This window comes from Capsicum annuum, chromosome 12 (genome assembly GCF_002878395.1).
Source record: "Capsicum annuum cultivar UCD-10X-F1 chromosome 12, UCD10Xv1.1, whole genome shotgun sequence".
NCBI classification, from domain to species: domain Eukaryota; kingdom Viridiplantae; phylum Streptophyta; class Magnoliopsida; order Solanales; family Solanaceae; genus Capsicum; species Capsicum annuum.
The window spans coordinates 15753778-15825866 of NC_061122.1; positions in this window are offsets into that span (position 1 = coordinate 15753778).

Sequence of the window (72089 nt, forward strand, 5' to 3'; positions counted from 1 at the left end):
CATAAATATGGCGCGCAACACACCTATGTACAAGACTCTACTAGATACGGCTTTCAGACTTCCTAGGACTCTATTCAACCTTAGGCTCTAATACCAAGTTTGTAACACCCCGATTCGTTGAACCGAAATGCTACACGGTGCTCATGAACCCGAGGGACCACAAGCTAACCAATGACTGATATCTATACCTGTATACTGCAAATCATGATATAATAATGCGGAATACATAGAACTTTAAGGCCATAAGGTTTAACTGAATACAATCATATGGGTGAAAATACCCAAAACAACTCAATCTGAACGTAAATCTGAACATAAATCTGAAAGCCTCTAAACTATCTGAATAAGAAGTTGAAGGAACATGTCTCCAACTAACTCCGTAAAACTAAACTGAAGAAATAAATAAATAAATAAATCAAATCATACTGTCCTCGAATCAATGAGGACTCACTGTGTCTCAACGACTAGAATGCTACCGCTACTGCTGGGCTGGAGCTCGTGTCTCAAAACCTATGGTGTAACATGAAAAGAAAGCACCATAGCGCAAATATGTCAGTACAACTGGAGTACAGAGTATACGAGGAAGGTAGGCTGAACATAAAGGGTTTCATGCATGAACAACACTGACTGACTAATATGAATGTGAAAGTGCAAACACACATATATAGAAACTGGGACTGTGAATATGTGATAGCATGACCTATAAGATAATACATGGTTTACTGATAAATGTCATGACTGCTACTAAAACTGATAACATGGATGACTGTATCTGACAGTCCTGTATATGCTAAAATCTGAAGAACGCCCTAAGTTCTTTTACTGAGACTGATACTGAAACTGTGGGAAGTAGTGTTTAACCGATATGCCCCATATATGCTGTTATGGCTAAGCTGGGGTCCAATCTCTGCCCCAACTGGAGGGGTGTCAATACCGTGCCATGGGTAAGGACAGCATGTGAATCACCCTTATCTGGCGTGTACTCAATGAGAATGATAGAAACCCTAAACTGACGGGTTAATCCACCTCATCAACCCTAATCTGACGGGTTAAGATGTCTCAACCTATGTTGGCTACGTAGTTCTGGAACACAAGGATGACTACAAAGAATCACACCCTGAACTGGAGGGTGAGTTCTCATCCTTGGGTTCACTCGATGCTAACCTCTACTCCCATCTGGAGGGACTGGACATGAATAACTGACTGTGTATGACTTAATCTTACTGAATTCCATTTACTGGCGGAATGTTACTGATATCTGATAACAGACTAAGATCAGAAGGTTTTCCTGAGTCATATGACTGACCGAAGTCTATGGAATCATACCTTGAGTTCGGATATTGTAAAACATGACATGGCTCTAGGCACATAGCTATAGTTTTTGGGTACAAGTACCCCCAGGACTCGATGGAAGGAAACTGACACATATGACTGACTTGATCATAAGAGTAGAGTCCATAGTTTATAATATCATAAGTAAGGAGCTCATACTAAACATGGTTATCAATAATGTATTGCATGGAAAGGATTTCATACACATGGAAGTACTTGCACAATCTTAATATCATGTTCATTGCATAATCATATTGGCAACACATATCAATACATGGAAATTCATGTGGATTGCATAGTTATCATACATCTTGTTCATAAGTAGGATTTGCAAGTAAACATAGCATAATCTCATAAGAATAGTTCATGAGTATTCCAACAACATTTACAAGGCACATTATCAACATAGAAGTCATTAGAACATAAGGGCATACCATGAATCTTTCACTTAGTCACAATTTAGCTATGTTGCATGATTTCTAGTTTCTTAGGTATTTTATCAAACACCTTACATGCACATCTTAAGCATAGGTGAAATCATCAAATTATACATCATGAACAACCAAATTTACATGTTTCCAACTCATATGATATCATGAAATTCAAAAAATATATAAAGATTCCATCTTGGAAATCACCCAATATCAACAACAAGATCATCAATACCTAACAATATAGAAATCATACTTTATAATAAAAAAGAGGGTTTTTGAGCTTTATGGATGAAAGGGATTCATAAATCAACTCACACATACCTTAGAAGGAAGATTCTTGATGATTGATGGAGGAATTTCCTTGAAATCGGATCTTCAAGCTTAGTTACGCAACCCTAGTTGTTTTTCTCTTTTAGTGCTCTTGGATGATGAGCTTTGAGATGATAATAGGGTTTTAATATGTTTAGAAGCTATATATTTCGTAGGGTTAAGTTTAGGGACATGTAAGGAGTGTTAAAAGACTTAATTACCCTTAAAATAACTCAAAACAGAGTGTTTTTGCACCTGGAACTGACTTAGGCGGCGCCCAAGTGACTGCCTAAGCTAGGTTGGGCGGCGCCTAACCAATCGCCTATGTTTGGGTTGGGCGACGCCTAACCAATCGCCTATCCTTACTGTCTCTCACAAAAATGGGCATAACTTTTCGCTCGAGTATTAGATTAAGGCAAAATTGGTATCATTGGAAAGCTAATTCGATTCTATAAAATTTGGTGGGTCTAAATCAGCCAAAATACCACATTAACATCAAGTTATACTGGTTCAAAGATGACCCTTGCAAAATCAAACATTAAAACTTGATGGATTCAAAAACTCTTAGCTTGTATTACCTTAAGTGAATCATATGAACATGCTTAATGCATCATAAGCTATCCTATCAATAGGATATTCATTGTAAGTCATGTACTCAAGTATGAATCACAGGATAGGAGATTTCATACATAGGAATACTTATTCACTTCCTTTCTTAGAAACATACGGGGTATTACAAGTTAGTTATGTATGGTCATCTATCGACATATCAACGTGAAACCTATTAATACTAATAGTTTTGACAACCCTATGTTGGGATTCGATATTAACTCATGCCCCATCGGTGATACATTATCATACTCTTTCTCACTTTCCTCTCCCTCCTCTTTTTGTTTATCTTCTTCTTCATCCTCCTCACTTTCATTTTTATCATCACCATCTATAGACCTTTGTCCACCTCTCTCAATGTTATTTTCATAACTTTTCTCAGCTTCACTTTTCCCTTACTGAGATTGTTCAGGAAGATACTCTGAATCCCTCTATATTGTGGCCTTATTTGTTAGGTGGTCAGAAGTTGATCCACTTTCACTTACTTTTCTTTTGGGATACATGTTTTACCTACAAAACAGTCAAAATTACATTACAATTGATGTATGCATAAATTTTTAAAAATGTAGTACAAACACCACCAATATCGACACCACCAACAAACACCACCAACCAATGCCACCAACAGCCACCACAAACACCACCAGTGCCACAACCACGACCACCAACACCATCAACTAACGCCACCAACATCCACACAAACACCACAGTGCCACTACGACAACCACCAATACCAAAACCAACACCACGACCACCAATACAACAAACACCATCAACTAATGCCACCAAAAGCCACCACAAACACCACAGTGCCACCACGACGACCACCAATACCACAACTAGGACCACCAATACCACAAACACCATCCAATAATACCACGACAGTCAACAAAATGCTGCAATAAAAACTAGGATTTTCTTGGGTTCTTCCTACGATTTTACCATCAAAACTCAAAATTCAAAACTCATTCTCGAAGATAATACAACTAAAAGTATACTTTTTCATCATTAAATTAAAAGCCCCAATTTTTAGAAAAATAAAAAATATAGAACTCTTCTCGATCTCTATTACATACAAAGATAGAGAAAACGGCTAATACAAGCAAGAACGAAGTCAAAAATAACACCTATGTGGTCGAAAATGAGAAAAAAATTGATCTATTATGAAGAATTGAGTGATTTGTTGAGTAGTTATTGTCTGTATTTTTTAGAGAGAAAAAAGAGCGAGAACTTAAGATTCAAAATGATAGAACACTTTTCTCGCAAATGGATGATTTGCATGGGTTGATTTGTATTTTGGAAAAGAATAACAAGTTTTGAAAATATTAATTTGGTCCGAATTGATCTTAATTATTTTTTAAAATTTTAAAAGACATGCATAATTTTTAACCATCTCATCATGCAACTACCAAAAGACTCAATTAAAGTTGTAGTTGTCCTTATGAACTCACTCCTAGTCCTAGATTAATCAATTGAAGTAGTAGTTGAACATATGAATTCAATTGAAATTGTATAAAAACAAATGTACAACGTGTTGCAACAGATGACTTATCTATTGGAATTTATCAAACAGATTAAGTCACCTGTTACAATAGATTAAATATCTATTATAAATTATCAAATAGCTGCTGCCATTTGTTGCAGCAGATAATCGAGCTGTTGGAAATTTTCAAACAAAAATTGTCATCTGTTGCAAAGTATGACTTATATGTTTTAAGATTTTTTTTATTTAATTATTTTAAATCAATTTAGGTATTAGTTGAAGATATAAGGTAATAAGAATCGCTTCAACTCAAAGTTATCGATCGACTACTCTGGTCGGGAGGAACCAAATACCGTCTTATCACGCAATTGACAAAAGACTCAATTGAAGTTGTAGTTGACCCTATGAACTCACCCCTAGTCCTAGATTAATAAATTTATGTATTGGTTGAAAATTAGGTAATAAGAATCGCTTCAAATCAGAGTGATCTATCGGCAACTCTGGTTAGGAGGAACGCAATACCGTTTCATTATACAATCGCCAAAAAACTTAATTATAGTTATGGTTGACCCTATGAACTCACCCCTAGTCCTATATTAATTAATTTAGGTATTAGTTGAACATATTAGGTATTAAGAATCGTTTTAACTCAGAGTGACCAATCGATGACTCTGATCGGGAGAAATGTAATATCAGCATCATGCAATTGCAAAAATACTCAATTAAAGTTGTAGTTGACCCTATGAATTCACACCTAGTCCTACATTAAACAATTTAGGTATTATTACACATATGAACTCAATTTAAATTGTATAAAAAAATGTTCAATCTGTTGCAATAGATGACTTATCTGTTGGAATTTATCAAATAGATTAAGTCATTGGTTACAACAGATTACCCATCTGTTGTAAATTATTAAATATGCGTTGCCATCTATTTTGATAGATGACCGAGCTGTTGGAAATTTTCAAATAGAAATTTTTATTTGTTGCAAAGTATGACTAATATGTTTTAAGATCTTTTTTATTATTATTATTTTAAAGCAATTTAGGTATTAGCTTGACTATGAGGTAATAAGAATCTCTTCAACTCATAGTGATCCATCGACAACTTTGGGTGGGAGGAGATTATTACCAACACCATGCAATTTCCAAAAGACTCAATTGAAGTTGTAATTGACCCTATGAACTTACACCTAGTCGTAGATTAATCAATTTAGGCATTAGTTTGACAACGCGGTAATAAGAATCGCTTCAACTCAGAGTGATCGATCGATGACTTTAGTCAGGAGGAGCGTAATACCAATATTATGCAATTGTCAAATGACTCAATTAAAGTTGTAGTAGACCCTACGAACTCACCCCTGGTACTAGATTAATCAATTTAGATATTGTCTTGACAATGAGTTAATAAGAATCGCTTCAACCAAAGTGATCTATTGAAGACTCTAGTCGGGAGGAGCGCAATACCAATATCATGCAATTGCCAATAGACTCAATTGAAGTTATAGTTGATCCTATGAACTCACCGCTAGTCGTAGATTAATCAATTTAGGAACTAGCTTGATAATGAGGTAATAAGAATCACTTCAACTTAGAGTGATCGATCGATGACTATGGTTGGGAGGAACGCAATACCAACTTCATGCAATTGCCAAAAGACTCACTTTAAGTTGTAATTGACCCTTTGAACTCACCCCTAGTCCTAGATTAATCAATTGAAGTTGTAGTTGAACATATGAACTCAATTGAAATTGTATAAAAACAAATGTTCAACCTATTGCAATAGATGACTTATCTATTGGAATTTATCAAACAGATTAAGTCATCTGTTGCAACAGATTATCCATTTGTTGTAAATTATCAAATAGGCGTTGCCATCTATTGCGACAGATAATCGATCTTTGGAAATTTTCAAACTAAAATTTTCATCGGTTGCAAAGTATTACTTATATGTTTTAAGAACTTTTTTTAAAAGCAATTTAGGTATTTCTTGTCTAAGATAAAATTGATAAAATACTAAGACGGTAAAAATATTACTTGGATAACTCAAAAATCTCCTAATTGAGTAGTCTTATATTGTCTTTTCAATATCATTGTCTCCTCGTGCCCCTCAAAATTTATTAATGAATATTTAAAGCCTATATCTAGAATACTCTCTACTCTCTCCTTCAGCCATAAATTAACTCAACTTATCTCTCTTCTTTATTCACAATTCTCTTTCTCTTCTTTTTTTCTCTCTTTTCTCTCCTCTTTTGGATCTCAACTGATCAATATCTTTTCTCTACTGAACTGGGTGTTCTGATTCCTTTGCTTTTTTGACATTGTAGGTATGGTTCACTATTGCTCTTTCCTTCTCGTCTTCTTCTTTGTATGTTATTTAAATTAGATATGTACATCTGTTGTTATTAATAATTTACCCATTACCAGTTTCCTATTTATTGAGAAAATTGAAAGGTGATTTTTAAGTCTTGAATGAACGAACCATTATTTTTATTAATATATGCAAAATAAGTCTTCTATTGGGAGAACTTAAAAATCTTTGTTGTCAGTATCGCTATTTTATATCTTTTGTTTGTTACTTTGGTGGTGTTGTTATTGGGGGTGGTGGTGTTGTTGTACATGTGATGTTTGTGTTGTTGATAGTATTGGATCATATGGTATTGTTTCTTTGTTTTTGATGTTAGTGATGGTGTTGCAATAGTTTTCTCAATTGTTGTAATTGATGAATCAGTTGTTGGAACAAACATAGCAATTATAGGAAGAAATCAAACCAGTAGCAAGGCTAGTTTGATTTATTCCAACAGATGACTCATCATCTAAACAGATGGGGAATCTATTGCATCGGATAGGTCAACTGTTGATTCATTCAATTTTATGTTACCCTTTAGTAATGTTCTTTTTGTTATTATCTTGTTTGACATCAAGTGTTTTTCTCTTGTTTGCAGATAAAAGGAAGTAAAACTGGATCAAATTTTGCCGACCACATTAAAGACTAGAGTAAAAATGGATTTAGAGGAATAATCTATATAAAAATGGAACCACTTCTGTAATACCCCGAAATCTTACCTCGAGAAGTCACACAGTGCTTAAGGCTACAAGCAGCCCCAAGCTAACCCTTTGAGCCAACTACAGCATTCCACACTCATTTTAGGAATTTAAATCGGGTAATCAAAATCAAATCTCATCAATACACACTGAAAATATAAAATGTCCAAATCACAAGATACAGAAAAGTCTGATATTACAACTGATAACTTAGTCTGACAAAGCCTCTAAAACTTAAGAATAGGAGCCAATGGGACAGATCCCCAACTGACTCATACTAAAATAATAAAACATCAAAACAACTGCTGATAATACAGAACATCTGAAGAATTGGTCCTCAAACCTTGAGGACTCACCACTGGAAGAATGTAGACAGAGGCACGCGAAAATAACTGACGCTGCTGGGAATGAGCACCTGAACCTACATCATAAGAAAATGTAGCCCACATATGAATATGTGGGTCAGCACCTTGGGAAAGTACTGAGTATATGGGGGTGTATGCAGTTAAATAAATTATATCATTTATATTTATATAAATCATGCATGCTGACAATAATGACTCACAATGCTTGAACGAATCTGAAATATCATTTCCATAAATCATAAATAATGAAACGTATATCATAAATCTCGTGAGTCATTATACTTAGATCAAAAATCTGACCATCTTCTTTTATTCTCAAAAACTCATAAGCTAAAGAAATTTGTAAACAACACTTTCAAAACTCATACTTTCAACTTATTTAGAGTAGGGACTATGGGAGTGAGCTGTCATGGAGTCCAACGTTTTGTCCTCCTAAGGAAAAATCCCCATGTTGGGGAGGACCGTCATACTCTTTCCAGGGAGTATAACCTCAACTCACTGATCACAACTCGGCCTTATGCCCACAAATCTCAATCCTATGATGGCACATAGTTCTGGGGAAGTAGGATGCGCTAAATTCACACTTCCCGCTCGGTGCTAAATACTACTCCCATACTCAGCTCAGAACTCATTTAGGAAATCCACCTCAAAATAACTCAAGGGTCTATAATAAAGACCAATTCATATTTCTCTTCAATTCAAATAATACAAAATTGTGGATTCCTAATTTAACTCAAAATTCATAATATATAATTCACTTCAAATCTCGATAAATAATTATTAGAAGAGGACTCCAAATCATAACATCATAAAAATTCAATTTCAACCTTAACATTGATATAATAATTCAATCTTCAAAACATATTCTCAAATTCCATACTTGTCAAATATCAAATCCAAAACAATTTTCATATTCAATAGCGTTGTTGGAAATTTATTAAACAATATTAACTCATCAAAAATCTATAAAAATCATAATATAAATTTTAGATCAAAGCATAATGAGTAGAAATATCATGAAATTCATAACTTAGATAACTCATAATTTCATAATCTTCAAACAAAAAAATTTTGACATAACTTCAATTGTAATCATAAATACTTGAATAAAAATCAAGTTTTCGCCACAAGAACGGAAGGATTGTTCTTGTTCAACACCCATATACCTCAAATTTGTGATTTGGTTGAACTTGTGATTTCAAAACTCTACTCGTTAAACAGATATATGCTCCTTGAAGATCTCAACTTGGAGATTATGATTCTTGGATTATTTTTGGAATTCAACTGACCAATTTTGGTGGATCTTGATTTTTCTTTGGAGGTTGTACGTTGTTTCTTCTGGGTTTCTGGAGAGATGGACGAAAATGGCCAATCACGTCTCAATTCTGTGTTAAAAAGTCGGAAGAATACTGAAAATTATTGGACCACGGGAGTGCTAGGGCGGCGCCCTGCTTAGGCCCTGGGAGAACCCAGGGCGGTGCCTTGCTTATCCCTGGGAGAACCCAGGGCGGCACCTTTCTTAGGGCGGGGGAGAGAGTAGGGCGGCGCCCCGCTGTCGCGGAGGCTCACTGGTTCGAAATCCAAACAAGTCCTTAACGAGGTCCAAAAATTCTGAAACTCACCCGAGATGTAATATTGACTTGCCCCATCATAACGAAACTTGAAAATCAAAAAATCGAATATTGGGAAGGTCACAAAATAATTCATCAAAGTTAAGGGCTCAAAATAAAACTAAGTGTTGGAACACTTATCCACATTTCTAAGGGTAAGGTTTCTTTTAATTCATTCGGAAGGCTTAAACGACGAGGGAACTTCACGGGGTCTTACAATATCTCCCCCTTGGGAACATTTGTCCTCGAATGTCTCTCGATAGGATAAGAATATAGAGAAATTTGAGAATACACAACCTAAATAACTTGCTCAAATGACTCAACTTCACTCTAAGCTCTCGAATACGTCAAAGAATACAATGAACACTTGATGAGAATGGCTAAACAACTGAATCAGGAATATGAAAAGGCTAAATTAAGAAAGAATAGTACCTTCAACTTTCTCGGAGAAGAGGTGCGGGTACTTAGCTCGCATGTATGCTTCTTCTTCCCAAGTAGCGCCCTCAACTGACTGATTTCTCCATAAAACTTTGACCAAGGGAACTTTTTTGTTTCTTAGTCGATGGGTCTGATAGTCTAGAATCTCAATTGGAACCTTATCGTACAAAAGACTATTCTGGACATCAGAGTTCTCTGAAGGATCAACGACAATAGCATCACCAATACACTTCCTAAGCATAGATACATGGAATACCGGATGAACAGCTGACAATTTCGCAGGTAACTCAATCTCATAGGCTATTTTTCCAACACGACTCAAAACTCTATAAGGACCAATATATCGGGGGCTAAGCTTTCTCTTTTTCCCAAACCTCTTCACTCCTTTCATGGGTAAAATTTATAGATACACAAAGTCACCAACTTCTAACTCAAGGTCTCTTCTCCTCACATCTGCATAAGACTTCTGATGACTTTGAGCCACTTTTAATCTATCTTTAATCAACCTTACCTTCTCCATGGCCTCAAAAACAGCATCAGGTCCAACATCTCCTCTCATGTAAAGCCTTAAATGGTGCCATCTGGATGCTAGCATGGTAACTATTATTATAAGCAAACTCAATCAAAGGCAAATATTTATCCCAAATACCTTTGAAACTAAGTGCACATGCTCTCAACATATCTTTCAAAGTCTCAATAGTCCTCTCAGCCTGACCATCAGTCTGTGGATAAAAAGCATAAGTCAAATAAACTTGGGTACCAAGACCCTTTTAAAATGCTCTCCAGAACTGTGAAGTGAACTAAGTACCTCTATCTGAGATGATGGACAAGGGAACTCCATGCAACCTAACTAACTTACGAAAATACAATCTAACATAATCCTCAGCTGTATAAGATGGATACACAGGTAGAAAATACGCTGAATTAGTCAATCTGTCTATGATAACCCAAATAGAATCATGATGACGATGTGAAGGGGGTAAACCAGTCACAAAATCCATATTGACCTCTTCCCACTTCCAAGAAGTAATGCTAAACTCTTGCATCTTACCACTAGGTCTTTGGTGCTCTACCTTAACCTGTTGGCAAGTCATACACTTTGCAAAAAATATTGTTATATCTTTCTTCATACCACTCCACCAATAGATTTCTCGCAAGTCGCGGTACATCTTGGTATCACCTGGATGAATAGAATATCATGCACCATGTACTTTAGCCATAATTCTCTGCGTTAGATCATCAACATCGAGAACATACAATCTACTCTGCAATCTCAATACCCCATATCCCCCTTGGGAGAAAGCCTCAACCTTTTGGTCTTTGACTGACTCCTTCAGTCTGATCAAACTAGCATCTAAGTTTTGTTTCTCCTTCACTTCAGAGACTAAAGAGGACTCAAAACTACTCTATACTAATATACTCCCGTCAACAGAATCAAGCAACTTAACACCCAATCTAGCCAAATAATGTATATCGTGAGCTAATTTTTTCTTATCATTTTTTACATGAGCTACACTACCCATAGACAACCTTCTAAGGGCATCTTCCATGACATTGGCCTTGCCTGGGTGATACAACACACTCATATCATAGTCTTTTAGCAAATCTAGCCATCTTCTTTGTCTAATATTCAACTCCCTCTGAGTAAACACATACTGTAAGCTTTTATGATTAGTAAACACATCAACATGAACACCATACAAATAATGTCTCCAGATTTTTAAAGCAAAAATCACAGCCGCTAATTCAAGATCATGGGTTGGGTAATTCTTCTCATGAGGTTTCAACTTTTTGGAGGCGTAAGCTATAACTTTACCTTGCTGCATCAACACACAACCCAAACCAACTTTAGAAGTATCACAATACACCACAAAACCATCAGTACCATCAGGCAAAGCTAAAATTGGGGATGAAGTAAGTCGAGTCTTCAACTCTTGAAAACTCTTCTCACAGGCATCTGTCCACTGGAACTTAACTTTCTTTTGGGTCAACCGGGTCATAAGAGATACAATAGCAGAGAAACCTTCAACAAAACGATATTAATAACCAGCTAGACCTAAGAAAATCCTAATGTTAAATGGGGGTAGGTCTAGGCCAATTCTTTACAGCTTTTGTCTTTTGAGGATCAACTCTAATCCCTTTGGTGGAAACAATATGACCCATAAAAGCAACTGACCTTAGCCAAAATTCACACTTGCTAAATTTAGTGAACAACTGGTGATCCCTAAGGGTTTGTAAGACAATTTTGAGATGGTTTGCATGGTCATCCTCACTTCAAGAATACACAAGAATATCATCTATGAGTACAATGACAAACATATCAAGGTATTGCTTGAACACTCGATTCATGAGATCTATGAAAGCTGTCGGAGCATTGGTTAACCCAAAAGACATGACTAGAAACTCAAAGTGACCATAACGGGTTCAAAAGGCAGTCTTTGGAATATCACACTCTCTCACTTTAAGATGATGATAGCCGGATCTGAGGTCTATCTTTGAAAAATAACTTGCACCCTGTAGCTGATCAAATAGATCATCAATTCTAGGAAAAGGGTATTTGTTTTTTATAGTGACTTTATTAAGTTGTCGATAGTCGATGTACATACGCAAGGAACTATCTTTCTTTCACACGAATAGAATAGGTGCACCCCAAAGAGAAACATTGGGCCTTATGAAACCTCTATCTAAAAGATCCTTAAGTTATTCTTTCAAATCCTTAAGTTCTGCAGGTTCCATGCGATACGGAGGAATAGAAATGGGTTATGTATCGGGAAGAAGGTCAATCCCAAACTCTATCTCTCTATTGGGAGGTATCCCTGGAAGATCTTTCAGAAAGACATCGGGAAACTCATTAACTATGCTAACTGACTGAAGTGTCGGAGCTTTAGACTTGGCGTCTTTAACTCTAACCAGGTGATGGATACAACCTTTGGATATTGCTTTATGGCTTTGAGGTAGGAAATAAAATGACTCTTAGGAGACACGCAACTTCTGGACCATCCAAAAATTGGCTTATCTGGAAACTGAAACTTAACTACACGGGTACGACAATCTATGGACGCATAACAAGGGTGAATCCAATCCATACCCAGAATAACATCAAAGTCCACCATGTCCAACTCTGTCAGACCAGCAAGTATGACTCTATGAAAAATAACATCAAAGTCCACCATGTCCAACTTTATAGACTTGGTTAGCAACAACAGACTCCTCTACTAGAGTAGAAACAAGAAAAGGCTCAAAAATCTTTTCAGGACTCGCTTTAAACTTTATAGCAAACAATGGTGTCACATAGGAAAAACTTGACCCGGGATCCAACAATAAATAAACATCAAAGTGGAAAATACGAAGCATACCAGTGAAAACATCGGGTGAATCCTCCTATTCCTGGTGGGATCGTAGGGAATAAAATCTATTCTGGCTCTGACCGCCAGCAGTACTGGAAGAAGCACCCTGAGAAGAAGCTAGACGAGCTAATGGAACTGGTGTACTAGTAGCCTAAATCTGAGGTCAAACATCTCGATTACCCTGCCTGGCATACGAGCACTCTCTAAGTTTGTGGCCCATCTTTCCACAACCAAAACAACCCCTCTGATCAACAAAGCACTCACCTGGATGATCTCTGCCATACATAGCACATGGAGGACCACGAGGTTTATTACTGACACTATTATGGGACCTGGACATAGATGGCCTATTTCCTTATTTCTGTCTGCCTCTAGGTGCGGGGGGCACTAGATGAAGAAAATACAGGTATAGGTGGTCAGCTCAAAAATTGTGAATGATTTCCTCCGTGGAACCTAGCCTGGCTGTATTTATTTTACCTGGATCTAGCTCTTTTGTTATCCCTCACTCGATCTCTTTCCCTCAATTTCTCTTCCTCTATTTTTTGTGCATGTATCATTAGTCTAGACAAATCCATATCCTTGTTAATCATAGCAGCCCTGCACTTCTTTAGTACTAAACCGGACCCACCTGTCAAGAACTTACTCATACTAGTTCGAGTGTCAGCCATCAGATCTGGAGCATACTTGTGTAGCTGGTTGAACTTCAAGCAATACTCCTTAACAATCATGGATCCCTGCCTCAAGTTCATAAATTCCTCAAACTTTTCTTCCCTTATTTCAAGTGGAAAGAACTTGTCTAAGAATGCATCTTGGAATTCCTGCCAAGTCACGGGAGCTGCATTTTTCCCCTGTTCTTCCTCCATGCTACAACCCAGTCATATGCCAAGTCTTTCAGTCTGTAAGACGCCAACTCCACACTCTCTTCTTCATAAATATGCATCACCTGCGTGAGTTTTCTTATCTCCTCTAAGTATAGCTATGGGTCTTCTCCTGCCTTAGACCCATAAAATTTTGGCGGACTTATTCTCATAAAATCATAAAGTCTAGCTGCAACTGAATTACTTCCTTGATGGGACAGAACTGCAGCCTACTTATTGGTCTGAACGTTGGCAGTAACCACCTGGGCTAATGCCTAAAAAGCCACCCGAAATTCAGCATGCATCATATTTTCATTCAAAATATTTTTGGGCTGAGGTGGCTAGTCATTAATTCTATGGATACTAGCTCAGTAACAAGGCATATTCTGTCATAAGAGAGCACGAGTTAATAGCAAAGAGAGATAACTATAAGTACGATAGATTATGAAAGAAAAGATGACTTTTCCTAAAACATCTTGTAGCCTCTTGCTTATAGATGTGGCGTTCTACACACCGATGATCAAGACTCTACTTAACGCAGCTAGTCAGACTCCCTAAGACTATCTTTAAACCTTAGGCTTTGATACCAAGTTTGTAACACCCCGACACGTCACACAGTGCTTAAGGCTACAAGTAGCCCCAAGCTAACCCTTTGAACCAACTACTGCACTCCAAACTCATTTTAGGAATTTAAATTAGGTAATCAGAATCAAATCTCATCAATACACTGAAAATATAAAATGTCCAAATCACAAGATACAGAAAAGTCTGATATTACAACTGATAACTTAGTCTAACAGAGCCTCTAAAACTTGAGAATAGGGACCCAATGGGACAGATCCCCAGCTGACTCATACTCAAATAATAGAACATAAAAACAACTACTGATAATACAGAACACCTGAAGAATTAGTCCTCGAACCATGAAAACTCACCACTGTAGGAATGTAGATAGAGGCACTCAAAAATCACTGACGTTGCTGAGACTGAACACCTGAACCTAAATCATAAGAAAATGTAGCCCACATACGAATATGTGGGTCAGCACCTTGGGAAAGTACTGAGGATATGGGGGTGTATGCAGTTAAATAAATAATATCATTTATATTTATATAAACCATGCATGCTGACAATAATGACTCACAATGCTTGAACAAATATGAAATATCATTTCCATAAATCATAAATAATGAAACATATATCATAAATCTCGTGAGTCATTATACTTAGCTCAAAAATCTGACTTTCTTCTTTTATTCTCAAAAACTCATAAGCTAAAGAAATCTGTAAACAACACTTTCAAAACTCATACTTTCAACTTATTTAGAGTAGGGACTATGGGAGTTTCTTTTAACCGACATAAACCATGTGAGATGTCATGGATTCCAACGTTTTATCCTTCTAAGGAATAAGCCCCACGTTGGGGAGGAGCGGTATACTCTTGCCAGGGAGTATAACCTCAAATCAGTGATCACAACTTGGCCTTAGCCCCACAAATCTCAATCCTACGGTGGCACATAATTCTGGGAAAGTAGGATGCGCTAAACCCACACTTCCCGCTAGGTGCTAAATACTACTCCAATTCTTAGCTCAGAACTCATTTAGGAAATCCACCTCAAAATAACTCAAGGGTATATAATAAAGACCAATTCATATTTCTATTCAATTCAAATCATACAAGATTGTGAACCCCTAATTTGACTCAAAATTCATAATATATAATTCACTTCAAATCTCGATAAATAATATATTAGAGGAGGACTCCAAATCATAACATCATAAAAATTCAATTTCAACCTTAACATTGACATAATAATTCAATCTTTAAAATATATTCTCAAATTCCATACTTCTCCACTATCAAATACAAAACAATTATTCATATTCAATATCATTTTTGGAAATTTATTCAACAATATTAACTCATCAAAAATCCATACAAATCACAATATAAATTTTAGATCAAAGCATAATGAGTAGAAATATTATGAAATTCATAACTTAGATAACTCATAATTTCATAATCTTCAAACAAGAAAATTTTGACATAACTTTAATTATAATCATAAATACTTGAATAAAAATCAAGTTTTAGGCACAAGAATGGAAGGATTGTTCTTGTTCAACACCCACATACCTCAAATTTGTGATTTGGTTGAACTTTCGATTCCGGAACTCTACTCGTGAAACTGATATATGCTCCTTGAAGATCTCGACTTGGGGATTATGATTCTCGGATTATTTTTGGAATTTAACAAACGAATTTTGGTAGATCTTGATTTTTCTTTGGGAGGATGTACGTTGTTTCTTATGGGTTTCTATAGAGAGGGACGAAAATGGCGAATTAAGTCTCAATTTTGTGTTAAAAAGTCAGAAAAAGACTGAAAATTATTGGACCATGGGAGTGCCAGGGCGGAGCCCTGCTTAGGCCCTGGGAGAACCCAGGGTGGCACCTTGCTTAGGCCCTAGGAAAACCCAGGTCGGCGCCTTGCTTAGGCCTTGGGAGAACCCAGGGAAGCTCCTCGCTTAGGGTGGGGGAGACAGTAGGGCGGCGCTCCACTATTCGGAGGCTCACTGGTTCAAAATCCTAATATGCCCTTAACGAGGTCCAAAATTTTTGAAACTCGCCCGAGATGTAATATTGACTTGCCCCATCTTAACGAAACTTGAAAATCAAAAAATAGATGTCAGGAAGGTCGCGAAATAATTTATCGATGTTAAGGGCTCAAAATAAAACTAAGTGTTGGAACACTTAGCCACATTTCTAAGGGTAAGGATTCTTTTAATTCAGTCGGAAGGATTTAACGACAAGGGAACTTCACGGGGTCTTACAACTTCCTATGTGGGAGGTATGTATTACTGATCACCCTATCATGAAAATACACATCTAGAACACTGATTTTGTGAATGTTGATTCTTTACCTATCGCGCATTAATCTTTCAAACAAGATATGGTATCTTATAGTTAAGATTGTTAGGTTAAAAATGGTAAGGCTGAGGGTCCAAGTAGGTGGTGTTGATACCCTGTTACGATTTACTAAAGATTTTGCTAATGTTTATGTTTCAAGTTTGGAGAAGGGTTAAAGTTTGTGGTGGCAGTGTAAATATTCAAATAGTGATTAAACTGACTTTAAGGGTTCAATGGACTTTTGAAAGGCCTCCATAGTCTTGCACTACTATAAATAAAAATAGAAATGAATATAGTTATTACTCTGGTCCAAATTTATATGGATGGGTTGCTCGAGGAGACTATTATACAGTCAAAGGTTATTATAAGAATACTTGTATGAGAAAGAGGAGGTGAGGAAGACCCTATACCAACTCAGACCTTATTAAAGAAGAAACACAGAGTAGGAAGGAAAGTGTAGCAAAACTGGCTGATAAAATTGAAATGAAAAATAATTAAATAAATGAGCTGGAATGTGAAAGTGTATCCTAATATGAAAATCCATCAGTCATTCTTGAAAAAGAAAAATGCTCAAAATAAATGGAGTTGTGTACTTTGTTAGGGTACTGCAGTTAGCTAGTGTGGCCTGAATGAAGACCCACAAAATGCAGGACCAGAACTCTAAATATTCAGCTTTGCGAGAAAGAAAGGTGGTAAGATTGTCGATCAGGATTGAAACCTGAACCAACAACTCCTGAAGTAAAAACAAGGGATCAAGACAAGGTGGCAATTTCTGAAGTTAAACTTGTATCCCATGCCTCCAGTTTATGGCTCTGGTTAGGTCAAAGGCAGTGAAAAAATAAGGCATGGGAATTATGCCCAAATTTAGACCTTTTTGGTTCTACTGCCATTGGCCTGATAGCAACCACAAATAGAAAGCATGGGATACAAGTTAGACTTTAGAAATTGATGCCTTGGCTTTCCTTATTTTTACTTTTGGAGTTGTTAGTTCAGGTTTTATCGTTGACTCAAAATATTACCAATATCCTATGCTCACGAAGGTTCTTCCTTAGAGTTCTGTTCTTGCACTTTGTGAGTCTTCATTCAGGCCGCGCACGTTAGTCGTAGTTTCTAGAAAAAGTTACAATCTCCAGTCCTCTTAAGCATTATATTTTTTCAAGAATGACTAACAGATTTTAATATTTGAATACACTTTCACATTTGAAGCTCGTTCAATTTTTTCATCTATCAAGTCAATTTCACTGGCTAGATTCGCTAGAATTTCCTTAATTGCTTTCCTGTGTTTCCTCTTAAACAAGGTCTGAGATGATATATGGCCTTCTCCACCTCCCCCTTCCAACATAGGTATTCTCCCAAGCACTTTCTGCTACATAATAGTCTTCTCGAGTAACCTATTCATATAAATTTGGACCAGGGGAATTTTGATTGGTTTTCCATTGTTGTTTGCTACAGTACAAGGCTTTGGAGGCCCTTCGATAAGTCCATTAAGCCATTAAAACTCGTCCAATCACTATTGGATATTTACACTATCATCGAAAACCTATACCTTTCTCCAAACTTGACACAAAAATATGAGCATAAACCATCATTAAATTGTAATAGGGTATCGACACCACTGTCTTGGAACACTTCAGCCTTATCAGTTTGCACCTATTAAACTAAACTGTAAAATGAAAGATCTTGTTTGAAGGATCAATGTCTAATCGGTAAGAAAACTACATTCATAAAATCATTGTACTTTATATGTGTCCATCATAGGAATTTTTACTTTTCAATAGAGCAATGGCATCAGTTAGAGCTTGCACCCAATTGCTTACCCGTGGAACTCATTCAACTCAATCCTATTGTCACGGTAGCTAGATCAATAATACATAACTCCCACTCATGAAAGTGAATCCATTCATTTGCGTGTACTTTATTCTCCTACCCCATCATTGTCAGATAGTATTTATTCTTCAATTCCTACCATTAAGTAGTGTACAAGACTACAGATGTTCAAAGGGTAACCATCTTCAATGTCAGATGACAACTTACCCATCAAGAAAAAACAAGTGCTACAAGTCATGAATTTTTTCCTTTTTTGTTTTTAAATATGTTTATATAATAAGTCACTAATTTGTATTAATTATGGTATGTGATGTGATGACTATTTCAAAAGAGGTGAAAGTCATGACTTTTGTCTAACATATTCAAAATAGCTGATGAATCAAATCTCTTATCTGTTGCAACTGATGAATTGGCTATTATAAGAAATAAAAATATCTCCTCCAACATATGATCCATTTGTCATAACAGATTATACATATGTTACAACACATGTCTCATCTGTTGCATATACAGTCCATATGTTACAACAGATAGCAAATCTATTAGAAGAAATAAGAATATCTCCTCCAATAAATGGTCCATCTGTCGTAATAGATAATATATGTTGTAATAAATGTCTCATTTGTTGCAAATACGGACCATCTATTGCAACAAATAGTAAATTTGTTGCGCCAGTGGGTTAACTGTTGTGACAGATGGACGATCTATTGCAACAGCTCAATAATAATTGTTGTTATTAAGTCAACCATTATGAAAAGGTGATAATTTTGAATGTAAAAAAGAAAGTCATGACTTTTCATAGAAAATGAAAAGTCAACAGTTTGAATGTATTTAATATAGTAGAGCTAAACAGTTGTGCCTTTTTGCCTAACACATTCAGTAGATTCAATCCTCGATAAATAGGTCATCCCTCCTTAATATTCATTCCACTCCACTTTTAGTTATTTCTTGAAATTTGTCTTTTCGTATTACATCTTTAACAACTTCTATTCAAAAAGCATATTTTTTTCTCGTTGAGGTAATTTTTTTCGTGTAAATCTACCAATTAGTAATTTGCAGACATTCGAACTCTTTTCTTTACTTTTGTGTTTATGATTTTTGTCGATTCATGCATGTTCTAGATATGGCTAATCCTGTTTGGGACATTGCTATTCTATGCGACTCCGTGCGGAAACTTTAGAGGCAAATTAATAACCTACAGCAGGAGTTGATCGCCGTGAGAGCAAGGATGTTCAGAGAGATGCAGAGGCTAATGAGGGCCCTATTGCTGCCGGTTGATGATTGGCCAAATGGAAATAATAATGATGATGATAATAATTAAAATGTGTTTTTTCTTTTATTTATGTATTTTAATTTTTCTATATCAGATCTATACCTAATATATTATTTTTTTGATTAATGAAAAAAAATTTGTCGACTTTGGCTTTTTAATTCTTATTTTATTTAATTTTCATTATGTCTATTTCTTCTTCTGAACATGTTAGCATGTCAACAATTGGAGGTAAGGAGCAATTTTGAATCCAGTAGCAATAGCAATAGCAATTTGACTTTTGAGTTTCAATAGATGGACCATGTGTTGGAACAAATTGGTCATCGGTTGGGTTTCTATCAATAGATTATCCATCTGTTGCAACAGATTGGTCATCAGCTGGAGGAAAACATTCCAATTTGATAAACTTTGTTGTGTTCTTCTATCTAATATCCATCATTTGCAACAGATCGTTAATCTGTTGAAATAATTTTATGGTTTGTTGTATTTAGTTCATGTTTTGCCTCTTTTTATTGAAGTACAAATTATTAAAAAAAATATTTTATATAATAAATGATAACATTTAAGTTCGCATAAATGAGTTAAATATATAAAAATCCACAACAACAATACAAGTTTTTGCAATTACAACGATCATGGTGGATTACGATCCGGGCAAGTAGTTCTTTTGTGGACAGCGCTCTTACATACAGAGCACTTGTTTCTTCTTGATGGAAATGATTCTCCAACTCCACACCTCCTCTTATATGGCCATCTTCTTTATTTGATAGTGCTTGGGTCAATATATGGAGGAGGCATTAATCACTCCAAAAGCTCTGTAGGAACAACCCAAGATTCTTCTGGAGGCACCAGAGTAATATGCCCACTATATGCCATTGTATATTTTTCTATCGAATAATATGTAGAGGAATACTCATAAATTTTAGTTCCATATTTTGCACCATATTGAGCTGAAGCACTGCCATAGCATGTGGATAGGTATTTTGTCCAAGTCAAAAACTCTACGCGTACAAGATCTTATTTGAATATCGACCATGGAAATATCACCATGACTGTTGATACTGAACGTATAATCTGCTATTTGATGAGATAATAACCTATTTCCTAAAATGATGTTCCTTGATATTGTTTTTTCCACTTCTAGAACAAATAGAGCTCATGTGTTCTTGTACTCCACGCGTCTTTCATGAAAAAATTGGCCATACTTTTCATTTATTATTTCAAACAGAGCCATGATGGAAAAGTCTCTTTCATCACCAAACAATGAATTCACCTATTCATCTATGTTTGACGTCATAATATTGTACCTATACAAAAAAATCACTTAGTATGATATCATACTAAACTTGTAACTCAAAAAAGACACTAAATTCATAAGAATGTACCTATTTTCCTGATAGAATGCCCAACTCCATCACTTGAAACTAACACGTACGAGATGTTTTACTGCCTTGGGATTCATATCTGCTATTTTATTGAAATGGCCTAAAAACTCCTCTATACTATATTCTTTAGCTACTCTATAAAAAAGAGTCACGATCCTTTTATTGTGATAGTTGGTCTGAATATTCTCTCCAAGATGTTTGATGCAACAACCAAAGTAAGCTGAAGTGAATAAAATTGAACCCATCTTTGGAATACTTGGATGCCTATCTAAAACAAAACAAAACTCTTTGGTATCTTCGATGCACCTTCACATTTGTTCAAAAAAATCCATAAGAGGTATCACATTCTTTGTCATCAACATAAAAAGAGACAGGAAAATGTGATTCTCTGCATCCTACGCCACCCCCACTAGTAGAACTCCATTATACCTGGTCCTTAAGAAGGTACCGTCAATGGCTATTACTTTTCTCAAATAATGAATACCTTAAATCCAAGCACCATAGGATACAAAAAAGTACTTGAACCTTCTATTTTCATCAATATGCAATGTTGTCTTACTTTCAGGATTTGTGGACTCAAGCATGTACAGTAGGCATCAAGGACTGCAAACCCATGCTAGTGTGTCCCCCTAAAAACGTCTTTGGAAATCCCCATGGTCGTATATATCTTCCAATAACTGACTAGGGCATCCAATTCCATAAGGAGTTGATGGGCTATAACCCTTATAGAAGGGCCTTTGCCATCGGAGAATCTATTCTTAAAATATTCACCGAGGACCTTTGTCGTGGCATAAGGATTTTGGCCCAAAATGTTCTCCAACCACTTGTGTGATACTTTTCATGTTTATGAATAATGAATGTGTCAAAACTTAAGTACTTCACCGATCTCAACCATCTCTTGTAGTTTGGATTAGCACATTTATAGAAAATAATTTGCTCGAATTAATCACCTTTATTATTCTGAAATCTTTTTTCAAGCCAGAAATAAACAAAGTAGTAGATAGTTCTTTCTTGTCCTTGAATAAAATTCCCTTGTAAAAGACACTCTTATCATCTTGATGATTGCTAGATTGTGTCGATCGAGAAGAACTGCCCTCCGTATTGGTCGCATCAACAGGCATAGGTGTTTGATCATCATTTGGAATGTTCATGTCTAGATTATCCAATCTATCATTAAAGATGTCTTGTTTTTGTTCTTATTCTACATTCTAGTTCTCATTATCTCACATCTTTTCAACCACTTACACCATTAACACTATCCTAGATGAATCACTAAGATAAGTACACAACCAAACCTGATTGGTTATCTTGAAAGACAGTACCCTCTGATTTTTAAAGGAGTTGTACATGTAGCAGATGACGAGTTCTTTCGGTTGACAATTCAGTCAACAATAGCTGATAATTAAGTTCATAAAATCATCATATGAAACATCACTTTGGACTATCATAGCTATCGTCTCTAGCATTCTACCCTCTTTACAATGCCATACATATTGATTGCTCTTTTCGATCCATTGACCATGAAAATCTACTCCTATTATTATTGATCTCTCCATTAGTGGTACCTAAATGAAGTCATTTGTTAAAAAAAAATATAACATAAATCCCAACAGATGTGTAATCTGTTGCAACAGGTAAGTGATCAATCACAATAGATTACTTACTGTTGGGATTCATGTTATGCTCCTGAAGCTGATTTCAATAGATGAGTCATTTGTTGTAACTGGTAAAATATATGTTGCAATAGACTATACATTTGTTGCAACAGACGAAGAGTCTATTGGAACAGAGTACAGGTTCTGTTGCAACGGGTTATTAATATATTGCAACAGATATTTACCTTATTGTAACAGATAACTAGTTTGTCAGAATCGAGTTCAGGTTCTGTTGCAATAGGTCACTAATCTATTGCAACAGATATCCCTGTTGCAACAGATAACTATTCTGTTGGAACAGATGACCCATATGTTCAATTCATGTTATGACACTATCATTATAAAATCATAAACATGAATCCAACATATGTCTTTTGTTGCAACATATGATTGATCTATTTAAACAGATGTCTCTTATGGTGCATTTATGTTTGTATTCTATCTATTGTTTAAAAAACAGCACAATAATAGTTACCCAGATGACAAATTCAACTAAAAATCAAAATTTGACTTACCAAAGTCTCCTGTAAAGTAATGCCAAAGTAGAAAGTGACGCATAAAATAAAATTTAACCTAAGAAATTAATCAGATAGCAGCAGTAGCAGTAACAACAACAATAATAATGGTCAATAAGAAAAAGATGAAGATGATAATGAAGTAGAAGATTATGATAATAAAGTGACAGATGATGAATAAAGCAACAGCAACAATGAACAACAAAAATCGCTAAGAGAGAGAAAACAACAATGGATAAGAAGAGAGAGAAACGCACCTTTTTCCCCTCTATTTTTCATTATATTAGGTAAACATTTGATCAAAGTGTATATTTAAAATCTTGTGGGCTATTCTCAAACTTGCCCAACTTTCTTAATCCATAATAAAGTAATTATCACCTACACTCAATTATTAAGACTTGAGTCACCTACACCTCATTTTCAAACTTTTTTGTCACTTTTAGCTCAAAGCCCCTAGTTACGTGGTGAAATTAATTTGATATAACATTTACTTGAGATAGAACAAACCATAACGAGCACCTTTATTATGCCATTGTTTTGTTTGATTGCAGTTTCTGATGTATTACTATTTGTTGAATGTTTTTTTTTTTGCTGAATACAGGTGATAGATGAATGAACAGTAGGCTTTAAAGAATTTTTGTGTAAACATTAGGTTTATGATATTGTTCTAATATTTATATTATTGGATAATTTGTTATAGCTTAGAGGTGGTAGATGAACGTTTTGAAAGGTTAGATTTAATGTTTTGATATCTCAATTAATATAGTTTTGTTGTAATTTCTATTTTGTTACTTTATGGAATTTTTGTTATTATCATTGTTTAATTTCTTGTACTTTTGCTATTTTTATTTTCAAAGTGCTTAGTACTTTTATCAAGTGTTTCAGAGCTTCTATTAGTTGATCAACTTGTTGGCATGTATTTTCAACCTCTAGGCTTGAAAACCAATGCCCACTTGTTCAAACTTCAATTACCTACAGATCCTGAAACAGGACATTGCAAAGGATTTGGATTTGTGGAATTTGCTCAACTCGAACACGCAAAGGCAACTCAAAGTTTGTAGGAAATTTGTCCTTATTCTTTTAGGAGTGTGTATAGTATCCAAAAATTCAAATGATAATAATTTACATCTTCATTAATTATTTACATGGTATTATTAAATATAAAAAATTGAGTCTACCTTTTTACCATAATTTACCCTTTTTTATGAAAAAAATTTCCTTGATGGAACACATCTCTTTCATATTTGGTTAATTATTTTTGAAGAAAAAGTTTTGAACTTTTATAAATTAATGATTCGTCCATCCCACAATCACTCTATAGTCATTTAAAATTTTGTTTAGAAGAGATTATTTTTCTCAATAAATTTGTGTTTTTAATATTGGTTTTTTCAGTATGTAGGTCAGTTGCTCAAATCATATTAATATTATGTTTTTTTAATTATAGTTTACTTTTATTTATCGTTGTCAATATTTACAATTATTAGCTTTTGCGTGATGTATGTTTTTTGAGTTTCCAATAGTATTTGGGTCTACGTGCTTGGCCGTAACAACAAAAATTAGTTTCAGCCAAAAAATTTACTGTTTATAACATTAGTTGTTTTATCAAGTATATCACTTGGAAGGAAGCAATGCACTATATTTCATCGTCCTCAATTTGTGGTTGATTTGAAACTCATGATTTCTTGAAATTAAGCAGAAATACCTTGTCAAACAAATAAATGTCTTGGATAAAAGACTCGAGGTTAGTTATCATGTTCCTATTTAAGTACACTTTTTATGTTAAAAAAATTGGATTTATGTTAATTTTTTTATAATTTTGTGGATAATATACGTACACATAATTTTTCACATTTATTATGTTATTTCTTTGGTCTAAGGCCTTCGCTTCCGTCCTAATATTTTGCTGCAAGAGACTCACTCTTTGCACAATAATCATGATGGCCAATTAGTTGTTTCTGAATCAATGGACACTCCGGATGATTGAATCACAAAGTGAGGAGGAAAAAAGAAAATAATAAGACGACCATAAAGTGAAACTAAATTAGACCAATCCATAACAAATAATAATATGACAAGGATGAGAATGTTTCTTTGGTACTAATAGCCAATATCATCAGGGCTAATGCTAATAGAAGCATATTTCGATGTGGAAATCTCTCCACTTCCAATATTATATGTTTGCTGCTCATGTAATATAGATTTAATATTCAATCTTGATATGTTTCGACAAGATGAGGGAAGTGACGTATTGATTTTGTACATATGAAAAAAAGGTTCAGGTGTCTCAGAAAAATGCATGAGAGGTTGGACATAATGGGTATGACGAGAACTAGAGGTAGGCTCAAGAAGTACTTGAGAGAGGTGATTATACACACATCACGCAACTTATTGAGGACATGACCTTGAATAGAAGGATATAGAGGTCATGAATTAGGGTAGAAGGTTAGTAGGTAGTCGAATTTTGACTTGCTTTTTGATAGATTTAGGCTTAGCAGAAGTCTAACTAAGAGAACCATATCTGTTAAAAAAAATTGCCAGAGAATGATAATTTTTTATTTAACTATTAATACCAAAAGCAACAAAGAGTTCGGCATTTTTTGAGATCTTTTTAAGCTTTTGATATGTGAAGAAAAAATTGAGGGGAAGTTTAGTTGTACGACAAAAAACATTGTTAGAGAAAGATAATTTTGGTCATATGTTAGAAATTTGGATATGAAGATAGCATTTACTTTTAAAAGATTAGTTGAGAGAGATGGATACAAGCTCCCATATAAATCAAAAGCAAAGATATTTTGTGAAGGACTATGATAGTAGTTTATTTAATTATGTAAAACTTACATAAATCTCAATAAGTTTACCCCTAATTATTCTTTATTATTATTCTTTGCTAAATTACAAATAATTCCTTATTTTATAATTTTTGGATACATAATTAGTATCCAGATGCATAATTCTAAAGTTGAGATATAGAATCAATATATATATATATATATAAAAGAGTTCAATAGTCAATCCTATGTGGCATGCCTTTGAGAGCTTCAATCCTATTTATCTTTTTTCTTCATTTTTTGACTTTTTTTCCTCTATTTTTCCTTATTTTCTAATTAAAAAATCAATAAATCCTATATATTAAACTCCATTAAATTTTGTAACAATTATAATTATTCATGAGTATAGGTTATTGTATTAATTATTAAGTAATTATTTTTACTAATAGGGGAATTGGAAAGTCATCATTAATTAGCAATGCTATTTTCTTTAGTCTAAAAAGGAGACCTTTCTTAACTTGTAAATATCCTATCCCTTTCTTGTAAGTCTCTTTTTTGCCTTTTATTTTCTCAGTATATTCCTTGAATTTCAAATTGTTTTTTCATGTTGTTTTGTTATGGCTTTATATTTGTATTAGAGATCACTTTTTGCCAACATAAAAAGAAAAAAAGATTACTTTTTGGCATCTGGGTATTTTTATTTATTTTTTATCATGTTTTATACTTATCTATACTTTGTTTTTGATGTCTGTGTGTTAATTAATTAGCTTGTATTCATATCAAGAATCATTTTTTGGTATTTGGAAGTGGTTTGTTTTTTGCTCATATACTGTTTTTTTATTTTTGTGTGTTAATAGAAAATATCTTGTATTCATATTAAAGATCACATTTTTGCATCTCGTTTTTTTTTTTAATGTTTGTGTGTTAATTAATTAGCTTGTATTCATATCAAGAATCATTTTTTGGTATTTGGGTGTTTTTTATTTTTTCCTCATATACTGTTTTTTTATTTTTGTGTGTTAATAGAAAATAAGTTGTATTCATATTAAAGATCATTTTTTGGCATCTGGATATTTTTTATTTTTCTCAAATTAGTTATTTATTTCTAAGTTGATTTTGATGTTAGCGTGTATATAATTTTGATTTTGGAGGAAATGAGTTCGGCCAATTGGGTCTAGGAACAGACACTGACCAATGCAGAGGTGCATGCAATATTTATCAGGTACGTACTATTTTATTTGTAGAAAATCATAAAATCAAATTAGAAAAGATTGAGCCGAATCGAACTAATTCAATTTGGTATTTGGCACACACCAATGAAATAACCTAATCGAAGAACTAAACATCCACCCCTAAAAGCTACTATATGCACTAAGCAATTTACAGTAATATTCCTTCCTAGAATATGTGTGATTTGTTGCATAGGCAACTTGCAATATGTATTTGTGAATATCACTTCCTTTATACAACAAATATCGAATCATATTTCTCACTCTAATTTTCAGCTCTCTTTAATTTTACTAAATTATCCTTTTCGCATGCAATATTGATTTTTCCTTTAGACGTGAGTTCGACTTATACAATAATTTTATACGTATTTGTAGGAGCACTATTTAATATATGAATTTTGTGTTTTAATTTGTTGCTAATTATATTGTAATCCGTTGTTTGAAAGTAAAAAAATGACTCCAATTTTACTTCATGGTACTTTGCATGTGACGATACACAAGGTCGATAGGCTGCATGAGAAGTACCGTGGCAACTTCTTTAGCAAGGTATATTATATTCATATAAGCTCCACTTGAATTTTGAATTGGATCGCCATATGTATTCCTTAATTATCTCAAGCTTTTGTTGGTCAATTTTAGCAATTTCTTGCTAATTATACAAAATGATAACATTATGGTATTTCTTTCATATTCTTTTTAAAGATTTTTTTATAGAAGTCTTGTGATAAATAAAAAGGCAAGAAAGTTGAAATATTCTTAAAATATTACGAGCAAAAAAAGAAAGAATTTTAATTCTGATTTGTGAGGACATTTAGGGTAATAAAAATTTAAAAAAAAATGCATAATAAATTGTGAGGAAGAGAAAGATAAATTAATTAATAAGAAAATGAAAGAAAACAATCAAAGAGAGAGAGAGAAGTTTAGTTTAAATTTACCATTAATTTGATATAGAGAATTTTCTTTTTCTCACATTTCTATCAAATTTTATTAAAATACTTTAAATTTGTATGAGAAAAAGATGAGAATATTTTAAAACAAGTTTAATATTGGGGGATTTTACATGAAATAAAGAGAGAAAAGTATTGTCAAAATTAAAGTTTATAAGTTTACAACTAATATTCTTTATTTTATTTCCTATTAGGCATCCTAATTACATAAATAATAGGAGATGTAACTAAAGAATGTAAAAAAAAAAAAAAAAAATTGATATATTTTTGAAATATTACGTGGAGAAAAGTAAAAAGAAAAAAATGATATGTGATTTTTTAAAACAATTTTGGGACTAAATAGAGATTAATAGTTGTAATTAAGAAAATAGCATAATTAACTGTGAGAAAGAAATAAAAATAAAATAAAAAGTCATAAAGAATAAAAATAAATAAAAAGGAATGTCAAAGATTTGAATTTAATTGTATTATTTTTTTTATTTTCTTTTTTTTTTCTTCCTCTAATTTTTAGTTTATTTCATATTGGTTAAATTCATATCAACCTATATTTATTTATGCATGAATAATGTGAAGTCGGAATAGAGTTGATGATATGACGCTTCTCTTTGGCTATCATTTATATTGAAGTTTTTTTTCTTCATATTTTGACTTCTTTTTTTTTTATCTATTTTTACTCGAAATATTCATCAAATAATTGTATATTTTCTAGGAGATACATCTTATTAATGTTATGATAAATATTGCACATTAATGTATCATTATAGTATAAAAATAAATGGCTATTGATAAATGTAACTATAGAATTTGAATGGCTCTTACGATTCATAAGAAATAAGTAAAATAAAATGATCCGATAAATCATGGAGTGTTACTTTGATAAAGAGAAATTTACCTAAGAAAATTCGTAATGTAGAAGAAGGAAAATAAAGGGATGTTAAAATACGATGCTTTATTTACTTCTCCATTAATCAATATATATATATATATATATATATATATATATATATAAAGGAAACTCTAAGATAATCCTATGTGGCATGTCTTAGAGGCCTCCATTCCCATTTATCTTTTTTCTCCTTTTTTTAAATTTTTTTCCTCATTCTTTCACTAATTAATTTGTTTATTAATTAAAGAAAAACTCTATCATATTTACTATATGTAATTATATCTCATAGGTTATAAAAAAAATTTCACCTATTTGTATTCTCCACTTAAATAACACGCCTTCTCAACTTCATTTTGCTTAGTTCTTATGAATTAATCAATCTATAAATACCATTCATCTATGGAATTGTTGGTTACTCATTTTCATTTTCTCTTTCTTCTTCTTTAATAGTATTTTTTATCTTTTTTTTTTTTTTTTACATTTTTTTCATGTGATAATATGGTAATTATCATTTTGATGAAGATCATTAAATATTCTTTAGAATTTCTTCTTGTATAATAATAGTCGAACATACACAAGTTTATCAAGATTAAGAAGTAAGTTTGATGGTGGTATAAAATTCATCAAAGAGAGAATTAATTTAATGTAATACAAGTTTATCATGACAAAGATGAAAGTTCAATGGTCTTCAAAGATTCATTAAGAGAGATTATGTCTTAGAAGATTAACCAAGAGAGACTATCAAATTAATTAGTATGCCGAAGTATAGAAGTTTGAATGATCTCTCTCTATACAGATATGTGTGTATGTGTACATAGATAGACAGATACATACATACATACATACATATATTTTTATTGCTTAATTTAGTATTTTCAATTAGCTATTTCATCAAATTCAAGAAATTCACCCTTCAAGAACAAGACTTTATTGCAAAGTTTAACACTGTAGGCAACGAAAAATATTTTCAACTTATTGCTTTGTTGATAACATAGAACTTACTGGCTCGTAGTTTTTTGGCCAATGATTCATTATTTTTGGCTCTTTTCTTTACTTTGTGGATCTTCCTTTTGTTCGATTCTCTCTAATTCGAACTATATATCACTCAACTTTCATAATTAAGCATCCCAGTTTAGTATTTCTTTTTCTTCAAGTATGAACAATTAAAAAAAAATAAGAAATCTAACATCTCACAACCTAACTTGAAAATATGTCAATTAATATAAAAGTGCGTGTGTGTGTGTGTATAAAATAAAGAATTCATTTGTATAAAGAATCGATTGTCAAAATGACCTGACAAAAGTCTCACAGTATGGCAGATTTGATTTTTGATCTTTAAGAGAAAAAAATGTTCGATTAGAAATTTTAATTGTAAAAATTGAGTTTTTGATTAAAAAGAAAAAGAAAAAATAGGAGAATTAGAGTGAATCATGAAAAGAAGAAAAATAGTGAAAAAAGAATAATTCTTTTAATGACCAATAATTTTTTGTCCACATTCATTGGTCAATTAAAGCAAACATGGAAGATGAGATGACACTCTTCAAATTTAGGATTTCTTTATTTTTTTTCTCATTTATTTACATTTTTTCTATTATATTTGTTACTTCTCTTTCTCAATTGTTGAATTTAGAATGGTGTTTTGTTTTCTTTTATTGTCATTGATGATGTAAATTTCAAAGTGTAAAGTTAGATTTTTATTTTACTCCTACATTAAATAAAAATATTAGAAAATACTAATGAAATATCAGATAGTAATCATATTATATTAGACTAAATTCTAATTAAAGTATTTACTGAAACTAATATAAATTTGAATGAAAAATTATAAATATTAATCTATTCAAATTGTTATATCTGCCTTTAGGCTTCTACAAAAGTGGTTATATTTTCTGGTACATTTATTTCTTTTACATTTAAAGCCATAAAGTTTTAAAATATAATGAATATAAATATCAATTATAATGAAACAATTGTTATTTATCAAGAAAAGGTTTATTTACTCTTTCAATTTTAATACAAGTTCAATGTGTGCTAAGTCTCTTAACTGCTCGACCCCTTTACCTTTTTGGGTTCCTTTTATGTTATTTTCCCTTGTTTTTTTCTCATTAAATTCCTTTAATTTAAGTTTTTATAATTTTTTTATTGTAGTTAATCTATATTTTTATTTAGGATCAAATTAGACATTTTTGACTTTATTGAAGGTTTGCTAATAACTAATTAAAGTTCATAATTTACATTTGTTGGTTAAAATTATGTATTAATTTTAAATATCGAAATGCATCCCTTATTTGGTGCTTTTTATCATACTTATAAAGATTTATTTGTAGTTGTTGCATTGCATTTTTCATTGAACACATATTTTTATAGAATTTTAATCATTTTTATGAATCTATAAAAATTTACGACATGAAACACACGTACAATGTACGTGTCTAGAGACTAATTAAACATAATCTAAAAGAGTTATCTACTGTATCCAATAAAGTCTAATTATATCATTGTTTCACCCACATAGTATCAATACTCATTTATATAGTATGCCTAAATTATTTATTTTAATATAATTAATCACTCATAATTAAGTGCATAATTCATTTGTCCTGCCTATTTATATTTCAGTATATCTTCATATAATTTTGGAATCTCATGATATGTTATTTCTTTTTTTTTTTCTCTTTTGTTTACTTTCTTTCTTTTTATTTTATTTTATATCTTTAATTTTTAAGTGTATTATCATCATCTTATATAAAAGGATTGATGTACATGAAGTTAGATATCCTTTCATTAAAAGGGGAGACTCCTTTAGTTTTGATATCCTTTCATGTCACATATATAGAACGCTTTGTCTTTTTAAAGTTTTTTGTAGTTTATTTCATTAGTTTCATGAACATGGTGTATAAAATACATAAACCCAACTTTGTAACTATAGAAGAGGATGAAAGACAAGTAGATAGCTGCTAATGACATTGTTATGTTTTCTTTTAAATACATTGCACAATTTTTAAAGAATTTTTTTAATGTTATCTAACTTTTCTAAAATTCTCAAATGAGCGAGCAACAATCAACAAAGAAAACTTATTTATAGTCTTTCTCTTAGTGAAATAGAACTTGCAATCTTTCTTCCTGAGATAGAACTTTCAAATTCGAAGCAATGCTAATTTTTATTATGTCAAATTCTCTAAACTATGGATAACTAGAACTAACACTAAAATATAATTATAAAATAATAGATGACATAACTAATTATGAAGTACAAAACGATAACTAAAAAATTTTCTTTTAATTTGTATTCATTGATCATAATTTTTTAAATTCTTACCTTATCTTTATTTCATTTAAATATATAAAATAATATTATAGAGAAAGAAAAATTCTATTATCCAACAAAATACATAAACACAAGGAAGAATTTATAATTTGATTAACTATATACAATTAATTATCACAGGGGTAAGATAAAAATAAATAATTTTCTTTATAATAATCTGCGATAACATCTATTATTAATATAAGTTTACTAATATTATTTCTAACCGCGAGAAGCGAGACCATTATCACTAGTTTTGATTACTAAGATATATTCATTTTTAAAACTATTTGATCGAGATGCGTACTACATTAGCTAAATCAAAGAAGACACATAATTAAAATTATGTATCCAAAAATTTATGAATTTGTGGATGTATTCATTATATTTTAAAAAAATAAATAAATAAATTTAGGTAATTAGTAAAAAAAAATTAAATTTTTTTATAGTTTAGTAAAAATAAGTTGTGATGTTATATAAACTCTTCTTTAATTATTATTATATAATTAATAAAAGGATATGTTTGAAAAGTCTGGTATGGTTGTTAAATAAGGTAAATGCTTAGAATTATCTTATATTAATTGTGCTAATATCTAAATTATAGCTTATGGTTATGTACACTGAAATTAGTACACTTTTCAATATTTAGATAAATGTAATTTGTATATACTATAACTTCAATTGCGTATACTAACATGTAATGAAGTTGTACTTGAATAGCTTATCAAGAATTTGAGAGTAATTATGTTATTATACTCATATATAATGTAGTTCATTATTTCTTTATGATACGGAATGACAATGGAAATACGAAATCATACTCCAAAATCAGTCCACTAATCTTAAGGATTCAAGGACCAAGATGGAGACCACACTCGGATTCGCTACCAACAACAAGAATACAAGATACAAGGGTATATTTCAACACTAAAATAGCTATAAAATGTGATGAACAATATCAACAACAATAACACAAGTTTTGGATTCAATAAATGACCCAAAACAGTCCACAACACAAGATAACAACAACAAAAGTAAATGATAGATAGTGAGACCAAGATTATTACAAGATTAAGAACTAAAGAGTGTATTAAACTCAAAAACCCCTAATGAATGTAATAATCAAAACCACACTCTTACGGTGACCGCCAAGGGAATCAACTCACTTCAAGATCCATCGTTTCCAAGCAAAGAACAATGTTAGCTTTTCCAGGACCAATACTAGAACTACACTAAGTTCGTCTACTCTCAAGAGAGAGGATTTTTAATGTTTCAATCTTTCATCTTTCATAAACTAAAGAGAAAAGACCTAAAATGCACTACTTATAGTATATTACAAAAGTAGACAAAAAGACCACATTACCCTTAATGACTAAGGGTGGCCTTGGTGTGTTGGAAGACAATATGAATTGTCCAAAATATCCTTAAAGCTAAGTGACCAAAATGCCCTTAGTAAAGGGAATCAAAACCGTGAACCAACAAAGGTGGTCCAAATCCGAGAGTCCTTAAGTCTTCAAGGCTCCAAGCAATCTCCCACACTTGGGTTTGATCAATGGTAGGCTAAAAACGTCCCCTCCAAGTATGATCTCATGCCCTCCATGCGACCAAAGCTTGATTCTTCACATAGTGACTTTGAATGATGTCGTCAAAAGCTAAGGCGGTCATTATTCTTGTATCACTTTACCATAGTATGTAAAGTATATTTTTGTGTTTCAATACCACACATAATTTTGATTCTTTCTATCACTAACCAAAAAAAAATTCATTGCACATTAATTGATGAGAATCTTTAAAAAATAGCGGCACTTTCCTATAAAATAAACCTTCTATAGACCTATTTTACATAATTACTATTTATAACAGTTGTATTTGATTCACAGCCATTGTATTCACTTTTACTCTGTGGGTTGTATTCATAAAAAAACATAAATACACTACATTTTTAGGCTCGCCAAAAACACTACCATAATTTTTCCATTTTTATATAGTTTTCTTTCCCCCCCCCCCCCTTTTTTTTTTTCTATTTTTATTTTTTCGTTTCTTTCTTTTTCTTTTCTTTCCTCTTTAATCTCTAACTTCTCTTTCTTATTTTCTTTTCTACTTTGCCTTTTTTCCGTTTTCCTTTTAGTACTTATTTTCTTTATCATTTTTTTGTTCTATTTTATATTTTTTGTATTTTTGAAAAATATGACTAGTCGAGCACAAGTTATGAATGATAAAGTAAATACCACAATTATTTATTCTATTTGTAGTCACACTGTCATTTATATTTTTGTATTTATTGATACAACTGCATTTGTATTGTATTTTAAAGTTCACGCTTTTAATTGACACTTAATTTTTGCCCTCCACAACTAAGTTTAATTTCGAGTTTCTTCGATTTTAAATAAAATTACAATATTTATTTCATCCGAATAAAAGATTTTCACAATATTTATCTTGGTAATTTTACCATTTTAAATACTGATTATATATTTTTCGTATTCAATCATACGAGATTCTATAATTTTGTTACTTAAATATTTATTTTACGGAATATCAGAGTTTAATCAAGGACTTATCTTGAAAATTAATTCAAACGATTAAGATATTCATTTAGATATAATTTGTTTTAAATAATAATAATAATAATAATAATAATAATAATAATAATAATAATAATATAATCTATTCGGAGAGGTATTTATTTGATTTTATGAAATCAAGAAACTCGGGGTTGAATTAGTTGTTAATTTATTTCAAATATTGTTTTAATTTAGTCAATTTATTTAATTGGACCCTAATTGAATCAAGGCCATGTTTGCAATGCAATTGGTCAGTTGAATTTTATTTAGTTTAAAATTTAAATATAATTATCTAAATTTTATTTATTAGCTATTTAATAACAAACCTAAAGTCAAGTTTATCCCTTTCCCCTTTTCCAGTCAATAGCCTTTAAATAGCAACAATCACCCAACTTTAGCCAACCCCTTAACAATGGCCCATTACCAAACTTATACCCATTTTTGTTCTGATTCTAATACAAATCAGCTGATCGAAGCCCAAAAGATTGCTGACCCAGCCCACTTGTTGTTTTGCATCTCCAACAGTGCTCAAACAACAACAACAAATATCAGCAAACAACGACATCAACAATCAGCGTACGTACAGCAGTACGCACAAAACAACAGAACAGCAACAACTCAACCCAAATCCAATAATTCCGACTCGGCCCGCTTGAAAACCAATAAACGCCAAACCCAACATCGCAAAATCTCCAGCCTCCGACCTGATTTCCGCCAAGAAACCCAAAGACACCCTTTCCCCTTCAATTCGTATGGATTACGTGACCTCCACGCGGATTCCTACGATCGAAGGACCTCGAATCCTAAACAAAACAGCTTAGGTGTCCTCCCCCAATGTTCAATTCGGTTATTTTGGAATAAAATCGTACGAGCTAGTATGTGTGTGTTGGATTTCAATTGGTTGAAAATGAAATTTGTTTTCTCAACATTGAAATTCATGCAAAAAATCAAAAGTTGTAAAAGTTTTGTTGATCGAAAACCCTATACGGAGCTGAAATTTGAGTTTCCCCTCAAAAAGAATTCTGAATCTACCCCTAAAAATTCTTTTCGTCCCAAATTAGTTTAGAAAAAAGGAACCCTAAAACTTCTCCTATGAAAGGGGTTGACGAGCTGGAGAAAAGGGGGGAGGATTTTAGGGGTGGAATCAAAAAACATAGAAAAAAGGGGGAAGGTGGGAAAGATCCTCAGCGCTAATAGTTTTCTTTCTCAGTAAAAGAAATTTCTTTTCCTTTCTTCTTTGAAAGTCAGTCGGTTAATCGGGGTTCTCACGTTGATAACGCTGATTTTCGGTGGTGACAGATTCCGACGTCAGTTCGTTGTTCTATTTTGCTTCACCAAAACAGGTAACACTCCGTTTTATTCATCTCTCAAATACTTCTGCTTCATCTCACTGTTCTATGGTGATAATTAGTGTTCCGGTGTGCTGGGATGTTCTCTGTTAGAGGGTTTCAAAGCCATGAGTAGCGATGAATGTTTGGGCTGATTTTCATATATGTTGTTCGGTATGGATTGGCTATGAGTTCTTATATTTCCCTTTGCTTTCTGTATGAAGAAAATGGTATTTTCTGAACTAAGGCTCATTAAAAATACAATTCACTGTTCATGCTATGAGTTCTTATATTTCCCTTTGCTTTATGTGTGAAAAAAATGGTATTTTCTGAACTAAGGCTCATTAAAAATACAATTCACTGTTCATGCTAAAGTTCTTATGTTTCCCTTTGCTTTCTGTGTGAAAAAATGGTATTTTTTGAACTAAGGCTCATAAAAAAGATAATTCACTGTTCATGCTAAAGCTGAGCCCGATTCTGTGCTGTCGTGCTAGTCGGAAAGAGGTTTCGATTATGTATAGCGTGCTTAGGTTTTATATATGACTTTATTTTCCATCACATAGCTAATGTGGTAAGCACAACCTGGAAAGATGATATTACTGGTTTATGCACTGATTCATAGTTGTTACTGGTTCGGGTAAAATTTTGCGTTATTCCATTATGTTCGATGATTTTATGAGCCCCGAGTCGGGAGTGTGTAGGAGAGGGCCTCCCTACCTTGTCCGAGTTAGGGGTTTGGACTGCATACATTTTAGCTTTCCTAGACCCCACTTTGCAGGAATATCCCTGGCATGTTGTTGTTGGTTGATCCGTAAAGTTAGTTTTACTATTCATAATCTGATAAGCCTTTATGGTCGATTTGAATCCAGGTTTAAATCTGGAATCAAAACAAAAATCTTTTGTTGTAATCTACCTAGCAAGATAGTTGTTTCCCTTTATTCGGTGGTTAATTCAATTTGCAGCTTTATTTATCCGCTTGCATCAATTTATAAAGAAGAGAACTTTATTTTTGATAATGTATGGTTTTGACAGATTTTGTTGGTTGATTTTCTTGCTCCGCGCTTGCTTATGATTTTAAACTCCATTGAAATCCCTGTAATGCTGTTTCAATGTTCTTGATTCTATCCACGCTAAAGTTTTTCCCTTTTTCACAATGAAGTGTTTTATAGTAGTGTTTTGCTATGATTGGAGGTTGAATGATCAGTTGGTTGTATTTTATGAATAAAATGGCATTCTGGAATTTTGCTTTCCTGCATACGAAATTGATGTATTCTCATAGATGAATTTGATGTCTGGGCTGCAGTTTTAGAATAAAATGGCGTTCTGATTCACTGGGAGTTTATCTTCGTGTATCTGTAAATTGATAGTTTGGCTGCATCTTTAGAATTAAGATGTTCTTCTGGGTCATGAGGATTGTTGTTTTCTTTTACTCTAGAGATTATGCAAATTATGAGAGTACGTCGTTTTGCTAATTTAATATGTCTTCTTGTATTATTTGCCTACTATGAAGATAAGATGCATCATATTTTAGCATTTTAATATATTTATTAATTACTCTACTTTTCCTTCTCATATGGGTACGTTCGAGTTCTGCATGGACTCTTTTGCATGTCCCTTACGGGCCATTGAGGCTTATTTAATCCCGAGTCGGTCTCAAAGATGTAAATTCAATGTCAACCTCATAGCATATGGATACAAGGAGTCGAAAGAAGGAAAAATGGGTTAAAATTTCATATTTAAAGCGGCAAAGAGAAGCGAAAGTCTCATTTTCTTTTATTCCTTCATTGTCGTCCTTTATTATTATTTATTATTTTTTCATTTCATTATTCATTTATTTTGGGCCTAGAAGCCAAAGTTGTATTTAATACAGGTGAAGTGAAAACTCGAGCTGAAAAATGCTCGAAAATATAGATTAGGACAGGTGAAAAAATGAGTCGAAAGCCCAACGAGATTAGGACAGGTTTATTGATTTGGGCCCAATTACCTAAGTCCCTTTATTTCTCCCTTCCCCCCTTTTTTTAATATACTTATTTGCTTTATGTTTTTTCTAACCTAGTTAAACCCCTAAGTCGCTAAAAAATTGATTTTACAAAACTTCCAAAATATTTCTTCATCAATTTCTTTTTCCAACGAACAGAATATTTCTTAGAAGCTCGTCAAAAAATGTTTTTCAAACAGTCCGGATAACTGTAAGTTAGCGGATGTTTTAAATGCCTAAAACCTTCCTCAAACGTAAATAAGAACAACTTACTCATGTTCTTTGAATCTTAAGCGATTTTTCTGTTTTGGGTCGTTTAAATTAATTTGTAAAGGTTTTCTTAATTCTTTTTCAAAATTAAGTGGTGACTCTTAAAAACTCAAAATTTTTGCAAAATATAAATGACGACTTTACTTGGAACTTACCTAGCTTTTGACTAACTGTTTAAATTGCTTAAGTGTTTACGTGCTTCGATTTTGAGGAATTTAATTATTGCATCTCATAGCATAATCCCGTATTAGTTATTATATTGTTTTGGGGTTTCGTGGATGTCCCGGGCTTGTTGTTCAATTACAAATAAAATATTAAAAATACAATAGTTTACCGGCACGTTAGACGGTCGGAGGTTGTTCGTGTTTTCAAACTCAAGCTGTTCGCTTGGGAATTTGTGTCCAAACCCACTCTAGACACCCAGGATAGAGTTAAATCAAAACCCTCTTTTAGGCATAAGCCTAGGATGACCCAATACTCGAGGGGATATTGGGCCTATTAGAAAAACTTGCCCTGCGTCTATTGACCCCGAGTCATTTACAGACGAATCATATTTGTGTGTTCAAGAAATATATGTTTGTTTAATCCAATCCATTATCCTTTGGAGGTCGGGAGGAATTGAAACAAGTCAAGAGATAAATTGATCGATTTGGATTGTTACATCTAGAGCACAATTACACGGAAATTGCTTGATCATCAATGGATGTCGCCAATTACAAGAAGTGGACAAATCTAAGAGGGCGAAGGCCGGTAGAAGAGCATTCAGGAACTAGTATTTCCTATCCCCAACGTGGTATGTTATTCTTTTTCTCATGTTATTTTGCCTTTCCTAAAACATTGTATCCCTTTTGTGCAACTTTTGTAGGCATTTATGCCATTTATGTATACCTATGAAGGTTTTCGGGGGATAATGGATTGGTTTTAAAAAATTATATATTTCCTTCAAATGCGTTTGGCCAACCCTTGGCTCAAAAGGATCACTCAACTAGGACATTCATTTATTATGTGATATAACTTCTTATGTGTTTAGATGTGTTTATTTGAATCAAAGAAATATTTATCCACTATGGTCCTGTTGATCAATTTGGCTATGACACAAACAACTCTTTGTGGTTACTTTTTGTCAAGTATCTTGCATTATTTATCATATATGGAAACTAACACATCTACCTTTAAGTTATTTTATTTTATAGATAATCGAAAACTACTCCATGTTGAAATAAACTGGCAGAACATCCTTACTTCACCCGGTCAAAATTTCATAAATCCTATTCTCTGACCATCATTCAAAAATGACTGAAAGCAATGAAAAAAATGCGTTAACCATCAGAGATAATATAATAGCGGAACAAAGCGAAATGATTGCTGAACTTGCGAGAAAACTAAAAATGCTTCAAGAGGAGATCAACTATACTCTAGATGTGGCTAATCTGGCCATCACTGTCAACACTTCTGCTCTAGAAGCACACGGGACTTCACTCCAGATCCCTTCCCTTAATACACCTTTCCTTGTGGGCCATCCAAATAACATATCGTCCGCTTCCGCTCCTCAACTTGTCCAAAACACTAGTTGAGAAAATAATCCAGATGCTTACCATCCATTTCTAAATCCACAAGATTTATTTTCAAATTCACAAAACTCATCTCCAAATCCATAAAATCCACCTCCGAATCTACAAAATTCATTTTCAAATTCATAAAATCCTTATCATATTCCACCATACTACTCTCAAATTCCACAAAATTTTTTGAATTTCCAAAACGTCCTCCCCACCCACCATCAAACCTCTTCTCATCCTCAAAATCAAGCTACCATTCCAAATCCTTCTCATGTCATCATATCCCCTTATATCTATAATCCCTCTCCAAATCTCGAGGTAGACCATTACAAGGAGAGGAAAAAAGTGAAGGATCGAGCGTGAAAAGAAGTTGCTAGACATGAATAAAAAGATCATGAGGATCAAGGAATCTCATGGAGCAGGTGATAATGATGCTTTGGGGTACGATAATCTGTGTGTGCACCTCAGTGTAGATATACTAGAATGGTACAAGGTCCCTAAATTTAAAGTGTTTGACAGTATCGGAAATCCAAACCCATCTAAAAAGATATGGTGATCAAATGGTCGGGTAGGAAGAAATGAGGCGTTATTAGTGCATTTATTCAGACGAAGCTTAAGTGGCGAAGCCTTAGATTGGTTCACGTCTCAAAAATTGAAAAGATGGTCTAACTGGAGGGCATTGGCTAAAATTTTTCTTGATAGGTTTTTATTTAACATTGAGATAGTCCCTGACCGATACTCATTGGACCGGATCAAGTAGAAGAATGATGAGTGTTTCCGAGTCTATGCCTTTCGTTGGAGGAAGGAAGATGCCAAAGTAAAACCTCCCATGTCTGAGGAGGAAATGGTATCGATTTTTTCTCATGCTCAGGAGGGAAAATTTTACACTAGGATGGTATCCACAGTTAGGAAAACTTTCACAGATTTGGTAAAAATTGGGGAATCGCTAGAGGAAGGCATTCGAATAGGAAAGATTGTCAAAATCCCAACATCATCCGGTCTACCATATTTCCAAAGAAGAAAAGAGAGGATGTGACTGTGGTCTCTACTAATTCTGTTGATAAGTTGAAGAGAAAATTCAATCCTAGGAATATTCTTTCCTTACCACCTTCACTAAGTTTTCAGCCTGTATTCTATGCCCAACCCTAATATCAAGCTCCACTTCTAAATATTTTACCCCAGTACCAAGTTCCACAATCAAATTATCAGTCTCATGTTCAAGCTACTCTACCAAACAACCAAATATACATCCAAATGTCTCCAAACTATCATCAAGTACCTTCTCTTGCTAATCAAAATTAGTATAACCACCTACGTGTAAACCTCGAAAAGAAGCCTTCTAGAAAATTCACTCCATTGGCTGAAATTCGTACCCAGATCTTCAGAAGATTGATGAAAGTTGGTTATTTACAGCCTATTCCACCAAAGCCTACCAATCTTAATTTGCGATTCTTTCAAGTCGATCAAGTCTGTGATTGTCATTTAGGAGCGCCCGGGCATAATATTGAAGATTGCATCAATTTGAAACACAAGATCCAAGACTTGATTAACCATAAAATCATCACATTTCAGGCGTCGACACCAAATGTCACTAGTAATCTATTGCCTATTCATGAGGGAGACACGGTTAGCATGACTGAATGACAGACGAATGGGTATCTGGCAAGACTATTACTAAGGTAGATTCACAAAATTTCAAAAAAAAACAGAAGGAGTGGAAAAGATATAGAAGGTTGTAACTTCCTTGAGTGTCTTGAGTAAGAATTTGGAAGGATTTATTGAGCCCATTATGGTCCCAGAAAATGAATTAAAGCGTGGGATAAGCTACCAACCAAGAAAGGAAGATAAGATTGAAGATAAGTCAAAGATGAGTCTGTCCAAACCATAGCCACTCCTGCACCAGCGATTTTCTATTCGTGAGATGTCAAATGATGATGGTCTTGGGGATGGGATAAAAAGTCCATTCGAGGGATAAAATACGGTACCAGAAAATTTCCTGAGGTTTGGTGGGGTGAAAAAAGTTGCACTAGGAGAGGCTTTGCAAAATTAAACTTCCACTCCGCTCATAATTCATCGCCCGTTGAAGTAGATGAAAGGAAAATTACTAGTAGTTTTAAAAATTGGTGATGATCCAGAGGAGGCCCCGTGATCCACCCTTTTATTTCTCAAATTTTTGTTTCATGTTTTACATCTTTCAAAAAGGCATTGGCCCATATTTGTGTGGGTTATGAGCCATAGTTTTTATTTATTTTCCAAAAGGCCTCCCTTTATTTAAGAAGTTATTTTTAAATATGATTATATTATTATCTTTTATTATCTTGTTATCATCTAACATGGTTTAGTTTGATAGCAATAATTTAAAAACCTGTCAATGTCATGTCATGAAAATAGTTAGACGAACAAAGCAAAAAGAATGATAATGAACGGAAAGAATGTGATGAGGAGCAGTTAGTGAAAGATATCAAGGAATTTAAAAATTGAAAAAAGCCCAACCTGGAGGATCCCTAATCCGACTTGAGATAGATGGTCAAAAGTGGACCAAACCAATCAATTCTGATGCCTTTCCTTTTATGTACGAACTACATTTGACTTGAATTCCCAAGAAAAGGATACTTAGGTGGTCTAAGTCGGCTTCGGTCAATCCCTTAGAATAATTTATCCTTTTCTTCTATGTATGAACTACATGATGACCTAAATTCACAATAAAAGGGATACGTAGGCGGTCTATGTTGGCTTCGATCAATCCATTAGATTTTTTTATATATCTCGAGAGTCCTTGAACTAAGTTTGACCTGATTCCAGCTTCAACAGAATACGTAGATGCCCCAACGGCTCGGTCATATAACCCTAGGAAATAGAAACTGGGGCAGAATTTTTGAGAAGGAATCTCAAAAATTCACAAGAGAAGATCATCATCCAGTAAAGAGAATAAAGATCAGCAAAGACTTCGGATCTCCTCACGCCAAGATCATCTCAAATACTAATAAACTGGGGCAGAATTTTTGAGAAGGAATCTAAAAAATTCACAGGAAGAAGATCATCTTCAAAAAACAAAGAGAACGTAGATTAACAAAGACTTCGGATCCTCTCGAGCTGAGATCGTCTCAAAAAACTTGAAATTGGGGAAGAAATTTTGAGGAAGGCCTCAAAATTTCCACAAAATACTAGAATATATTTCCAATTCCCCAGCACCACCAGAGGTCTAAGTCAAACTTTAGAAGTCATCAGCTTCGACAAAGTCTAGGTAGACACAATTCTCGGCTGTGATTGTACTGTTCGAAGAAACCTCCAACAATGATGATGAGTTTCAGAAATCCTCTTTAGGATATAGTCAGAACAAAGAGGAATACATTCATTGGGCTTGTACATGACATGCCTGGCAGAGATTTTCTAAAGCTTTTATAGAAATTTTTGAAACTATTTTTTAAAAATTAAGACTACTTTCTAAAACTTATACAAATATTTCTATTTAGTAATTTCCTAAGCACCTATTAGAATGAGGAGTCAGGGTAGAAGTCCCAACATAACGGAGTACCCGAAAGATGGGAAGGAGAAAACCAAGGATCGAAGAAGGTCAACACGGAGTAGTTTCACTCAAAAACTAATCATTTTTCTTTGGATGCAAGGATCAGTACACCAAAATTGGTAATCGTTCTTCAAAAATCCCCAAGCGGGTTGCGAGCCACACCAAAGCATATAATGCTTAAGAACGGTATTTTTGGATAGACCGAAAGACGGGTTTAATACCCATTTATTGAGGACCTTTTGAGTTGTCTATCTCATTTCTTGAGACCATGAAAGACAAACAAAGGTGCCTTATCTACTTTATGAATATTGTATTTAGAATTTTTCTAAATACAGTCGCTAGCAAAAATGACTTTGTGTCTACTAAATATTTACCTTGAGTGTAGGTAAATTTTAGGGAGTTGGCACAATAAATACAACAATCAAGGGATCACTCAATAGGAGGAAGAGCAGAAAGTCATCCTCAAAATTTTCCTTGAAGCAAAGAAAATGATATATATATAAAGTAAGAACGCAGACACAACGGACTCAGGAGAAATCATCTTCAACACCAAGAGGGTCATTGCATTTAATATTTGTTGACATGCGAGACACAAATATTGGCGTCGAGGATATCATCAGTATTCAATATTTGTTGACACACGAGACACAAACGCTGGCGTTGAGGATATCATCAACATCTAATATCTGTTGGCACGCGAGACACAAACGTTGGCGTTGAGGATATCATCAGCATTACATATCTGTTGACATGTGAGACACAAACACTAGCGTTAAGGATATCATCAACATCTAATATCTGTTGACACGTGAGACACAAATACTGGCGTGAGGGTATCATCAACATATAATATCTATTGACACACGATACACAAACGCTGCTGTTGAGGATATCGTCAGCATTTAATATCTATTGACACGCAAGACACAAATTCTAGCATCGAGGATAGCTTATTATTTTATGAATCAACATCTAAATGCATCACGATCATGAGACTTAAAGGGACGCCTTTAAGTCACTATCTAAAGACGGATAATACATGAGATTTCCTAGAAATTGATAATTTGAGGGTCATTTATAAGTCATATTATTTGAAATAGGATAGTGTGCAAGATTATTTATGATTTGGCAGCCCATAGTCATTCGCAATCCGCAACAACATCCTAATCAAATAGTGTGAAAGATTACCCAAAAATCGATAGTCTGAAGGTTATCCATAAGTTCCAACTAAATCCTTATCGGAGAATATGTAAGATTACCAAATTGACAAGTCCAAGAATTTTCTATAAGTCGCATCATGTCCAAGATCAATTATGTGCAGGATTACCTAAAGACTACCAATTTGAGAGATATCTATAAGTCATATTATATCTAAGGTCGGATGATGTACAGGAATACCTGAGAACTAGCGATTGGAGGGATATCTGTAAGCCATCTCTTATCCAAGGTCGGATAATCTACAGTATTACCTAAGGGCTAGCAATTCAAAGGATATCTTTAAGTCGCCTCGTATCCAACATCAAATAATACGTAAGATTATCCAAAGATTGAAAACTCAAAGAAAATCTATAAGTTGATCATTGGCAATAATCGAAGAGAAGGGTTGCCGCATCAGCATAAGATTACACGGTTGCAAAGACCATCTGCATAAAGTGTCGTCGGTGTCCAAAAGGGTCACCCCACTTTGAAGACATATTCACTCGACTAACAAGCTACTTATAGGGTTGTTGTTGCAAGTTATTTTTTGCCAAATAGGTATAAGAAAGGGTAACTTCGCTTTTTTAGGCAATAATTTATGTGGAGATATGGTAAAAAACTATACACCATTTTCATGAATTGTGCTATTACTAACGATTTTTGTTTGAGATATTATGAGAGCATCCGAGAGGATGAAAATATCAAATTCAAAACCACAGGTGAGGACGACTCCAAAAAAGATGCAGCACAACATGGAACTCATTCTTAGCAGCAAAATGGGACATAGTCTAGAGAGGGTCGTCAAACTCTTTGGACGCGAGCTAAAGGATAATCGCCACCACTATCCAACCATACCCCTATTATAAGGCATGTGGGTATTTTGGGATATTTTGGTTTCATCTTCACCTTTGGGATGTTTCTAAACTCATACCGAGGGTAACCTTCTCTCTCTTACAAATCTAGGAACTTATAGTTTTGGAAATTATGTCCAGCTAAGTTCTTACCTATGAATATGAAGAGCTCCAAATTCATAGTTAAGAGGTTACAAACCTATTTTTCGTAACTCGATCAACTTATAACCCATTCTGATCAAAAGATCATCTAAAATAAAAGGCTATCTTTTCTACTAATTGAGTCGAACTACAAGTAGTCTGATTCCCAAGTCTCGGGGATATATAGGCTGGGCTCTTTGTTAAAAACTTGACTACATTCCAACCTATCCAAATCCCTTTATTCTCTGGCTTTTTGGTTTCATAAAAAACTACCAAACTGAGATAGCCTGTGATTTTTTTTAAATCATTTTTTTAAATCATACTTTAAATCATGCTTTACTAACTACAAGTGACCTGAATTCTCATGTAACTTGAGATATGTAGGAAACTTGATACCAAGGTTCGACCATGATTCCAAAACTCATGCGAAAACCAACCTCTTTCAGAAATAAATTTGTGGTTGGATAAAAATTAGGAACGTCAAACTCCCCTTGGCCAGGGTTACTTGCTCCACCCTACCCAAAGGGAGGGGGTAGCTGTTTATACTTAATTATTTTCATCTAGAACTAAATTTAATTTCGAGTTTCTTTGATTTTAAATAAAATTAAAAAAAATTATTTCATTCGAATAAAAGATTTTCACAGTATTTATTTGGGTAATTTTTCCATTTTAAGTGTCGATTATATATTGTCGTATCCAATTATATGATATTATATAATTTTGTTACTTAAATATTTATTTTATGGAATATCGGCTTTTAATCGAGGCCTTATCTTGAAAATTAATTCAAACGATTTAGATATAATTTTTTCTAAATAATAATAATAATAATAATAATAATATATTTAGAGAGGTATTTGTTTGATTTATGAAATCACGAAACCAGGGATTGAATTAGTTGTTACTTTATATCAAATGTTGTTTTAATTTAGTCAATTTATTTAATTGGATCCTAATTGGAATCAATTCGGTCATGATCACAATGCAATTGGTCAGTTGAATTTTATTTAGGTTAAAATTTAACTATAATTATCTAAATTTTATTTATTGGCTATTTAATAAATAACCCAAAGTCAAGTTCAATTTTTCCCCTTTTCCAGTTGGGCCATCAGCCCAAAATTCCAGCTGGCCCAACAACCTTTAAATAGAAACAATCACCAAACTTCAGTCAACCCCTTAACAACGGCCCATTACCCAACTTATACCTATTTTTGTTCTGATTCCCAGCAAACGCCTGAGCCAACATCGCAAAATCTCTAACCTTTGACCCGATTTCAGTCGAGAAACCCAAATACACCCTTTCCCCTTTAATTCGTATGGATTGTGTGACCTGCACGTGGATTCATATGGTTGAAGGACCTCGAATTCTCTAGAAAACAAATTATAATCTGTTTGGATGGTGGTTTGTCATAATGTATGGTACAGTATGGTATGGTACAATACTATGTTTGGATAGATGTATCATTCACTACTGTTTAATAATATTTTTTTTTATTTAGTTTGGTTTATGCGTAAAAATTATAACATATTAAGGTGCTAAGTAATATAGGGTAAAGGGTAAAATAGAAATATAAAATATTATATAAGGGCATAGTTGGAAAAATAAATAAGAAAACCATGCAAAACCAACAAATCGGTGGTTCAAAAAAATGGGCTATTCCATGGTTCCCAAACCATGCAAATATTACTATACCATACCATGCCTTTTAGTTTACAATCAAAACAAACATGGTTCCCATGGTAACCATACCATACCATGGAAACCACCATCACAGGCTGTTAGGTGTCCTCCCCAATTCGGTTATTTTGGAATAAAATCATACGAGCTAGTACGTGTGCATTGGATTTCACTTGGTTGAAGAAGAAATTTGTCTTCTCAAAATTGATATTCATGGAAAAAATCAAAAGTTGTACAAGTTTGTTGATGGAAAACCCTATCCAGAACTGAAATTTGAATTTCCCCTCAAAAAGAATTCCAAATCTACCCCCAAAAATTCTTCTCGTCCCACATCAGTTGAGAAATAAGGAACCGTAAAACTCCTCCTATAAAAGGGGGTGACAAGTTGGATAAAAGGGGGGACGCTTTTGGGGGTGGAATTAAAAAATATAGAAAAAAGGGGGAAAGGTGGAAAAAAATCCTCAAAGCTAATAGTTTGGTTTCTCAGTAAAAGAAATTTATTTTTCCTTCTTCTTTGAAAGTCGGTTGGTTAATCGGGGTTCTTAAGTTGATAACGCTGATTTTCTGTGGTGAAAGATTCCGATGTCAGTTGTTTCATTTTACATCTCCAAAATAGGTAACACTCTATTCCATTTGGGTCTCGAATACTTCTACTTTATTTCACTGTTCTATGGTGATAATTAGTGTTCCGGTGTGCTGGGATGTTCTCTATTAGAGGCTTTCAAAGCCATGAGTCATGATGAATGTTTGGGTTGATTGTCAAAGATGTTGTTAGGTGTGGATTGGCTATGAGTTCTTATATTTCCCTTTGCTTTCTGAGTGAAAAAATGGTATTTTCTGAACTAAGGAACATTAAAAATACAATTCACTATTCATGCTATGAGTTCTTATATTTCCCTTTGCTTTACGTGTGAAAAAAAGGTATTTTCTGAACTAAGGCTTAATAAAATACAATTCACTGTTCATGCTAAAGTTCTTATATTTCCCTTTGCTTTTTGTGTGAAAAAATAGTATTTTCTGAACTAAGGCTCATAAAAAATATAATTCACTGTTCATGCTAAAGTTGAGCCCAATTCTGTGCTGTCGTGCTAATCAGAAAGAGGTTTCGAATATGTCTAGCGTGCTTAGGTTTTATATATTAGTTTATTTTCCATCGCTTAGCTAATGTGGTATGCACTGTTGGGTTCATAGTAATGAAAGAGTGTGAATGGAAATGTAAAAACATGCAGGAACGTATGAACAATGACTGTTTTACATGAACAGTAGCACTGTTACGTGAATAGTAGCACTGTTTCGCATGAATAGTGCATTGCTTTATGAACTGACGCGTGAACAATGAATGTTTCGCGTGAACAGTAGCACTGTTTCACGTGAATAGTGCACTGCTTCACGAACTACTGCAACACTATTTCGAACTGATGCAATGTTTCACGAAATGGTGTACTGTTTCAGAAAATTACTGCAATGGTTAAAGTAAACAGATATGTATTTTCAAGAAAAGACACACACCTCTAAATTGAACTAATGCCACCTTTCAAAGGGGCAACTTGTGGCTATAAATAACCTGCTTTCTTCCACAGGTTAAGACAGAATTTTTTTTTAGAATTACAAGCTTCTTCTTCTTCTTAATAAATACTCTAAGTGTGATCATTCAAACCGTGAGTGTGTTCGAAGAATTCACCTATTTGAGGTACCGCTATAGTCGGATTGAAGGCCATTTTATATTGGGAGGAAGATTCCATAACCTCGGGTACAGTGAGGGGAATTATTCCTTAAGGAAAGTCTGTGAATTCGGATGACTTGTCCTTAACAATTTTTGTTCATCTATATTTCTGAAATATAAAATACACCTCTTGTAAAGATCATTTTTGATCTTGTGTTGAGGGTATTTGTTCAACTTCGTTGTGTTCTTGTTCATACTTGAACTCGAGTTGAAGTTGTTATTCTATTATACAGATTCTACGTACCCGTATGTGGAAAATAACATGCACAACCTGAAAAGGTGATATACTGGTTTATGCATTGATTCATAGTTGTTACTGGTTTAGGTAAAATTTTGCGTTACTCCACTATGTTCGATGATTTTATGAGCCCCGAGTCTGGAGTCTATAGGAGAGGGCCTCCCTACCTTGTCCGAGTTAGGGATATGGACTGCATACATTTTAGCCTCCCAAGACCCCACTTTTCGGGAATATCTCGGGCATGTTGTTGTTGGTTGATCCGTAAAGTTAGTTTTACTATTCATAATCTGACAAGCCTTTATGGTCAATTTGAATCCATGTTTAAATCTGGAATCGAAAAAAAAAACTTTTGTTGTAATTTAGCTAACAAGTTAGTTGTTTCCCTTTATTCGGGTGGTTAATTTGATTTACAACTTTATTTATACGCTTGCATCAATTTATAAAGAAGAGAACTTTATTTTTGATAATATATGATTTTGACAGATTGTTGGTTGATTTTCTTGCTCCGCGCTTGCTTATGATTTTGAACTCCATTGAAATCCTTGTAATCTACTTCAATGTTCTTTATTCTATCCACGTCGAAGTTTTTCCCTTTTTCACAATAAAGTGTTTTATAGTAGTGATTTGCTATGATTGGAGGTTGAATGTTCAGTTGGTTGTATTTTATAAATAAAATGGCGTTCTGGAATTTTACTTTCCTGCATACGAAATTGATGTATTCTCATAGATGAATTTGATGTCTGGGCTGTACTTTTAGAATAAAATGGCGTTCTGATTCACTGGGAGTTTATCTTCTTGTATCTAGAAATTGATAGTTTGGCTGCATTTTTAGAATTAAAATGTTCTTCTGGGTCATGGGGATTGTTTTTCTCTTTTACACTAGAGATTGAGCAAATTATGAGAGTACATGTTGCTTTGCTAATTTAATATGTCTTCTTGTATTATTTGCCTACTATGAAGATAAGATGCATCATATTTTAGCATTTTAATATTATTTATTAATTACTCTACTTTTCTTTCTCATGTGGGTACGTTCGAGTTCTACATGGACTCTTTTGCATGTCCCTTACTGGCCATTGAGGCCCACTTAATCACGAGTCGGTCTCGAAGGAGTAAATTCAATGTCAACCTCATAGAAAATGGATACAAAGAGTCGAAAGAAGGAAAAATGGGTTAAAGTCCCATATTTGAAGCGGCAAAGAGACGCGAGAGTCCCATTTTCATTTATTCATTCACTGTCGTCCTTTATTATTATCTATAAAATTCAGAAATAGCATACTTATCTCCTTAATTAAGCATTTTATAGCAACAATTTCATAATTACATAATATAGCAAGTTGTATTTGTATTTTTGCAAACTGTTGCGGCAAAAATACAAATACATATGATTTTTACTGCTCTTATGATCGATATGTATTTTGTATTTTTGCAAACTGTTGCTACATAAATACAAATACATATGCTACAAAATGTAATTTGATAAAAGAGTTGTTGTTTTTTGAAATTTAATACTTAAGTATGCTACTTTATGTATTTTTCCTTATTTTTTCATTTCATTATTCAATTATTTTGGGCCTAGTAGCCAAAGTTGTATTTAATACAGGTGAAGTGAAAAACTAGAGCCGAAAAGGGCTCATAAATATAGATTAGGACAAGTGAAAAATGGGTCGAAAGCCCAACTAGACTAGGACAACGTTTATCGATTTGGAGTCAGTCTAGTTGGGCTTTCGAGTCAGTTCTATCTAATGGGTGACCCTTGGGATCAGTCTTATCTAGTGGGTGACCCCTGAGTATGTCAGTCCTATTTAGGGGGTGACATCTCATACCTACGCTGGCTACGTAGTTCTGGAACTTAGGGATTGCTTCTAGGGATTTCAGTTCTCTCTAATGGGTGAGCCCCCATCCCTAGGTTCCTTCGGTGCTGAATCCTACTCTCAACTGAATAGACACTAAATAATGATCTTCCTAGTTCATACTAGGCTTGACTGAATTGAATACTGACTGTATTGACTAGCTGAACTGAGTTCACTTAGTTTCGTTGACTGACGAAATACTACTGAATTCTAATAGTTGACTTAGATTACTGAGTAGGGTTGAACAGATACTGAGCATACTAAGTTTTCCTGAGTCATGGAACTGGCTAAATTCTACTAAACATGGCTTGACTGAGAGTATTATGAAAACATGAAACAACTCTAGGCATACAACTATATTTTTTGGGTACAAGTACCCCCAGGATTCGATGGAAGGAAACTGACAAGACTTGACAATCCTTGAGTACATAATCAAGATCAACAATTCATAATACACTAACTTGGGGATTTCATACAACACATGGTTATCAAAGTCTTGTACATGGATGAGGATGCAAACATTCATGGCATAATTCCATACTCTAATATCATGGATATTCTATCATCATATACATGCTACAACAATATCATAGGAACTAAATAAACATAAGAGGGTAGGTATAACATAATTCAAGAGACATGGCATAATCTTGAAACATGGAGGCTAAGTACTTGATCATTATTTAGTCATTGAGGCATATTATTAAACACCCTGCATGCACACTTAGGGCATAGGCTTGATTATCAAATTAACACAACATCAATTCACAATTTAACTCAATTTCAAGGATTTCAACCCTAAACTTGCATAGCTTCATGAAAACATGATAAAGGTTCAATCTTGAAAGTCATACAACTATATCAACATGAAAAACATCAATTCACAACATAAACATCATGATATATGATTTAAAAGAGGATTCTTGGGCTTTATGGATGAAAGGAATCCATGAATGAACACATTGCATACCTTAGTTATTGAATCTACGAAGATAGACGAAGGAATTTCTCGAATTTGTATCTTCTATGAAAACCCTATCTTGATTTCTTGAGAGGATTTTGATAGAAGGAGTATATTATGGTAAAATAATGGCTGAATTTTGTGTTATAGCGTATATATAGGGATGGAATTTGACCAATTTACCCTTAATTAGACGAAGCTGGAATGCAGGATTTTTGGTTTAGGGCGATCTTCAGGGCGGCGCCTTGCCTAGCCCAGGGGACTACCCTGGCCAACACACTGCAATAGCGGTGGAGTAGCCAGGGCGACGCCATTCCTGGAGTAGTGCTCTAGCCTGGGCGACGCGGGCAGATCGCCCTGAGCTATTGGTTTGGAAATCCAAACATGCCCTTACGCTATCCAAAATTTTTTTATACTTACCTGAGATGTAATATGACCTTGCCTCATTACAACATAACTTGAAAATCCAAAAATGAAGGTCAGGAAGGTCATTAAATAAATCTCCGAAGTTCGGAGACTTGAAATAAGACTAAGTCTTAAACACTTAGCTAAAATATTCTAAGAGGTTGAGCTTTTAAAGAGATCAAGAATCTAAATTTTGGTACATGAAATTGCGGGATCTTATATTATCTCCCCCTTGGGAACATTCATCCTCTAATGAGACTGACTGTGAAGGGAGAAAAGATCAACTGAAGTACGTACAAGACATACACTGCTGGAACACAATTTCATGACTGACATGATTGAAGAGCCGAATATAACATGTTGAACATGCATATCTGATAAGCTGAATTCATTCATATTCGATGCCTGTATAACTGACTCGTGAATGCATAACTGAGTGTTCTGACGAACTGAATTTGTCGCAATGAGAATACATGTCTAAATAAACTGGTAGGTTAAACTTTTCTACTGAACATGCATATCTAATGCATGGATGTTTGACTGAACTAACTTTTGAAAGCATGACTTATGATGTAATTATAACTGGTACTAACTTTGTACAAAAAATCTAAACATGCAATTGAGTGGGTTAAAGATATGAAAGCATTGGAGAGTTATGGGGTATCTCCCCCTTAGGACACTATGTCCCTCTAAGAATTTTTATTACGCTGATATACTGGGGGTGGTGCACGGGGCACCTACGAACTAAATCATAACTGAACATCTGGATTCTAAAACTAATGGATGATGCATAAATTAAGTTATACTCGCAACTACTAGTAGCATGATTAGACGAAGAGACAAGGAAACACAACACACAGATCTGACTGTCTGACTGCTAAACTGAATGCTGGCTCTATTAACTGACTCATGCTAAAAACTTAAGCTCTATCGGGGCAAATGTCTAACAAGGCATATCATAAGAATGAAGATTTATAACGTACTCAAATCTATGTTAGGGTAAATTTCTTGGTCATGGTGCATCTGAAGCGCAAAAAGTCTGTTCTGACGCTGACCGCAATGGGTACGCTGCTGATACAAATCTTTACCCCTCTGAGCTAGCACTCTACTCTCCCATATCCTATGGCCTAGATTACTACATCCAAAGCATACATCACTGCCGGCTCTACATACACCTAGGTGATTCTTGCCATACTCTTCATAAAGCGGATAGGTAATACCCCTTCTCTCACTACCCTGGGCCTTGGAGCCTGGTGCCCCATCATGAATGTCATTCATAAATTTTGGTACTGGTGCACTGGATGAAGATGGAACTGGGACTGAAAACTTCTGACTATGCTAAGAACGGTTACCACCCTTAGACCTTGGCTAGGAAAAACTATAACTACCTATTCTGACTCTCTTCTTCTTCTTCTCCCTCATCTTAATCTTATGCTCCTCTATCTATTGAGCATGAGTCATATTACTGGATCTAGTCATGTCTCTATTCAGCATTGCAGATTTGCACTCATTCACCACACTATCGTTCACACCTGAAACAAACTTACTCATCCTAGCCCTGATGTCTGCAACCACATGAGGAGCATATCTGGCTAATTGAGTAAACTTAAGGGAATACTCTTTCACCGTCAGGTTTCCCTGCCTAAGATTGATAAATTCTAACACCTTAGCTTCACTCAACTCTAGGGGAAAGAACCTATCAAGAAAAGTAGAGGCAAACTCCTCCCGCTCAACTTAACATACATCATCTACCTTTTTTGACTTCCACTAGTTGTACCAAGTATGAGCCACATCTTGTAGCTGATATGAGGCTAACTCAGAACTCTCACTAGAAGTCACCCCCATGATGTCTGTGACCTTTTGGACTTGATCTAAGCATTCCTGCGGGTCCTCGTCTGACTTAGACCCTATGAAAGATGAAGGATTCATTCGGGTGAAGTCCCGAATCTTGGCTGCAGCAGAGTTGGCCACTGGGTTGCCCGAAATGATAGCTAGACATTCACAGTGACACACTGAGTAAGAGTAGTGAATGCAGCTCTGAACTCTGCATGAGAAATGTGCTCTCCCAAAGGATCATCGGGCTGAGGGGCTGACTGATTTTCAGTTCTTTTCTTGGGAAGCATGTTCTAAAAATGCAAGAGAAAGGATTAGAATGAGAGTTTAAGTTGAGATTATGCTCACTAGCACGACATGAATACTGAAAGAAGAGAAATTGTTCCTAAAATATCTCATAGCCTCCTGTATATAAATGTCGTGTGCAACACACCCATGTATAAGACTCTATTGGATGCGGCTTTCAAACTTCCTAGGACACTATTGAACCTTAGGATCTAATACCAAGTTTGTAATGCCTTGATTTTTTGAACCAGAATGCTACACAGTATGAACCCGAAGGACCACAAGCTAACCCATAACTAATTTCTGTACCTGAACACTGCATAATATAACATGATAATATGAAATAAAGGTTAAAAGGCCACAAGGCTCAAAATTGAAACATAATATCTGATAAAGGCAATATAATGATACCAAAACTAAAAACATCTAATTTGAACATGCTATAGTCTGAAAGCCTCTACTGAAATATCTAAATAAGGATTTGATGGGACATGTCCCCAACTAACTCCAACTATCAAAATACTGAAAATAAAGAACATCCTCGGATGATGAGGACTCACTGCTATCTACTGCTGCTGGATGACTCTGAATCTGCTAAGGGAGCTCTGGATCCCGTATGTCTGAACCTATGGTATGAAAACACCAGAGCATAAATGTGTCAGTATGATGGAATATACTGAGTATACAAGAGAGGTAGGCTAAATACACGGGATTCATATGCATGAACAATACTACTGACTGACTAACATGAATATAAGAATACATACATACATATATACATACGTAACTATAACTGTAACTGAGAATGTGATAGTATTGACTACAGAATTCTAATTGTTGAGGTCTACTGATAACTTGGATCAAACCTAACTAACGGTCGATTCTAGAATCTATTGATACTGATACTGCTGGACTAAAATTTGAGATCAATCCTATCTAGAGGGTGATCTCTGAATCAACTAAGTAACTGATAATAACCAACTATATCTGAGATCAGAACTGCCTAATGGGTGATCTCTATATCTACTACTAATAATAAAGATTAAATGTAATTGAGACCAGGCCTGTCTAACGGTTGATCTCTATATCTATGGAACTATCTAAGTTCTTTACTGAGCTGAGTGACTGTATCTGACAGTCCTGAATCTAAAGAACTATCTGAGTTCTATTACTGAGATTGAGACTGTAACTATGAGAGGTAATCATCAATCCGATATGCCCCAAATCTGAACTAGTGGGGTCCAACCTGTAACTCCAACTGGAAGGGTGTCAGAACTGTGCCACGGGTAACGACAACTGCTATGTAGTCAGTCCTATCTAACGGGTGACCCCTGGTATCAGTCCTGTCTAGCAGGTGACCCCTGAGTATGTGATTCCTATCTAGTGGGTGAAATCTCCTATCTACGCTAGCTACGTAGTTCTGGAACTTAGGGATCTCAGTTCTCTCTAATGGGTAAGCCCCCATCCCTAGGTTCGCTCGGAGATAAATCCTACTCTCAACTGAATAGACATTGAATAATGATTTTCCAAGTTCATACTAGGCTTGACTGAATTGAATACTGACTGTACTGATTAGCTGAACTGAGTTCACTTAGTTTCGTTGACTGAAGGAATACTACTGAATTCTAATAGCTGACTGAGATTACTGAGTAGGGCTGAACTGATACTGAGCATACTGAGTTTTCCTGAGTCATGGAACTGACTAAATTCTACTGAACATGGCTTGACTGAGAGTATCATGAAAACATGACACAACTTTAGGCACATAGTTATATTTTTCGGGTACAAGTACCCCCAGGATTCGATAGAAGGAAACTGACAAGACTTGACGATCCTTGAGTACATAATCAAGATCAACAATTCATAATACACTAACTTGGGGATTTCATACAACACATGGTTATCATAGTCTTGTACATGGATGAGGATGCAAACATTTATGGCATAATTCCATACTCTAATATCATGGATATTCTATCATCATATACATGCTACAACAATATCATGAGAACCAAATAAACATAAGAGAGTAGGTATAACATAACTCAAGAGACATGGCATAATCTTGAAACATAGAAGCTAAGTACTTGATCATCATTTAGTCATTGAGGCATATTATCAAACACCTTGCATGCACACTTAGGGCATAGGCTTGATTATCAAATTAACACAACATCAATTTACAATTCAACTCAATTTCAAGGATTTCAACACTAAACTAGCATAGCTTTATGAAAACATGATAAAGGTTCAATCTTGAAAGTCATACAACCATATCAATATGAACAACATCAATTCACAATATAAACATCATGATATATGATTTAAAAGAGAATTCTTGGGCTTCATGGATGAAAGAAATCCATGAATGAACACATTGCATACCTTAGTTATTGAATCTACAAAGATTGACGGAAGAATTTCTTGAATTTGTATCTTTTATGAAAACCCTATCTTGAGTTCTTGGGAGGATTTTGAGAGAAGGAGTATATTATGATAAAATAATGGCTGAGTTTCATGTTATAGGGTATATATAGAGATGGAATTTGACCAATTTACCCTTAATTGGTCGAAACTAGAATGCAGGATTTTTGGCCTAGGGCAATCTCCAGGGAGGCGCCTTGCCTAGCCCGAGGGACTACTCTGGGCGACGCCTTGCAATAGCGGTGGAGTAGCCAGGGCGACGCCCTGGAGCGGTGCTCTAGCCTGGACGACGCCAGCGGATTGCCCTGAGCTACTGGTTTGGAAATCTAAACATGCCCTTACGCTATTCGAAACTTACCCGAGATGTAGTACGACCTTGCCCCATCACAAAGCAACTTGAAAATCCAAAAACGGAGGTAAGGAAGGTTGTTAAATAAATTTCCAAAGTTTGGAGGCTTGAAATAAGACTAAGTCTTAGACACTTAGCTAAAATATTCTAAGCGTTAGAGCTTTTAAAGAGCTCAAGGAGCTGAATTTTGGTATGTGAAATTGCGGGATCTTACATTAGCTGACGATTTAGGTGCCTAAAGCCTTCCTAAAACATTAATAGGAACTACTTACTAGGGATCTTCAAAACTTAAATGATTTTTCTGTTTTGGATACTTTAAAGTAATATAAAGGTTTTCTTAATTCCTTCTCAAAAGTAAGTGGCGACTCTCAAAATATTAAAATTTTTGCTAAACACTTGTATGTATATTTTATGGTTTGCATTTATATTTGTATTTTATAGTTCACACTTGTATTTGTATTTGTTAGTTTGCACCATCATTTATATTTTATATAATTCATACTTGTATTTTAAAGAACTGTGATTTGTATTTTATAATTGACTGCATATTATAGTGAATTATATTTATATTATGGTTTTATTGTGTTTGTATATTTAGATTATATTTGGATTATACTTGTATTTGTATTTTATTTTCATCGATACTTTTTTATTTTTAAAGAATTATTTTGTATTTGTATTTGTAAGTTGATTGCATATTATATTTAGACGTGACTATGTACAATTTATCATTTTTTATTTGTACACAAACAAGTAAATGTATTAATTGTATTTTCTTGATTCTAAAATATAAAAATATGTAATGTACCATTTAATACAAACGTAACATTTTATATTTGTATATCAAAATTATCATTCATATTTGTAAATAAACAAATATCAGTTGATTCAAATACAATTACAAACAAATGAAAAAAATGATTTTACAAATACAAATACAATATGTATTTCTATATATTGTATTTGTATAAGAATTTGAATTGTATTTATTTATATCAATAAATATAACTAGTATCAATAAATACAAATAAGTATTCGTAGAAAGAAAATCAATCGTTCTTTTTCAATAATTAAAAAATACAAATGATAGTTTGCACTTGTATTTATATGTTATAGTTCGGATATTTATCTATATTTTATAGTTCGTACTTGTATTTGTGTTTGTTAGTTCTCACAAATGAAAAGAGGAAAAAAATTAAAAGGAAAAAAAAGAAAAAAAGGAGAAAAAATACAAAAAAAAAAAAGGAGAGTAATAAAAAATAGAGAAAGATACTAAAAAATTAAAAAGGAGAAAAAGGAAAAAGAAAAAAACAAAAAGGAAAAAAATAAAAATAAAAAGTGAAAAAAGAAAGAGTAAACAACAAAAAAAGGAAAAGAAAAAAGGAATAAAAAAATTAAAAAGGAAAAAAAAAGGAGAATAATAGAAAATAGAAAAGGAGAGAAAATACATAAGAGAGGTGATGAATTGAAATAGTGAATAATTAATAGGCAAGAGGGGGCGATAAATTATAATTAATTTAAACTTAGACTAAATAGAGTAAATAGGAGTCCATGTTTACTAAATTATGTTGTCATCCCTTAATTGATTGTGTGATGATGGTTCTCTCTTCAAGCAAACTTTTTAGTTTTACAAATTTTTGTTATTATTTAAAATTATGTACTTGCTAATATAACATACACACAATAATTTATTTTTATATATATTTATTATTAATTAACATAATATACACGTGCAGAACACGTACACTAAACTAGTATAATATAAATAGGGGTAAAACAATATTTTAGTGTATGTTAAATTGACAAACCAATAAGCTAAACCCAAAATAGAACTGATTATCCAATAATTTTTTTTATAAAACCAATAAAAACTATTAACCCAATAACCTAATACCAATAATCCAATAACATTTTTTATTGATTTGGTTTATCAATTGATTTAATTTTTGTACACCCCTAATTGACGTGGTTTTGATGTGACAGTGATGTGGCCTGGATATGTCAGTATTACTAGGCGCGTGAAATGCACTTTCTATTATGAAACTGATATTATAATATTAAGGTTATATTTAATTCAGTTAAAAGTTATTTATTAGATGATAAATAATTTTTCATAAAGTTAACGGAAAATGGCCAGAAATACCCTTCAAGTATTAAAATTGGTTTAAAAAAACCCTCTGTTAACCTATTGGGTCAGAAATACCCTTCAAGTAATTAAATTGGTTCAAAAATACCCCTCGTCCACCTTTATGTCTCAACAATACCCTTGCAATAACGTTTTTTTTTAAAATCATAATTAAAAATTCAAAAAAGAATAAAAAATACCCTTCAAGTATTGAAATTGGTTCAAAAATACTACTCTATCTACTTTTATGGATCAAAAATACCCTTGTACTAATATTTTTTAAATCATAATTAAAATTTTTATTAAATGCGTTGCAGTTTTCTATTTGTTGAAACTAAATTAATTAAAGTATTAAATTCAATCCGGACCCAACTCAAACTTTCCGACCTAAACCGTACAAAATTTATCCCAACTGAAATTATCCGGTAGTATGAGTAATTTTTGCTATCAAATACAGGAATTTTGTTGACTTAGAATCTGTCAGTCTAATGTAATGTTGTGAAGAATTTTATCCTTTAATTATAATGTTAGTTTGGTATTTCTTTGTGATGTATATTTCTCTGTGTTCGCTAGCAAAACTAATTAAGATGTCTCGGTTATGCCACGTCTTAAGAAACACTATCTTGTTAATTTCTCCATTGCATTTTATGTGACACATTTAGTTTGTATCAAAAAGATACTAGATTTTTTCCTAAATAGTTGTCACTATGTTTGTTTATATATATCAAATTGTCTTTCAACCACTGACAAGTGCATTTTTCGTGCGAGACCACTTCATGCCACACACTTCACACCATTCATCGATCAAAATTATGATTAGTTTTGTAGGGTTTGGATCGAATAGTTTTGGTTAAGTTTGGATAGGGCTTAACATTTTAATTAATTTAATTTCGACTAATAAAAAATTGCCACATATTTAATAAAAATTTTAATTAAGATTTTAAAAAACTGTTAGTTGCAAGAGTATTTTTGAACTAACTTCAATACTTGAAGGGTATTTCTGACCCTTTTTAGAATATTTAATTATGATTTTAAAAATTGTTAGTTGCAAGGGTATTTTTGAGCTACAAAGGTGGATGGAGGGATATTTTCGAACCAATTTCAATACTTGAAGGGCACTTCTGACCCAATAGGTTAACGGAGAGTATTATTGAACCAATTTCAATACTTGAAGGGAATTTCTGACCCTTTTCTGTAAAATTAAGAGGCTAGAATAAAGAGAAAATGGTCAAAAAAACCCAACCTTTACCCCAAATTCCAACTACATACCTATACTTTGCGAGGGTCTTATTACCCCCTGAACATTTTAAAATTGAAATATATGCCCGTCTAAAAGTTCATACCCAGATTTGTTTCAAGTAGTAACCTACACGCGCTGCAAAATAATGCCACGTCATATTATCTTTTTTATCTAAAAAGTTTATTATTTTCTTTATATATTTTTCTATTCTCTTTTACTCTTTCCTCTTTTCTATTTTTTATTTTTCCTTTACTGGTTGACTCCAAATACAAGACAATGATGCGGGCCAAGCTTCACTCTGCTAAGACTAGAATTCCAATCAAATGCGGATTCAAAGAAAAATCTTTGAATAGTTTTTTTTTAAAAAAAAAAAATTGAAACGAAATGGGTACATATACATTTGTAAATTTTATGTTTAGATTTGCTTTTTTTTTGTTTCTTTTGGTGATAATTGTTGCAAGTATAGATTGTTGTGTTGAATGTTGATTTTCATTTTGAAAGCTGGTGAAAAAGATTTTTTTTTTTTAATGTTGGGATTTTGGATAAATCAACATTCAACACAATGAATGAATTTATTACCCAAAATCAACTTTGTGTTTGTTTCTTTTTTTTAAAGTTGATTTTTGGGTAAAGATTTTTCACTGGTGTGGAGCAGCCATGGTGCTTTGTTGAAGAGAATAAAGAAAGAAGAGAGAAGAGAAACAAGACACAAATGAAAAAATAAATAAAAAACATAAAAATTTTAAAAATTTTAAGAGGTGAAAGAGGGCAAAACTTTTTTTTAAAAAAATTAAAACGTCTTCACTCTCTCAAAGAGAGTGTACCTTTTATGCCACCTCAGAATTTGAGGAGGAAATAAGTCTATTTTAAAATAGTTCAGGGGGTAATTGGACCCCGTGAATTTGGAGTGTGTAGTTGAGAGTTCGAGTATAGATTGGAGGGAAATTTGACCATTTTCTCCTAGAGTAAATAAAGTGGACAAATTCAGGGTATTTTAATGTCTTTACTCAAAAAATGATGAGGGGAAAGAGTATTGTTTAAAAAAATCTTTTTTTTTTCTTCATCACCTACTACAATGTAAATTTAAAACGAGATATCACCGGCTTAATATATGTTTTTATCTTAATTTATATGATACAAATAGAATTTAGCTAATGAATCATTAAAATAATTTAAATTTTTAATTATTGTGATTTATAATATTTTTCTTCTATTCAAATTTAAGTGATACAGATATAATTTCGAGAGTCAGAAAAATATTTTAAATTCTCTCCATATCAATTTATGTGGCACAAATAAAATTTTGAATGTCAATCAATTATATATATATATATATATATATTTATATATATATATATGTATGTATGTATATATATATATATGTATGTATATATATATATATATATGTATGTATGTATGTATATATATGTATTTATGTATGTATGTATGTATATATTCTTAATTATTGTGATTTACGTTACTTTTTATCTCATTTTCAAATAATATATGTTACTTGGGGCTTTGAGCTGTAGGTAACAAAAGAGTTTGAAAATAAGGTGTAGATGACTCAAGTCTTAATAATTGAGTGGAGGTGACAATTACTTTATCATGGAGTAAGAAAGTTGGGGAAATTTTAAAATAACCCATAAGTGTTTAAATTTACACTTTGATTTAAATGTTAATTAATATATCGGGAAGTGAATGGAAATAGGTGTGTTTTTCTCTCTTCTCATCCGTTGTTGTTTTCTCTCTCTTCGCAATTTTTGTTGTTCATTGTTGTTGTTGCTTTATTCATCATCTTCTGATTCATTATCATCATCTTATACTTCATTATAATCTTCATATTCTTCTTGTTGATCATTGTTGTTGTTGTTGTTGTTACCACAACTGTTGGTTTTTGACCAATTTATTAGGTCAAATTTTATTTCCTACATCACTTTCAACTTTGGCATTCACTTGATAGGAGACTTTGGTAAGTCAAATTATGCTTTTTAGTTGAATTTGTCATCTGGGTAACTGTTAGTGTGTTGATTTTCAACGATAGCTAGCTCGTGGACATGAATGCAACATAAGAATCATCTGTTTAAATAGATCCATCATCTGTGGCACCAGATAAATATTCTGTTGCAAAAGAAGACTCATGTTAGATTCATATTTATGTTTCTATAGTGCCCGTAACTTGAATCAATTAAATGGGTATTCTATTGCAATAGATTAGTAATTTGTTCCAATAGATAATTAATCTATTGTACCAGGTTAGTAATCTCTTCCAACAAACAATTAATTTGTTGCACCAGATTAGTAATCTATTCCAACAGATAATTAATTCGTTGCACCAGATTAGTAATCTGTTCCAACAGACAATTAATTCATTGCACCAAATTATTAATCTGTTCCAACAGACAATTAATTTGTTGAATCAGATAGTAATCTGTTCCAACAGATAATTAATTTATTGCAACAGATTAGTAATCTGTTGCAACATACAAGTATTCTGTTGCAACAGATGAATAATTTATTTCAAACAACATAATAAAGCTCCTGTCATAAACCCAATAAATAACCCATATATTGATCTCTTGCTATTGATACTGGATTCAAATTATTTCTTAATCGTAGACATGTTTGTTGAGAAGAAGAAATAGACATAATGAAAATTAAATAAGAATTAAAACATCAAAGTGGATCAAACATAAACTTTTTAATAAACAAAAAAATAAAAATACATAGGTAAAAGAAAAAAATAAAATCATCATCATCATTATCAATTATTGTTGAGAGCCGGCCAATTTTCGACCTACAATAGCAGCGCTCTCTTAGCATCCGGATCTCCCGCAGCATCCTTACTCTGATAGTGACTGACTCCCACTGCTGGTCATGAACCTGTGTCTATATTACCTACACGGCATCTCATAAAATAGCAACATCCCACACTGGATCAGTCATATATAGAACACGCATAAATTGGCAAAAAGCATAAAAACAAAAGTAAAGAAAAGAATCCAAATGTAATACTACGTATATTAACACAAAAAAACAAGAAAATCAACTTACCAGAGACAAAGAAAATCTATCAAGTCCTTGAAGAGAAAGTAGTTGTTGAAGGTGTAATATGAAAGATAAGAGCAAGAAATAAATAGAGTGTAGTAGAATGAACGAATAAGGAGAGACCTGTTTAAAGAGGATTGAATTTGAATGAGTTAGGAAAAAAGGCGCAACTGTTCACCTCCATTTATTAATTACATTCAAACTGGTGACTTTTTGATTACTATAAAAAGTTCTGACTTAATTAAATTAAGCTGCCGATTGGACATTCTGATTATTGTGATAAGTTAGTTCTTTTTAGTAACCATTTTTATTTACTTATGACGACAGATTATATATCTATTGCATTAAATAACTCATCTGTGACAACAAATATACCATATGTTGCAACAAATTGACAATCTGTTGCATCAGATAATATATATGTTGCAACATATAATCTATCTTTTTGAATAATCATTATTTCTTTATCTTTAATCCAAATTTAGTGACTTTTTAATTATATAAATTAAAAAACAGATTTAGAAAAAGGTCAAAAAGTCACTACTTGCCTTCTATTTAAACATCAATTATTCAAATTTGTGTTTAATCCCTCGATTCCGTATTAGTTAGAATTGGTAAACCCATTCAGAAAAATATTTATTAAAGATCTATTTAACCAAATTAGATTTATTAATTATTCTTTGAAAATACAATATATAAATCGGCAATCTATTACATAAAAAATGCACGACTGTTCACCTCCATTTATTAATTACATTCAAAATAGTGACTTCTTAATTACTAGGAAAAGGTATGACTTAATTAAATCAAACTGCTGACTGACTTTTTGATTATTATGATAAGTCTTATTATTATTAATTAGTTCTTTTAAAAAATCATTTTTATTGAGTTATGCCAATAGATTATATATTTGTTGTATTAGATAATCAATCTGTGGTAACAGATATGATTCATCTAGTAAAATAGACCCCTGATTAACCATCTGTTGCAACATATGGCTCATCCATTGCCACAAACGTTCAATCTCTACCTCTAACTATCGACATGTTGAAAATAAGAAATAGACAGAATGAAAATTCAATATTAAGTAAGAATTAAAAATCCAAAGTCGACCAAACAAAGATTTTTGAATCCCTTAGGAAGATCCAATATAAAAAAAAAAGACAACCTAATTATTATTACTACTATTATTATTATCATTATTATTATTATTATTACTACTATTGTGAATTGAATAATTTTTATTCGGAAGCAGCAAGGCCCTCCTCGGCATTGTTTTGAAGTCGGACAAATCCCTTTGGAGTTCATGTAATACCTTGAGTCTTCTTCAATCCTTAACTCGTCTCTAAGAGATTAAGAATGACGTCCAACGTGAGTAATGTTTAAATCTTGTAGAAACTTTCTAATTTTCACTCCTTATCTTGTGGGAAATTGAATAAGCTTTTCATTAATACCAAATTTGCGAGAATCCGTCATCAGGGTGAAAAGTTAGACATTTTCCAGAAAGCAAAAGAATTGCCCAGGTGCGACAGTAAGTTTCGATGGACCATCGCGTCAGTGAAGGACCATCGACCAGGGTCGTCTCAATGAGGCAGAGACCCCGTTCACTGGTGAAGTGTGACGGTCGGGTCCGATGGACTATCGAGCTTGCAACGATCATCGCCCCGAGTCATCGCAGTTGAGGCAGAGTTTAGGTCTATGGACTTGATGCGACGGAGAGGTCCGGTGGACCGTCACGCCAGCGATGGACCATCGCCCAGTACCATCAAATCCCCGTTCAGTGATTTTAAAGCTGTTTTGAAGGGGCAATTGGGTCATTTCCCACCGTTGGTAGCCCTTATATATACGAGATCAACTCTTAAAAACCCTAATTCACTTATTTCTCTTCCAATTCTCTCAAGTAAAAAAACCTTCTAGGGTTCCACCCAAAAGCTCAAATCTCTCAAGATTCATCCGTAAATCTTTAAAATTTCTTTAAGAATCAGTTTCCCATAGAGAGAGCTTCGAGAATCATCCATTACAAGCACATATAGCATCCCAAGAGCTAGAATTCATTCAAGTTCCAAAATTAAGGTATGTGGGGTTTGAACAAGAACACTCATTTTATTCTTATGCCCAAAGAATTGATTTTTACTACTGAATTTCATGATTTTACCAGTGGGTTCTTCCCCAAATTACTTTATTTTTAGTTCATGAGTTGATGAGATGCTAAACCCTCGACTTTCATGATATTTCACCTATTTTGGGTTTGAAATTGAGAATTTATATTATGAATTGTGTATTCCTACCATGAATTGAAGTTCTTAAGTGTTTCCAAAGCTGTTGCCGAGATTTAATCATTATTTCAAAAGTGTGATCATTTGAGTATGTTGATATTTGAGCTTTAAGAGTCAAGAATGAATTTTATATAGAGAAAGATTGTTTTTGATTTTGAGTTGAGTTAGGAATCCACAATTGCTTATCATTTGAAGTTGAGAAAAGTATGATTTGGTCTTCATTATAGACCCTTGAGTTATTTTGAGGTGGATTTCCTAAAGTTTTCTGAGCTTGAGTCTGGGAGTAGTATTTAGCATTGAGTTGGGCTTGATTCTGACGTTTCGTACCACAGAACTATGTGCCATCATAGGATTGTTATTTGTGGGCCTGAGGCCGAGATAGTGATCACTGAAACTAAGGTCCTATTTTGATGGCAAGGGTAGGACAACTCTCTCCAACGTGGGTGAGACGTTGGACTCCGTGTAAGCTCACATGGTTATGTCAGTTAGAAAAAACTCCCAAGTCCATAAGAGTTCAAAGTTTCTCGAGTCACTGAGTTGCTCTAAGTCTTGAGTTAAAGAGTTTTGAGTTAAGTATAATGACTCACGAGTTTTATAATACATGTTTTACCATTCATGATTTATGAGATTTATATTTCAGTTTTATTCAAGCTAAGTGAGTCATTATTGTCAGCATGCATAATTTTTATAGAGATTGACGATATTGTTTAATTGTTGCATACACCCTCCATATACTTAGTATAGTCCTAAAGTGTTAATCCATATATACGTTTGTGTGCTACATTGTCTTATAATGTAGGTTCAGGTACTCAGTCCCAGCCGTGTCAGTGACACCCAAGTACCTTGTTTATATTTCCTCAGTGGTGAGTCCTCGTGGTTTGATGACCTTCTCAAATTTTGGTTGTTATTTAAGTTGTTACCGATTTCAGTTTAGTTCGAGTCAGTTGGGGATCTATCCCAATGAATCCCTAGTTATGAGTAGTAGAGACATTGTCATACTAGAGTATCAGTATGTATAGACTTTTTCATATTTTGGTTGTACAAATAAGTATTTCGACATATTCCAATATGATCTTAATGTACTATGTTTCCTAATTTCGGTATGACTACCATAGAAGTTAGTTTCTAGAGGTAATAGTAGGCTCAAAGGGTTAGCTTAAGGCACTGTGTAATGTCTCAGGATGGGATTTTGGGGAATTACAAGATTGATATCAGAGCCTAAGATTTTAAGAGTCTTGGGGAGTTTGACAAGCCGTGTTACATATGAGTCTTGTTCATCAGTGTGTAGCGCGTCATATCTATGAGAAAGAGGCTACAGGACATTTTAGGAAAAGTTATTTCTTTGCTTCAAAAGTCTATCGTGCCTGCAACTGTCTCTCTTTTTAATATTAATTTGTGCTCTATTATGACAGAAAATAACTCCTCGTAGAACTTGTAGAAATAACAATGAGCAACTTCAAACTCTACAATGAGCAACCTCTACCGAAACTCCAACTATTCAGTTAGTTAACATTGTTAATGAGTTTCCCGATGTTTTCCCAGAAGATCTCTGAGGGGTACTTCCTGATAGAGAGGTAGAATTTGAGATCGACCTCCTTCCCGATACACAGCCTATTTCAATTCCTCCTTATCGCATGGCACCCGCAGAGTTTAAGGAGTTAAAGAAACAACTCAAATATCTATTAGATAAAGGTTTTATAAGGACCAGTGTTACTCCATGGGGCACAACTGTTTTATTCATGCATAAGAAAGATGGTTCTTTGCGTATGTGCATTGACTAGCATCAGCTTAATAAAGTCACAGTCAAGAATAAATACCCTCTTCCTCGAATCGATGACCTATTTGATCAATTGCAAGCTGTCAGTTATTTCTTAAAGATAGATCTTAGATTCGTCCATCACCAGCTTAAAGTGGAGGAATGAGATATTCCAAAGATAGCCTTCCAAACCTATTATTGCCATTTTGAGTTCCTGGTCATGCCTTTTGGGCTAACCAATGCTCCAGCGATTTTCATAGAACTCATGAATCGAGTGTTCAAGCAGTATCTGTTGTCATAGTGTTCATAGATGATATTCTTGTTTACTCCTGAAGTGAGGATGATCATGTAGAATATCTCTGAATTGTCTTGCAAACTCTTAGTGGTCATCAATTGTTCACCAAGTTCAGCAAGTGTGAATTTTAGCTCAGGTTAGTTACATTTCTGGGTCATATTATTTCTTCCGAAGGTATTCGAGTTGATCCCCAAAAGATAGAAGTTGTAAAGAATTGGCCTAGACCTATCTCTCCATCTGATATCTAAAGTTTCTTAGGTCTAGCTAGATATTACCGCCACTTTGTTGAAGGATTCTCTTCTATCGCATCTCGGTTGACTCAAAAGACAGTTAAGTTCCTGTGGTCAGATTCTTACGAGAAGAGTTTTTAGGACTTGAAGACTCGACTCACTTCATCCCTTGTGTTGGCATTGCCTGGTAGTGTAGATAGTTTTATGGTATATTATGATGCCTCTAGAGTTAGATTGGGTTGTGTGTTGATACAGAGAGATAAGTTTATAGCCTATTCCTCTAGACAGTTGAAGTCGAATGAAAAGAATTACCCAACTAATGATCTTGAATTGGCTCCTATTGTGTTTGCGTTAAAGATCTGGAGACACTATCTGTATGGTGTTTATATTGATGTCTTTACAGACCATAAGATCTTGCATTATGTGTTTACCCAAAGATAGTTGAATCTTAGACAAAGATGGTGGTTAGAATTGCTAAAGGATTATGATATGAGCATGTTGTATCATTCAGGCAAGCCAATATGGTAGCAGATGCTCTTAAAAGGTCGTCTATGGGTAGTGTTGCTCATGTGGAGAAAGATAAGAAAGAGTTGGCTCGTGAAGTGCATTGCTTGGCTAGGCTGGGTGTTAGATTGCTTGATTCCTCATCTTCTTTAGTTTCAGAAGTGAAGAAGAAGCAGGACATGGATTTTATCTTGGTTAAACTGAAGGAGTCAGTTAAGGACCAAAAGGTAGAGGTTTTCTCCCAAGGTGGAGATGGTGTGCTGAGGTTTCAGGGTAGACTATGTGTTCCTGGTGTTAATGATCTGAGGTACAGGATTTTGGCCCAAGCGTACGGTGCGCGCTATTCTATCCATACAGGTGCTACTAAGATATACCGCGATTTGTGGAAAAATCTATTGGTGGAATGGCATGAAGAAAGATATAGCAGAGTTTGTAGTGAAATTTTCAACTTGCCAATAGGTTAAGGTGGAACTCCAAAGGCCTGGTGGTATAATACAACAGTTTAGCATTCCTACTTGGAAGTGGGAAGAAGTGAATATGGATTTTGTGACTGGTTTACCTCCTTCTCATCATCATCATGATTTAATTTGGGCTCTTGTAGACTGGTTGACTAAGTCAGTGCATTTCTTGCCAGTGCATTCATCTTATACAGCTGAGGACTATGCTAAATTGTATATTCGAGAGTTCGTCAGGCTGCATAGAGTTCCCTTGTCTATTATCTCTGATAGGGGTACTCAGTTTACTTCTCAATTTTGGAGAGCTTTTCAGAAAGGTCTTGGTACCCAAGTTCACTTGAGTTCTGCTTTTCATCCACAAATGGATGGTTAGGCTGAGAGGACCATATAAACTTTGGAGGATATGTTGAGGGCGTGTACCCTTGATTTCCAAGGTAGTTGGGATGAGCATTAGACATTGATTGAGTTTGCGTATAATAATAGTTTCTATGCTAGTATTCAGATGGCCCCATTTGAAGCCTTCTATGGGAGGAGATATATATCGCCCATAGGTTGGTTTAAAGTGAGTGAAGCAGCTATCATAAGACCTGACACTGTGTTCGAGATTATGGAGAAAGTTAAGTTGATTCGAGAAAGGTTAAAGATAACCCAAAGTCGTCAGAAGTCATATGAGGGTGTGAGAAAAAGAGATCTTGAGTTTGATGTTGATGATTTGGTGTACCTGAAGATCTCACCCATGAAATGGGTGAAAATATATGGCAAGAAAGGAAAGCTTAGTCCCCATTATGTTAGCCCTTACAGAAATCTGAGTCGTGTTGGAAGGGTAGTATATGGAGTTGAGTTGCCCGCTGAGTTGTCAAATGTTCATCCGATTTTTTATGTTTCCATGCTTAAGAAGTGTATTGGAAGTTTCTTCGTTGTAGATCCTTCAGAAAGATTGGATGTCCAGAACAGTCTTTCATATGATGATATTCTGGTTGAGATTTTGGATTACCAAGTCCTTAGACTAAGGAAAAAGAAAGTTTCTTTGGTCAAAGTTCTGTGGAAAAACCAATCAGTTGAGGGTGCTACTTGGGAAGTAGAAGCAGATATGTAAGCCAAGTACCCCCATCTCTTCTCCTCAATTTCAGAGCAAGCTGAACGTACCATTCTTCCTTAATTCAACCCTTTTAATCAAAGATTCAGCAATATGGCTATTCCTGTTATGAGTTCGTGCATTCTATGAATTACCCAAAAGTTTAGAACTAAGCAGAGTCAGTTTAGTAAGTTGTTTCAGTTCTGTATCCCCAATTTCCTCTAAGTTCTTGTTCCTAACTAGCAATATTCGAGGACGAATGTTTCCAAAGGGAAGATAATGTAATACCTCGAGTCTTCTTCAAGTCTGAACTCGTCTCTAGGAGATTAAGAATGACTTCCAACATGAGCAATGTTTAAGTCCAGTAGAATTTTTCTAATTTCAACTCCTTATCTTGTGGGAAATTGAATAAGCTTTCCGTTGATACCAGATTTGTGAGAATCTAATGTCAGGGTGAAAAGTTAGACGTTTTCCAGAAGCAGCATAATTGCCCAGGTGCGACGGTGAGGTTCGACGGACCATCCCGTCAACGACGGACCGTCGACCAGGGCCGTCACAATGAGGTAGAGACCCCATTCACTGGTGAAGTATGATGGTCGGGTCTGACAGACCATCGAGCTTGTGACGACCGTCGCCCCGAGTCATCGTAGTAGAGGCAGAGTTCAGGTCTCTAGACTTGATATGATGAAGAGGTCCAACGGACTATCGCACCAGTGACGGACCTTTATCTAGTACCATTGCAATCCCTATTTAGTGATTTTTAAAGCTATTTTAAAGGAGTAATTGGGTCATTTCCCACCGCTGGTAGCCCCTATAAATACGAGATCAACTCTCAAAAATCCTAATTCACTTATTTCTCTTCCGATTTTCTCAAGAAAAAAAAAACCATCTAGGGTTCCACCCAAAAGCTCAAATCTCTTAAGATTCATCCATAAATCTTCAAAATTTCTTCAAGAATCAAGTTTCCCATAGCGAGGGCTTCGAGAATCGTCCATTAAAAGAGCGGCTAGCGTCCCAAGAGCTAGAATTCATCCAAGTTCCTAAATTAAGGTATGTGGAGTTTGAACAAGAACACTCTTTTTGTTCTTGTGCCCAAAGATTTAATTTCTAATACTGAATTTCATGATTTGGCCAGTGGGTTCATCCCCAAATTACTTTATTTTGAGTTTATGAGTTGATGAGATGCTAAACCCTTGACTTGCATGATATTTCACCTATTTTAGGTTTGAAATTGAGAATTTATATTATGAATTGCATATTCCCACTACGAATTGAAGTTCTTAAGTGTTTCCAAAGATGTTGTCGAGATTTAATCATTATTTCAAAAGTGTGATCATTTGAGTATGTTGATATTTGAGCTTGAAGAGTCAAGAATGGATTTTATATTGAGAAAG